We start from the raw sequence: 72089 nt of genomic DNA, 5'->3' as shown, positions 1-72089 counted from the left end.
TTTGAAGAATCCAAACCCTTTGAAGGATGTTGAAGGCTAGGTTGTGCTTGTTGTTGCTGAGTTGTCATAGATAGGATCTTGGGTAGATTGAGTTTTGTAATCCACTCTTGATTGAATCCAAAGCATAGGCATTCTCAATCCTTTTAAAAGAAAAGTGTTTTTCAAACTAAGTGAAAAACAACCAATTGTTTTGTCGAAACAACCGATTGTTTTGTCGAAACAACCGATTGTTTTATACTTAGGTGTTTTTAGAAAAGGTTGAAAACTTTTTTTCAAATGGTTGAGCTGTCAAAACCAAAACAATCGATTGATTCGTGGAAACAACCGATTTTTTGTTTTGGTACCATAACAGAAAAACTGTTTTGTGCTTTGACTGAGCATTAAATGATTTTCTAACTGTTTACGCTCAAGATTTTAATGCTTTGACCAATCTTTAATTGCAATGAATAGTTTGTTAAGATTTGATAACAAACAACATCTTTTAATATAAAACACTAAAACAGTTTTGTTTTTAAAAGAACACAAGTTTTTGAGATTTTGAAAGAGTTGAGATTGCTTAAAGATTGAGTTTGATCAAAGAGTGTGAGATAGGATTTTCTCTTGTATTGATTTCAGATTTGATTCTGTAACAAGTGTAATCCTTGTATCTGTTGAAAGAAACTTTGTGTGTTTGCTGAGAAGTGTTGTGTGTTCTTGAGGTGACCAAGATCAGCATTCTTAGTGTTGGTGTGTTGACCAAGAGAAGTGTGTGTCTTGAGGGGATCAAGGTCACTTCTTTGGTTGTGGTGTAAGTGATCTAGGTGTGATTGCTTAGTGGAATTCCTCAGTGGTTTCTGAGAAGACTGGATGCAGCTTTGGGTTTGGAGTGAACCAGTATAAACATCTGTGTACATTTTCTCTATCCCTAACTCTTTAGAATTCAATTTTGATATTTGTTTACTGGTATAAACAACCGATTGTTTTCCCAGTGCTATGTTTTTGGCTTTGTGTTTTGAAAAACTGATTTCTTAATCAAGGTATTTTTGAAGTATTTTCATTCAAGGCTCAATAGATTGCGAAAACTCTCTTTAAACAATTCAACCCCCCCCCCTCTAGTTTAAAGCCATATATCCTAACAGTTTCAAGGAATGTAAAGAATGCATTGCAATATTTCAGTAGTTGATAGTGTTATCAAATCTTAACCTCCTTACTGATGCAACAATCACCATCAAATTTTATATAAAGAAATGAAGATGAAGAACACATCAATACACAATGCAACAATTCACAAAAAGAGTATACAAAAAAATACAAGTCTAGTTTGAGTGTTCTTTAGTGGGTGTGTGAGAACACCGTTGTAATCACTTCACACACTAAACTTTTCCTAGTGAGCTTATAGCGATCTGTCTTTAAGATTTGGTTCTTCTATTTTTCCGGGAGGTCTTAGTCTTAGGAGGAGATTCAAACGGTATAACCAGGAGTAATTTGTGTACACGTTATTGTTCTTGCCGGTTGACCTGCTCGCTAGTTGACTTTGATGACAAGCTCTAGCTCCGTTTGTTTCTTCACGAATCCTTCCTATCTCTTGCTTCTCTGGAACGTTGCTCCGTTGAAACAGAGGGGGCCCTACCTGTTGATTGCACTCCAACGATCAAGTCAGTACAAAGTTTATAAGAAACAAGAAGTAACAAGTTTCAGTCTTAGAAACAATGTACCTTAACCTGGGATCTTAAGTCCCTTTTATAGTTTAGCTCTTGTAACAGCTTTCCTTCACGAGAATATAATCTCAACTGAAAGCATACTCAACAGGAAAATATTTTGTTCAAGGGAACACTCTCTTGGTGCTGCAACCGAACAGAATCTTTCCTCTATGGTGTGCATAAAATAATAACAGAATAACCACCAAGGTACCAACTCATGTACCAGCATCAGGGGTCCAATTTGTTTACGTAACCACCCTTAGCGTGGCGCTACCCTATCTTTTGAACACATGCAACCTAACCTCTAGGTGGCCTAGCACACATGGGCTTAGGTTTAAAAGGAAACGCTTACTTAAGCTAGACCCCCTGCGCACTAAGTACACCCCAAGGTCCAAAACTACCCATTGCTAGCCGCCTAGGCGTTATGCACAAGAGGTTATACGAAAAAGAAACTAATACATACATCTGAGGCCTAATCTCATGGTCCATCAACTTGGTCCAAAAGCCGAGCTTACCTGCCTACGGCAAATGCTGAGGTCCGACCACCGAGCGTTGAGCTCTGAGTGCTCTAGTCTAGTACAATTATAAACATTAATAGTTTGTGTACTTGAGTAACCAATAGTTATTTGTGTACTCGTTATAACCAGAGTAGTAAGTATACTCTTTGTAATCCATAGTGAAACTTCTTAAGTTTTTCTTAAAAAAAATTGTATGCAACGCATAAGTTTTGGTGAATCAATATAAATTTGTGTTATATTCTTTTTTTTTTTACTACTCGAGATAATCTTGTTTCATTGTGCAAGAATTCTTTTAAGAGCTCTATCCAAACTTTCTTTATAGACTTAGTTGTACTAACATTTAAAAGTATTCATTTTATATTACAAGGGACTTTAAACAATGGGAACTACTTAAGTTTCTAATAACATCAAATATTTTAACATTCAATATTAGTTAAGAACCTAATTTACGTGAAATCTAAATTTTTTACACTGATTCTTAATGGAATAATGAAGAAATCAAAATATCAAAACATGTTAATATGTTATGTATTCTTCTTATTGAGTGAGACGGTTGGTTCTGGCTTTTCAGTAACAGCTCCAAACATTTTTTTCTCAAATGAATAACTCTTTTATGGTGTATGTGAGTTTGAGTTATGTGATGGTTGTTATAAGATTTTTAATTTTTTAAAAGTGTAATTTTACTTGTTTTTTTTAAATTAAATAATAAATATGAAGTATTGTAGGTAATTTAAATAATAATATTGTTAATATAATATTTTTTATAATAATAATAATAAGAAGAATAATAGTTTTATAATTTTAATATTATAAATAATAATATATTTTTTATATATTGTAATTTTATTTGATTATTATTTATTGTTATTAATAATATTATTAAATATTTTAAAATCTAAATTTTTAATATTATTTTATTATATTATTAAACATAATATATAATTTTATTAAAAGTAATTTTATTTAAAATATATATAATCGATTCTCTATATTTTTAAATATAATATATATTTGATTATATATATAATAATTTTATATATTTTTAAACATAATATATAATCGACTCATATATATATAATTGATTTTATGTATTTTTAAATATAATATATAATTATATAATTATATATATATAATCATTCTATATATTTTTAGAAGTTAACATATAATTAATTATATACATATAATCGATTATATATATTTTAAATATAATATATAATTAATTATACATAGTCAATATATTTATATACAATAATAAATTAAATAATATATTCTAATCTTAATATTTATATTATAAATAAAATAATTATATTTAAAAAATATTATAAGATTTGAATTTATAATATAAATAAAATAGTGAAAGCATGTCATGCAGAAATACTTATGAGGCAAAAATAAATTGAAACATTATCCTAAGTGTTTTTCCTCTCATATGCTCTTCTTTCCATCTCAACGAGAAAAATATATTCAGACTTTCTCGTCTTCACCTCCTTTTCAGCATAAATAAGTGGACTCAAACTCACACTGCATCCGTATTTACGTCTTCACTCACACTCCATCAGTGGATATTAGTCAAAAAGCACTGCCCCATAATTTTTTACACTGATTCAATATTAAAAGTCTTTATATTCATCATCTCTTTTAACGTTAATTATAAAACCCATGTTAAATACTTAAAAAAAAAATCGTTGTGATCTTGCGAGATTTAAGTAGTAATGAAGTACGTTATATAATAAGAAAAATATCGTAAGTTTTTGCTGTTATATTTATTTCATATTATACTTTTATATAAATAGATAAAACATGGATTATATGAATGAAGAATTAATGTAGCGAATATAGCTGAGACAAAGTTGGAAGAGAATAAATTCTTTCAATAATATATAAGTAAGTGTAAACCTCATCTCATGAACCAGATTTATGTGGTTGAGTTAAGCTTAAAGTTCACTTCGTAATATGGTATCAGAGTCATTTAAAGTTTATCCTACGTGTCACCCGCTATCGAACCATCCATAATTTATAGTCACACATGTAGGGATATCGTGTGCGGAAGCGTGATAATTTCAACCAAAGATTATGAGAAATTAAAGTAACAAGTAAAGTGAGAATGATACCAGAATTTTTAGGTGGAAAACCCCTTTAAATAGAGGTAAAAAACCACCGGCGAGAGAGCCAAAACTTTCACTATAATGATATTGGGAGTACAATGAATTCCTCTCAGACTAATAGATAAATAGCCCTAAAACAAATCCTCTCTATATGGGTTAAACACTTACACCCAAGAACAGAAATAGAGAGTATATGAAAAGAGAGAGGAAGCAAGTGTGTGTTGCTTGTCTGTAGTGTGTTACATTGCTTGAAGGAAGCCACTATATATAGTGGTTCTAGGAGACAACAATAATAAATACAATTAATGGTAATTAACCTCCCATTGATTACAATTGATTGCGGCAATTAACCTCCCATTGATTGCAATTGATTGCGGCAATTAACCTCCTATTGATTGCAATTGATTGTGGCAATTAACCTCCCATTTATGCCAAGATAACGGTAAAGGTGAGTCATAAACCCACAAATCTCCACCTTGACTTGCCTTTGACTGGAACACTCTCTCGCCATGAAGCCTTGATTAAGTATGGATAATACCAGCTAAGTTCAGGCAATGATCGAACTTAGCCGATGGAAGTGGCTTGGTCAACATGTCTGCAGGATTTTCGGTCGTATGAATTTTTTCAACAATTATATCTCCTGTATCAACAATGTCTCGGATAAAATGGTGTTTGATTTCAATGTGCTTGGTCCTTGAGTGATACTTACTGTTCCTGGTCAAGTGGACAGCACTTTGACTATCACAAAATATAACAAGAACATCTTGTTGAAGACCAAGTTCACTTACCAAGCCTCGAAGCCATATAGCCTCTTTCATACCTTCTGTAGCAGCAATATATTCTGCTTCAGTGGTGGACAAAACCGCAATTGCTTGAAGTGAAGAATACCAACTGATAGCAGACCCACATAGGGTAAAGATGTAAGCTGAAAGTGACCTTCTCCGATCTAAATCACCACCATAGTCAGCATCAACATAGCCAACTGCTCCTCCGGGATCGGCTCTATGTTGATCAAATACCAAACCAAGATCTGGATAACCTTTCAGATAACGAAGTATCCATTTAACGGCTTCCCAGTGTGCCTTGCCTGGATTATGCATGAACCTGCTAACAATGCTAACAGCATAAGCTAAATCAGGTCTAGTACATACCATTGCATACATGAGACTTCCAATTGCATTTGAATACGGGACATGTGACATGCGTCTTTTGTCCTCGTCTGATTTTGGACACTGATCTGATGACAACTTGAAGTGGGCGGCAATTGGAGTATTAACAGCTTTGCAATCTCGCATTCCAAATTTGTCAAGCATCTTAAGAACATACTTCTTTTGTGATAGAAAAAGTTTTCCAGCTTGACGATCTCTGTTGATCTCCATTCCCAAAATTTTCTTGGCAGGACCTAAGTCCTTCATATCAAATTCACTGCTAAGCTGAGCCTTTAACTTGTTAACTAAAAATTTATCTCTTGCAGCAATCAACATGTCGTCAACATATAGCAACAAGTATACAAAAGACCCATCAGATGTCTTTTGAAAATAAACACAGTTATCATAGCTACTTCTGGAGTATCCATGTCCAATCATGAAAGAATCAAACCTCTTATACCATTGTCTTGGTGATTGCTTCAAGCCGTATAGAGATTTCTTCAAACGACATACATGGTCCTCCTTTCCAGGAACAACGAAGCCCTCAGGCTGCTGGATGTAAATCTCTTCCTCAAGATTACCATGAAGAAAAGCAGTTTTCACATCTAACTGTTCCAGCTCCAAATCATACAAGGCAACTAAAGCAAGTAATATACGTATTGAAGTATGACGAACAACAGGAGAAAAAACTTCATTAAAGTCAATACCTTTCTCTTGATCAAAACCTCTTACAACAAATCTTGCTTTATTCCTTATACTCTCAACACCAGGGATCCCTTCTTTTCTCTTAAAGATCCACTTGCAACTAATGACTCGTTTTCCTTCTGGTAACTTCACCAATTCCTATGTTTCGTTTTTGAGAAGACTCTCAACTTCTTCTTGCATAGCAGCAATCCACTTTGTTGAGTCGTCACCAGAGATAGCTTCAGAGTAATTCTTGGGTTCACCTTCTTCACCCATCTCTTGTGCAATAGTTAAAGCATAAGCAATGTTGGCTGATTCTGCAATTAATCTTTGAGTCGGTTTTCTTGGTCTCTGTTGTGGAAGTTCTTGAGCCATAGACCATGGCTGTGGTAATCCTCGTCGTTTAGGTGGACATTGCTCATGTGGACTCAAATGTTCATTTGTACCATCAGTAACAGTGACTTGATCACCTTGAGTACTGGAGGAATTGGGAACGTCTTCCTCATGAGCGGGTGTTTTAATCTCAAACTCCACCTTCTCTCGAGCATCTTCCTGGTCACCTGTATCAATTGAGGAAATAACAGTATCTTTTGCAGAAGAGAGCATAGCATTTTCATTAAAGGTCACATTCCGACTGTGAATTACTTTATGAGATTCTGGGTCATATAAACGATAGCCTTTAACCCCTGAGCCATAACCCAAGAAAATGCACTTCTTAGCACGAGGTTCTAATTTTCCCTCGTTTACATGAGAATAAGCAGGGCAACCAAATATTTTAAGATTAGAATAATCAACAAGGTTACCTGACCAAACTTCTTCTGGAATGTTGCAATCAATTGATCTGTTAGGAGAGCGGTTTATCAGATAACATGCCGTTGAAGCCGCTTCAGCCCAAAAAGATTTGCTCAAACCAGAATGAGAGAACATGCAACGAACTCTCTCCAGGATAGTTCTATTCATTCTTTCTGCAACCCCGTTCTGTTGTGGAGTACTTGGGATGGTGAAGTGTCTGGAAATGCCTTCCTTCTTGCAGAAATTATTGAATTCATTCGAACAGAACTCAAGGCCATTGTCTGTCCTTAACCTCTTTATCTTCTTGCCAGTCTGATTCTCAATCAATAATTTCCACTCTTTAAAAGTGGAAAATGCTTCATTCTTATGTTTAAGAAAATACACCCACAGTTTTCGTGAGAAGTCATCAATAATTGTCATCATATAACGACATTTACCTTTGGAGGGAACTTTTGACGGACCCCAAAGATCCGAGTGAATATAATCCAAAGTACCTTTGGTTCTGTGTATGGCTTTAGAAAAACTAACCTTTTTCTGCTTACCAAAAATGCAATGTTCACAGAAATCAACCTTTCCAGTACAGTGGTTACCAAGGTGACCCTTCTTCTTGAGGATTAGAATTCCCTTCTCACTCATGTGGCCTAATCTCATATGCCACAACTTGGTGTTATCTTTGTTGGGTGAGGCAACAGCTGCAGAACCTGTAACAGTTGAACCCTGCAGCACATACAAACTATCACATCGAATTGCCTTTAGTAACACAAGAGCTCCTTTAGACACTTTTAAAACTCCACCTTCAGCTGAGTATCTACACCCATGAGATTCAAGGGTGCCTAAGGAAATGAGATTCCGTTTCAACTCAGGGACATATCTGACACCTGTTAAAGTTCTAACAATTCCATCATGTGTCTTGATTTTGATTGTTCCTTCACCAACAACTTTGCATTGAGCATCGTTTCCCATCAAAACAAGACCATTATAAACAGGTTCATATGTGGTAAACCAATCTCTATTGTAAGACATGTGAAAAGTACAACCAGAATCAAGAATCCATTCATTTTTAGACCTTTGTTCAGTGTTGGAAGCTACAAAACAATCCCCATCAGATTCAGTTTCAACAATACTAGCTTCGGCAAATTTTTCTGGTTGTTTACCATTTCCCTTATCTTCTCTATCTTGCTTATTTTTCAATTTATAACAGTCAGAGATCTCGTGTCCCTTTTTCTTGCAATAACGACAATATTTGGAGTTCTTGCCTCTAGATTTTGACCTAGATTTATACTTATTGTTCTTACATTTCTCTTGGTTTCTCCCTCTAACTACTAATCCTTCACCAGAACTTTCAGAATGAATTTGAGTATCAAATTTTTCTTTGGCTAGTAAATTAGTCTTGACATCATCAAAGCTTAAGGTAAGATAATTACCGTATAACATAATTTCTTTGAATTGTCGATGCGAGGGTGGTAGAGAAACAATAAGTAGAACAGCTTTATCCTCATCATCAATTTTAACATCCAAATTTTCCAAATCAATTATGATGGAATTAAATTCATCAAGGTGAGATTGGATGGGAGTACCTTCAGACATTCGGAGTGTAAAGAGTCGCTCCTTTAACCGGAGTTTGTTTGCAAGACTTTTGGTCATGTATAAAGACTCCAATTTACTCCATATGCCTGCTGTACTTTTCTCGTTGATGACCTCACGCAACACCTCACGGGACAAGCATAACTGGATTGCAGACAATGCCTTTTCATCCATCTCATCCCACTGCTCCTCCGTCATGGTGGTTGGTCTCATCATTTTACCTGCCAGAACTTTCTTTAAACCATTCTGGGTGAGAACAGCTAGCATCTGGACTCGCCAGATAGCAAAGCTGATTTTACCATCAAATTTCTCAATATCCAATTTTGACATTATTGAACAATAGATCCTGGTGGAATTATCGAAAAGCTCTGATGCCAATTTGTAGGGATATCGTGTGCGGAAGCGTGATAATTTCAACCAAAGATTATGAGAAATTAAAGTAACAAGTAAAGTGAGAATGATACCAGAATTTTTAGGTGGAAAACCCCTTTAAATAGAGGTAAAAAACCACCGGCGAGAGAGCCAAAACTTTCACTATAATGATATTGGGAGTACAATGAATTCCTCTCAGACTAATAGATAAATAGCCCTAAAACAAATCCTCTCTATATGGGTTAAACACTTACACCCAAGAACAGAAATAGAGAGTATATGAAAAGAGAGAGGAAGCAAGTGTGTGTTGCTTGTCTGTAGTGTGTTACATTGCTTGAAGGAAGCCACTATATATAGTGGTTCTAGGAGACAACAATAATAAATACAATTAATGGTAATTAACCTCCCATTGATTACAATTGATTGCGGCAATTAACCTCCCATTGATTGCAATTGATTGCGGCAATTAACCTCCTATTGATTGCAATTGATTGTGGCAATTAACCTCCCATTTATGCCAAGATAACGGTAAAGGTGAGTCATAAACCCACAACACACACGAGTTGACAGTCTCAACGTGAGGAAGGTGTGTTAGAGATCTCACATAGACTAGAGATTAGAGTCTTTCGTAGTATATAAGTAGGTGCAAACATCATCTCTTAACCTAGTTTTATAAATTGAGTTAGATTTAAATTTCACTTCATAATAAGCGAGTCTAAACTCGGAGAAGAATAATCATCGATTGAAGAAGAGATTTTTCACTTAGATAAAGGAAGAGAATAAGGACTAAGCTTGTTTACAGCTCGTGGCAATAAAGAAAAAGACCTGTATCTTCCATGCTGAACTGATTAAAAAAATAAGTTTGCTAAAGGTAGTGTTCAAGAAGAGACTTAAAACAAAAAGTAGGTGAACGTCACAATGAAGAGACGGACGGTTGGAACGTTATTATTGATGGACTGATGTCGATACTTTACTGTTATTTCATTTCTAATACTTTATAATAACTTCCCTATCTTAATCTAAATCCCATCACAAAACCAAAAATAGAAACTGCCATACCTCATCTATCTCATTCTCTCACTAGTTTTTTAGTTTTCAGATTTTAATTTCTTCTTTATTTATTTTTTCTTAAACTTTATTATTAAAGAAAAAAATAAGAAAAAAGAGTATAATTTCTTTTCTATTTCAACATTATTATTATTCATATTTTATTATTCAATTACAATTTCTTTAGCGTGAGTTATTCGTCCTCAACAAAAGAATGACAATTTGCAGTGGTATTAAATATTTTAAAACAAGTATTTACTCTTAGTAATTATTATTAAAACTCATCTGATTATGATAATGATGGTGTAAGAGATTACGACACAATATCAGCAACAATAAAATTTTGAAACAAAAAAGGAGACAAGTATTGTACTTATGATGATTTGAAAATAATGTAACGAATAAATTAATGATAATTTATCAGTATTATTGATTATTACTAATGACAACATTTAATTAATAGGTACAACAATAATTGTGGTTATATGTTATTTCAAAAACTTAAATGAAAACGATACTATCAATATTTTGATATGTGATAAATTTATAACAAGTATCAAGTATTATTTCTACAAACTATATATCAAGTATCAACCTATTTTAAATAATAATTAAATATTTACAAAAACTAATTCAAATTTAGTTCAAGATAAGTTTATTTAGATTAATTCAAGAAAAAAATTATAACAATTTTTACAAATTAATAAATTATAATCGCAAAATAGATATATCAACATCATAATAAATATAATCTAAAGAGCAAATTAGTGAAAGTCACAACATATTTCATGAAGGAAAATATGTAAGATTAAATTTACAATGAGAAATGCAAAATTTAAAGACATAAATTGTAACTTGGAAGGAGTAATCCTAAATTTTAATATGTTCACTTCTCCTAAGAGTAGTTCCAACACTATTTAATTCCAAACCATTTAACTCTAATAATTTAAACATTTAAAGTAAAATATTACTTTTTAGTTCATGGTAAACAAATGGAAAAATAAAATAAAAGATAATAGTAGTTTTCTATACCTGATCCATTGTTTGGTGAAGGGTGACAAAGCTAGGTGGGTCGTGCGGGTCGGCCCACGGCCCGTGGTAAAAAATGTGGGACGAGCTGACCTTTTCAACCCGCTGACCCGCATTAGCCCGTCCCGCATAACCCGTAATCCACGTTGGCTAGCAGTGGGACGGGGTGGACTAGCCCGCTAACCAGCAAAAATAAAAATAAAAAATTGACTTGGTAGCAATTGCCCAAGAATCGCAACTTTGAGTGAAAGAAAATTAGGTTTTCACTCAAAACACATCGCAGCTATGTTGTTCCATACAACACACACAACACACAACCCGTTGTAGTGTCGTCGCTGGATACACCTGCGACTCCGCTCGCTCCACCTGCGATTCCATGCGGCTTCGCTTGCAACTGTTGTATTGTTGCCACACACCGTTGTTGCCGCTTCACTACCGCACCACTGCTGCCTCCACTCCTCCTCCACGTTTCAAAAAACAATGCGGGCCATGAAAAACCAGCTCGCATTTTGTATGCAGGGTGGGTCGGTCCGCTTTGCCACCCCTAATTTGGTGTATCATGTAATTCACTTCACAAATCAATAACACATTAATTATCACCTTTGTTAGATCAAAGTTCAATAAATCTTTTAATTTGATTTTGATTAGGAGCTTAAACAACATATATAGCAAAAAACATAATTTTATAAGTATCATGTCTCATGAGACACAAATGCCTTGTTTGACTTAACAAAAGCAAATGTTGGACCCGAATATGCACAAGAGTTCTATATGTACACTTCATTCAATAAGCTTTTACTTGGAAAGATCATAAGTATATTCATCTAACAGATAATAAGCCTTAAGCATTCATGGTACACATCGAAGACTTATACATATTTATTCTCTATGTGCATGTAAGGTCTATCTCTTTGTTTCTCTATATAAAAGTTACACCACATACTTCACACTAATGCTCTTGAAGTGTTAAGTATCGCCATAAACTATTAATTTGAAGAAGTATTAAAAATAAGGTGTCACAATACACAACTATAAAATAGAAAAATATTTCATTATGTGTGTCAAATAATAATTCTTGTTTTCTAATAAAAAAAACATAAATTTGATGAAAGTTAACATAAAGTAGTCGCTATTATAATAATTTGTACCTGTGTATTGGACTATTTCTTACTCATTTTGTGTTCGTTCTATTTTATATATATGTTTTTTTAGGTAATCATATTTGCTTATTACGAAAATATCTCACTAATCATTATGGTGAAAAAATAGTCTTAATATCAAGTAATATAATAAAACATAATCTCTTAATATTAACAGCATATATTATATATTTGATTAAATATATTATACATAACATTATAATTTTATTTTTCATTAGTGTAAATTTAATAATGTCCTTTGTGTTCTAAATCAAGTTTTAAATATCATGCAATTCAAATTTAATTCCTTAGTTGTTATGTTGGAGGTTTGGTTTTCATGTATATAAGTATAAAATTATACTATCGATTAGTCAAAAGTACATTCTTTTGCATGTGCTATGTCTAAATTATAATTACTATTTTTATTATCTTTTTAGTATTGAATGCTATTTAAGAAAAAATAGTTTAATAGTGTTTTTGTCCAGCTTAAACTTTGTTTGTTCAAGTCTATCCGACAAAGCTTCGAAAAAGATTTTCAAAAATTTTAAATAAACAATTCAACCCTCTCTTCTTGTGTATTTAACATTTTTTGCATAACCTTTGAGCCAATTTTGGGCACAAAGCTTCAACTAATGTGGTATTCAAAGAACTGCGAAAGGAATCAAGTACACAACTTCCCAACTTCCCATACTAAAGGTAGATTCAAATTACACAATAGACACAAAAATGACAAATATATATCTATCCATGAAAGATGACACATAATATTTTGTTGCTCTCATCCTCCACCATGCCAAAACACCAAATCTATGACTACCATCTTCAATATCATCCTCTAATATCTAACTCATCCATTTGCTTATTACCTCGCTTACTTTTTATTTTTTATTCTAAGTTGGCAATCTTAATCATCACCACCATCACCATTATTTTCATTATTTCCTAAATTAAAGACAAATGTTTGAAATCCCAACACTACTTTCAATAGAAATATAATGTTCCATTGTATATTTAATAAACATTTTTTTTCTAATGAGATTAACAAATGCAACCACAAACAATAGATAGTTAATCTCATCACTCTCCAAATACTTATTAAAATTCAATTGCATATTATCTATCATCTTTTGTATCAATGTATCCTCAATTTGTCTCCATTTATTCAAGGAATACTAATCAGTATATTGAAACACTTATTAGTAGTAAAACAAAGGTGTTACTTCATAAAAACCTTCAAAAATACACATAGATCCACTTCCAATTATCTAATTTAAGACATCAACCCTTATTAATAAAGGGATGAAACACTTACACAACCTCAACATATTCAAATCAATAAAAAGCTTGCTCATACTTTTCAACAAACTTTAACATCAAATAAGCTTAATTCCTTCTAGTTGACACATGAAGGTCAAACATAACCTTATAATTTACTCTAACTTTATGTGCAAACTTATTAAAAGTAGTTAAACTACTTGGAGAATACCTTATAAATTTGTCAGCAACCTTTATTTGTTAATTGAGAAGTCAATTTTCGTTAAGTCATCAATCACAATCAAATTCAAAATGTGAGAACATGTGCACGAACTCTCCATTTAATAAAGTTTGACCATTCCAAATACTTAAACATTTATTCAAATATTTAACGGCTACATTGTTAGCAATTGCATTATCAATACTTACACAACCAAAATTTTCAATACCCAAATTTTTAGCAATTCTCTAGTATTATCCATGTGGTTTCACCTTTGTGGTCAACAATCAAAGAAACCTTCAAAAACAAATTCTTATGTAATTTAAATGCATCATCAATAATGAGTTTTCACACACATAATTTACATTTTGAATTGATGTTAATGCATTGTAAGTGTACCCATATGTTTATTGCTAGATAAAAACATTTTAACTTCATGATTTTCATAATTAAATACAAGCATGCCATATCTAACATTGGTTGCACCAGAGGAAAATTTAAATTAGGGTTGAGCTTGTTGTATAAACTTTCTAATCCCTTCATTTTCAACAAATTTACAAGGAATTTCATCAATGATTATCATCTTAGCAAGTGTAATAAGAGTTTTCTCTTGATTGAATTTAACAAGTTTTCAAATTCATGGAATTAGGGTCACCTTTACAATCTTTTCCAATATATACATATTGTTATTTGTTTCTTATCAACCTCCTTATTAGGGTTCATAAAACAAAAAATTTAATGCTTAAGTTAGTTGGTGGTTCGATATTTTTTATTATTATCCTTATATGACTTGTCATAGTAGTTGTAAATTGTCTTGCAAATCTACCTTATGCAATGACCCCAATCATTTGAATGAGTCTTAGTAGGTTTTCTCTTGAGTCTTTGGTATGGTTCAAATTACTCTGGATGTGTATAAATCTTTAGCATTGATTGTGATTGAGCTTCAAATACTGTAGATTGAGTAGGACCTTTAGAGAGTCTAATCAATGACATAAGACTTGAGTCATTCATACCTTTCTAGTGTTAGTGGTAGACTCAATTCAAATTTTATTTTCTATTCATATGGACATTGGTGAAAAATCAAAAATTACCAAAATATTTTAGTAATAATATTTAATTTATTTTAAAAAATATTTATTTATATAAGAGTAGTACTTATGATAGTAATAACAAAACAAAAGTATAAAAAATCATATTAAATGTCAACAATGTTGATTATAGGAATGGAAAAGGAACCTATGCACTACAAGAAAATCATGAAATAGAAACCAATTTTTAGAGACCAAAATAATTAGTTGCAATAATAGCTAAATTAGAGACCATTTTAGAAACTAAAAAAAAAAATTGGTTTCTAAATTAGTTTCTATTATTGTTAAATAGTTTCTAAATTGGTATTTACATACACCAACGACCAAGTAGAGTTGTTCAAACTTCAACAGACGACCATAGTCACTGAGTATCAAGGTCGATTTGAAAAGCTTTGCAACTGCGTAGTGGGTCTCATGCCAAATACCATACTAAATTGTTTCATTTCAGGGTTACATCCAGACATCTGTAGAGAGCTAGCCATTTTGAACCCTTATTCCATATCCCAAGCCATTGGTTTGTCAAAACTCATTGAAGACAAAATTAAGGATTCTAAACAGCAACCCACTCGGTTTCAAACACCACACACCGTCCAATCTCCCCACATATCACTACCAACAACCTCTCATAAAACCACTACCCATCATCACCAAAATTCAAAAATACCCATCAAACAATTAAAAACCATTCAAATGCAAAAATGACGTGTCCTAGGATTATGTTACAATTGTGATGAGAAATTCATTCCTCGCCACAAATGTAACGTCTCTCAGTTTTTTCTCTTACTAGATGATTTAGATCCACTTGATGATGCAAGAGAAGACACGGTTCCCACAATAGAAGCCTCAAACACCATCCATTTTCACTTCTTTTCCCAAGCCTTGACAGGAAATAATTCTTCTAAAAACCCTCAAATTCACAGGGATCATTCATAACCTACCAATCACAATATTGATTGATTTAGGCAACTCTCACAATATTCTTCAATCCCACATTGCTCACCACCTAAACCTCCCCATTACACCCAGCCCACCCCTCTCGGTGATGGTAGGAAATGGAGCTTTCATACAATGCTAGGGAAATTGTTCATTAGTTAACATTTCCCTCTAAACTTTTACTTTCACTATACCCTTCTATCTTTTGCCTATTGAAGGAGTTGATGTGGTTTTGGGCATTGACTGGCACAACACATTGGGACCCATTAAGGTTGAATTTTCTATCCCAAGTACTGCATTCACTCACCGAGACCAACAAATTATTTTACAAAGCCACCTCCACCCCAACACCACCCCCCGCTACCTATTAGGAATTTTGCCAATATCTTTCTACAAATTCCATTGCCTCCCTTCACTTTCTTTCCATTAAAAACCACCATCTTCACCCACATTCAATGCAAAATGAAATACAAAATCCATCATCCCAAATATCCTCCCTTCCCATTACCATTCAAGCCCTTCTTAGAGATTACCAAATCATATTCGAAAGACCACACGGTCTACCCCACATAGACCACATGACCACCATATTCCCCTTATCCCCAATACCCAACCAATCAAAGTTAGACCATATCGCTACCATCACCATCACAAAGAATTTATCACCCAATTCATAGTTGGTATGCTTTAAGAAGGCATTATTAAGCCTAGCACAAGCCCATTCTCCTCATCCATTCTTCTCATAAAAAAAGATGGCTCTTGGTGTTTCTGTGTTGATTATAAAGCTCTAAATGCAGCCACAATTCGTGATCGCTTCCCAATTCCTACCATTGATGAATTGTTCGATGAACTAGGCTCAACTACAGTTTTCTCTAAAATAGATCTCTACTCAAGATATCACCAAATCCTACTCCTCTCATAAGACACTCAAAAGAAAGCATTTCGTACTATGGATGGCCACTATGAATTTCTGGTCATGCCCTTTGACTTGACAAATGCACCCTCGACCTTCCAGGCAACTATGAATGATCTTTTAAGACCCTATCTATGTCAGTTTGTTCTAGTTTCTTTTATGATATTCTCATTTACAATTCTTATTTAGAAGATCACATTGTTCAATTAAAGATCATCTTACAAGTTTTACATGAACACATTTTTTTTGCTAAGTTAATGCAGTTTTTCCATAAATCAAGTGAGTTACTTGGGCCGCATAATTTCTGAAAAAGGGGTATCCCCAGACCCATAAAAAGTTAGAGAAAATCAAGAATGGCCACAGCCACGTTCGCTCACGGATTTAAGGGGGTTCCTTGGCCTCACCGAGTTTTACCAGATCAAAAGAGTTTGAATTCCCTTCTATCCCAAACTATCCAAACCCCAAAACAACAAAAATGGACAACAAAATTGCAGGGATACGATTTGGAGATAATATACAGACCAGGGAAACAAAATGATACAAACCAAGTAGCTATGAAGATGACTAAGGAAGCAAAAGACAAAGCACATGGCGAGTAGTCATCTCAGCAAACAATTCAAGACCCCGCCAAGGACCTCATGGACCCGACCAGAGGAGATGGACATAAACCAGAGCACCAACTGTTCTTCCTTTTGGTCTTCTTAAAAGAGAGAATATGTTGTAAATAATTTTGGGCTCACTTTAGGGGTCAAAATAACAAATATAGGCTAGAATAAGGTGCCTTTAACATATTAGGGGGTGTAGGTATCATTTTAGATTGTTCCTAGCCCTTTAGGAAGGCAATTTGACCTAGTTTCTAGAAGGACAAGCCTAGGGTGCAGGTTTAACTTAGTCAAACCCTAGGGCTGCCCATTTTCCCTTTTCCCATCCTACCCATCTTGCTTGTTTTGCAAGGCTCCTTCACCTATAAATAGGAGGCCTACCCATTGTATTTTACAAGTTGAATTTGAATGAAGTAAAGAAACTTTGCACAAATTGTGTGAGATCTTAGTGAGGCTTATGTCGTCTTAGGTTTGAGGTCTTATCTTGAGTGATTTGGGAAGTTCTCAAGTGGCGACCAACACACTCATCTTGGAGCACATCACCCTCTAAGTGGCGTGACATTTCTCACCCACCATCATAAGTTTTATCATTCCATTTTCCTTCTATTTCTCCATTCCATTTATGTTTTTGTCTCTTTGTCTCTCTTCTTTGTTGCTCTTGGGTTTCACTCATAATCATGAGTATGATGCATCATTTGGGAGGCCATGACCACCATTGATGTTACCTTGTGCCCTTTGTTTTGAATTCTGCAATTGCATCTTTGCCTCTGTGAAGTGCACCTTCACACTTACTTAACCACTTGGTTAAGTTCGTGTCCAGTGGGAATCTTCCATAGGTCCGCACCTTTAATTGTTAAAATCTCAATCTTAAGTAAAAGTGTCACCATAAATGAAAACATATAAAAATCAACTCACATCACAAAATGTGGTGGCTGACGCCTTCTCCCACCAAGAGACAATCAAGACTCCCATCATGTTGGTAGTGCCTTCACCCATTCCTTTGCTTTTTCATGAATTGTAGAAACTTTTTTGCTCGAGTGAAGGACTAATTGATAGGTGCATGCACTAATTTTAGCAACAACTAAGCCTATTCTCCACTTGTCAAGGTCTACTGTTCTTCCGACAACAAATTTTTTTACCTGATGCCAATCACTTTCGACAATGCATCATCTAAGAGTTTCATGAAGCCCCAACCACCGGCCACTTCAGTCTCAAGCCTACTCTTCGACGCATAGGAGCCTCTTTTTATTGGCTCGGATGGACTCGTAATGTTATAGAGTTCCTCCAATAATTCTCAACGTACCAACTAAACAAATATCTGCCAACAAAAATACAAGGATTATTAAAACCGTTACCAATACCCAATCAAGTATGGGTTGACCTTTCCATGGATTTTATAACTCATTTAGCTATGTCATTTGGCCACTCTATAATCAGGGTCATTTGTGATCGCTTAACAAAATACACACACTTTGTTGCCCTTCCCTCACAGTTCACGGCTCCACGGTTGACTACTTACTTCTCAATCAAAATTTGTAGACTCCATGGCATGCCAAAAACAATAGTTCCCGATAGAGACCCCCTCTTCGTCAGCACCTTCTGGAGAGAGTTGTTCAAGGCACATGGAACCACATTAAAATTCAGCTCAGCATATCCTCCACAAACGGATGGCCAAATAGAGGTACTCAATCCAGGCTTAGAGGCTTACCTACGATACTTCGCCGAAAATCACCCTAAAAAATGGTACCAATATCTGCACTTGGCAAAAATTTTGCACAATAGCTCATACCACTCAGTGATAAGCACATCACTGTTCCACGTGCTCTACGGCAGGCCGCCACCCACCACCTTGGACATGTTACACACACCACGCACGGGCACCACCATCGTGGAATTACTACATCATCTCACACTAGTTATCCATGCTCTTAAGGAAAACCTTCATCGCAGACGTCAAAGAATGTGTGACCAAGCCAATCGTCATTGCTCCAATCGAGTTTTTGCTCCGAATGACTAGGTATGGGTACGTATTCAACCCTACCGCCAGCACTCACTAGAGCGTCACGCAAGTCATAAGCTTGAACCGTGTTACTCAGGGTCGTACCGGATAACTCGCCGCATCAGTGTCGTAACATATGAACTCCAGTTGTCACCCTCATCGCGTGTCCATCCCGTCTTTCATGTTTCATTACTTCGGCCATTCAAGAGACCAAAAAGTATTTTGGAAAGTGTTGCGAGGAAAGCATTTTGAAAAGTATTTCAGAAAGGATTTCAGAAGGTGTTTCAGAAAGTGTTTCTAAAGATGAAACTCAAACAACTTCTAACACATTAACCATTCAATAATTCGCAATTAAACTCCTCAACTACCCCCCGACAACACCGCATGCCACAACCAATACCATGGTGCCACGCAACCCTCACTCAACGTTTTCTCATAACCCTTGTTTGGAGCCATACAACCCTCACTCAACTTTTTCCCATAAACCTTGCCTCGAGCCACACCCTCCAAAACCCCTCACGTAAAAACCCATCTAACCCTAAACAATGGCCCAATGCACTCACCTATCCACACCCTTCTGCAACCTATACCGCGGTGCCACGTAGCTCTAACACCTCTTTTCTCTATAACCTCTACCTCGAGCCCCACACCACCGCCTCCTCCAGCACCCTTCACCTAGCAACACACCTAACCCTAATTCATAAAACCCTCATCAAGAGCCCAAAGAGTGTGAAGAGTCCAATGAATGTGAATGACCCCTTACATGCGGAAACACACCCCACTTGTAGCCCATACAACCTACACCACTACTGAACGCACCCAACTAAGGCTCATTGAATGTCCAACAATTCAAACACCACCAGGGGCACACTTTGGGGGCAAAGTGTCTCAAAAGGCAGAGAGTAGTGTTACAACAAAACCCAATGCACATGAAAGGGCCACCAAACAACCTAAGTGGATGAAGGATTTCATAATAGGTTTAGAAGATCTATTGTTATTTTAATTCATAAATTAAGTTGTTTTTAAATTAAGTATTGTGTAGGTCCATGTGATCCATTTATCTTCTTTTAAAAGGACTCACTCATATATGAAATGACATAAACTCTGAGTATACCCTAATTTTTAGAGTAGTGGTAAGAAAGGTCTGGTAACTTCTCTTTATATTTAAAATATCAAAATAGACGAATTTCACTCATTTCCACTAAACATAATAACAAAAAAAATTGTTCCATTACTTTTTAGTTTTATTAACCCTTTTTATAAAACTGAGTAAATTAATTAAAGATATTTATAAAATATTAATGTGTTATGCAGTTGCAAATGCAAATATCTTATAAAAAAACCACTAATAATTTTATAAAAGGTCATTCATTAGGACCAATAGTATGAAAGTCCATCACTCATCACTCTTCACTCTTCTGTTTAAATGTCGTAGTGCCACTGTGGAGTTTTCCCTTCCTCTGTACACAATGAACCCCAACTGCAGCAAAATGAGAACCATTTCTTTTGTCCAGCAGAAAGCAGAACTGGCAAATAATGAAACACAAGTTTTTGATTTTGAGGGCACTCTGTTACGATCAACTTCCTTGTTCCCTTACTTCATGTTAGTTGCTTTTGAAGCTGGTGGGATACTCAGATCTGTTATCCTTTTTCTTTCATACCCCTTGGTATGGCTGGTGGGTGAAGATCAGCTTGGCTTAAAGATCATGGTTTTTTTGTGCTTTTTTGGCATTAGAAAGGACACATTCAGAACAGGGTCAGCTGTTCTGCCTAAGTTCTTCTTAGAAGATATTAGAGGGGAAATCTTTGAAGCTCTAATGTGTTATGAGAGAACAGTGGCCACTAGTCAATTGCCTAGAATCATGGTTGAAAATTTCCTGAAGGACTATTTAGGAGTTGAAGCTGTCATGGCACGAGAGTTGAAGTCCTTCAGTGGTTTCTTTTTGGGAGTGTATGAGAAGAACAATCCAAATAAAATCTCTTCATATAAAATTAATGGAGGCACTAAAGGGAGAAACATCAACAACAAGTGTACTGGAATGGTAGATAGCAACCACATTGAGTTTATTGACCAGGGGCAACTTCACCAACAATTCAAGGTTTGATATTTTTTAAATATATAAAATAATCAAATCATTCATGTCATGTCATGTCTTTTTGTGCTAAACAAAACAGTTTTAAGCTAACAAAGACATGCGCATTCTGGAGTCTTGTTTAATCTAATTAACTGATTGTTAACTGCATGTTTTTTTTCTCAAGTTACTATTAATATAAAAAATTGTTGTGAAAGGATTATATAGGAAAAAGAGTTGTAAAAATATCATTTGTGATTTCTTCTTCAGGAGGTTTGCCTGGCTGATGAGAACAGAAATTGTCATGTTCTTTCGAGAGAGAAGTATCCGAAGCCATTGATCTTCCATGATGGAAGATTGGCTTTCAGGCCAACTCTTGTATCTTCTCTGGTCTTGTTCATTTGGTTACCCTTTGGACTATTTCTTTGCCTACTAAGATTTACAATAGGCATAGCATTGCCCTTGAATGTGTCAGCTCCAATATTGGCCCTCTCAGGAACAAGAACCACGATTTCAAGACCCCAAAGCACTGTGTCTTTGGTCCACAGTGAAGAAAAGAAAAAGGGTATGCTCTATGTGTGCAATCACAGAACCTTGCTTGATCCACTTTATGTTTCAATTGTCTTAGGTAAACCACTTTCCACAGTCACATACAGTCTAAGTAGATTAAGTGAAACCGTATCTCCTATCAAAACTATAAGGCTAACAAGGGACAGAGAGAAAGACAGAGAAAAAATGAACAAACTGCTGAGCCTAGGAAACCTTGTGGTGTGTCCTGAGGGAACAACTTGCAGGGAACCTTATCTGTTAAGGTTTAGTCCTTTGTTTGCTGAGCTTGCAGCTAACATTGTTCCTGTGGCTATTGATGTGAAGGTTAGCATGTTTTATGGAACAACAGCAAGCGGGTATAAATGTTTAGACCCCTTTTTCCACTTCATGAATCCAAATCCTACGTATACCATAAAATTTCTGGAGATGCTACAACAATCCCAAACATGTCTTGGTGGTGGAAAATCGAAAATTGAAGTGGCCAATTTCGTGCAAAAGGAGATATGCAAAGCTTTGGGGTTTGTATGCACCAGCATGACCAGGAAAGACAAGTATTTGGTCTTGGCAGGTAACGAGGGCGTGAGCTCATGCAATAATTGCCACCAGTAGCTACAAGCTTTTGTGTGTAACCCTTTGAACAACCGTCGAGAATAAAGATTCCTCTTCGGGAAGTCTCATGCTGAGGAGTTTTACACGATAAGTTGTTATGCCTTTTAGTGACAAATTTGTTACATTATGCTATGCAGCTTTCATTTGTACAATACTTTTGTTCAACAAATAGGTAAGTGTGAAGAATGAATAAACAAATTATGTACAGCAATAATATAAAATGTTATCGTTAATTGAAAATTTTGATTATTAGTTTGAAAGTGTATTACTAATTTTGAATATAGTGAAATTTATTATAATATAGAGTGAAACTTGGGTCCATATTTATTGTATTAAATGTTTCATATCCTTCCTATACAATACAAGTTAATTTGGGGGTTTAAAATACAATAATATTAAAATGCAATGAAATTGGTCATGCATGATTAAAAAAATTCAAGAATTGAAAATGGAATTCCTCTTCTTATAGTTATCCGAATATTCGCATTCAAGTTTTGAACAATTAAATTTTTCAATTAATTAATTCAATAAAAAAAACGGCATTGAAACAAAATACAAAGGAAATCAAAATATTATTCAATCTAATTTGTATTTAACTAACAAATCAAGTTTCAATTATTCCTAATTTGATTTCTAAAATCAAAATACCATTTAGCATCATAAAGTGCATGCCTAAACATTAAAGAGAATAAGAACAAACTTTCAATGTAGAACAATAGTGCAAAACTCAATTTAATTTATATGATATTAATTTTGTAGTTGAACTTCAAGAATTAGTTCTCCATGGATGAAGAACTAAAAACACAAAAGAGAAATGAACATGAAAAAAAAAAATTGAAATTTACAAGAAAAAGAAAGGAAGAGACAATTTCTAGAATTAAAAACTAAACAAATCAACTCAATATATTTTGTGAAAGCGCATTTAGCCTATATAAGTTTTGATCACTTGTACACTTAGACCTAATTGTAGGTTCTAACTAGGTTCGTAAGCTCAATTACAAAAGCTCAAGCTAAAACTAAGAAAGTCAAATTTGTATGGGTTTTTATACAAAAAAATTACAACAAATTCATCTCAACTTCCAAAAATCATTCTACAAATTAAGAGACACACATGTGGAAACGTGGAACAACTTCTATATGATTAGAAGACACATGAAGAGTTTATAACTTTCACATTCATTTTCAATAGAGATCTAAGATTCATTTTGCAGTAAGTCAGTCTAAACCGTTTAGAAAACAACAACCAAAAACATCACAATATAGGATTATACTGGTTTAACTAAACTCATAGTCTACATCCAGTTCTCTATTAAGACAAAGCTTAAGAGGTTTCACTAATCAAATAAATTATCACAACAGGTACACCAACCACTCTTGGTTATCTAAGTACACAAACCACTCCTGATTACATTGTCTTAATCTCTCCTTAAAACTAAGACCTCAAAGAAAAAAAGAATCATTGTAAGCTTAATGGATTGGCTTTCTTAGTTATTGTTATTTATAAATGCTTGTTTAATTCAATTAATATGATTTGATTGAAAGATTAATGCTTGATATGTTAGAAATCACCATTCATGCCTTTAGAACTTGAATGATGTTGGGAAACACGGTCATTTTTTGAATTTCAAATCAACCAAGTATGTAAATGTCTGATAATGGAGTTGAATATTTGGCTTGAACTATTCTAATGGAGGATCATCAAGCCACCACAACTTGGGGCTAAGAAGATTGAAGAAGATAGAGCTTTGATTAGAGCATCCATTTCTAAGAGTCTTTTTCATTTTCCTAGTCTTGTAAATTTGTATAGAGTATGTTTAGTTTGGTAATTTTTGTGTAGAATTTAATTGGGCTGTATTTGGGCCATAATTGGGTTTGTACTTGGGCCATGTATTGGGCTTATTTTTATGAGCCATGTATTGGACCAATTAGAGTAGGGTGTAAATAGGAAAAGAGAATCTAGCTAAAGTTACAATTGGGCCTCCTTGGACCCAATGGAACTCTAGACCATCTTGGGTGCATAAATAAATTACTAGAGGGAAAATAGAAAGCATGAAGCGGCAAGGAAGGCATGAAGTTCCACATGTCATCCCCTCAATGAAGTGGATTTCCACCAACTAAGAAGGTCCACTTGTCAACCTCTAATTTAAGAGGATTTGCTCCAATGAGAGAAAGCCTATTGTCATCATGAGAATGGAGTGGATTATCTTCAAGTAGAGAAGGACACTTGTCACCATGGGAGTGGAAAGTTTTTAGGGTTAAAAATTTCACCTTGGTTTCCCTTAGCACCATAAATATAAGTGTCATTGCTCTTGTAAATCTAGCTTAAAATTGATAAAGAAAAGTTGCCCATGTTTGTGCATAATTTGTCTTTTTGCACACTCTTTGTTAGCACTAGTTTTGTGTATAGCTTATAATTACTTAGGATTTTTCCTCACCTCTTCTAATTTCTATATTCACCCACCAAATTCATCTTCTCCATTCAGTTTTCTTCATCCATTTAACCCACTCAAAGCATCCATCAAACCACAATATATAAAAAATTACAAAGAGCTACATGGATTCAACATAGGATTACATCATTTGGTATCAAGAGCTTTGATCACAATCAAGTTAAGTTGTCTTATTTTTGTCTTTGAATTTCCATATTGTGTTTTTTTATTTTCAAACGGTTCAATTTCATTGTTTCTTCTTGAACCACCAAGAAAGAGTGATAAGAATTATTTTTATTTGGTTTGTCTGCTCTCTTTTTTCTTGAGTCTTTATTATTATGTTTTTCTTTGGTTCATTACAATATATTGTTGTTATGTTTTTATTTTATAATCCATTCCATGTTGTCTAAGTCATGTTCATTTCAAATATGTCATAAACTTCTAGTAGTATTTTGTTTTATTTTAGTTTCTTGATTTTGTGAGTCTACCACAAAGTATTGTGTAACCTGATTTGTTTTGGCTCTTTGTGATGTGATTCCAATAGCCATATAGAGAAAGGTTCTTGACCTTCTTAGGAATCACCTTGAGTTGGACATTATAGAGGCACTTTTCTTAGAGTTGGATCATTGTTCTAAGACAAGAACTCACCAAAAACTAGTACCAAATCCCAAACTCATTTGGATGAACCAATTTTAGTCAAATTGAACCGAACAAAAGAGTAAGAAAAGCAAAGGAACAAGATGAATGGACTGAAATATAAAACTGCTAAACCAAAACTCATAAAAAACAGCAAGAACACCAAACCAAAACTCAAGAACACAAGCTAACAAAAACAATAGAAAGAGAAGAAAGGAAGGAGAAGAGAGTGCTCATGAAGATGGAAGAATGTTGGATGATCTCGCCACTAGAAGTGTGGAATGCTCCTAGATGAGAGTGATGCCGCCACTTGAGGACTCCAATGATCCATCAAGATAAGACTAGAGAAGAAGGCTCAAAGCTCTCCAAAGTTCACTCAAAATTTGAGTAGAGTTTTCTTAGATTAATTCCAATCTAAATTTTACAAAGGAAGCACCTCTATTTATAGCCTAAGGTGCTGAAAAATAGGTGGGAAATTTCAAATAAACTCATTTGAAATTCCCACCAAAAACAAGTCACATGGGAGGTGTGACCTTTTTCTACTATGACACCTCCCAAAAACTACACCTACACCTATCTACTAATACACCCCCCCTCCTAAAGCTCCTAACTAAAGCCTAAAAGATGCTAAAACAAAAGAGGTTTCTAATGTTTCCCTCTAAGCACCTTCAACTAAAGAAATTACAAAAAGAGAAAATAAATGTCCTCTAGCTCCCAAAGCTTTGAACATGCTTCTTGTAATCCTTTGAGGTGGACTTTGACCTCCATGGGCGTCCTCCATTTGTGCCTCCACCTCTTCTTGATCTTGTTGATTGGCCTCCATGTCCTCTTGAGCTTGATCTCCATCACTTTGTATCTTTCATATTTATGAATTTGAGTCTCTTAGCTTTTTATTAGACCATTAACAAGTGTTTTTTTATAAAAGCTTTCATGTTAGGCATCACTATGCAACTTGACATCTCAACTAGGCTGACACTTCAAGTAACAACAATCATCCGTCATCACATGAAAAAAGTATCATTAAAAAAATAAAAAAGAAAGAAAATAAAAAAAAAATGGAGGGACTAGACCAAAACCCATATGTTAAAAAAACTGATGCATAGGTATACTACACCTATTCATAAAAAATTCTAAGAACATACTAGATGGAAGCCTATTATACCAATGAAATGATTCTCTATAAGTAAATCCTAAATTAGACAACTTATCAACTCATGCATTTCCTAAATTAAAAATATGAATAACCCTAAACCTGATTTTCCCACAGTAATTAAGAAAAGTATTCTATCGATTATGAAGCATCCACAGAACATTAGTCCTAGCAATAAATGCAGCACAAACCAAGGCATGATCACGTTCAAGTCATACATTAGTAAGCCCCATCTTTTGAGCTTCCTCCATAACATGTATAACTCCATAAAACTTAACAACCATAGCAGTCAGAACTTCAAGAAACACAGAGAAAACACCAATAAACTCCCTCATACTCCCACGGAAAATATCTCCACAAGTAGCAAGACCAAGATCCCCTACAACCCCATTAGTGTTAGTTTTAACCCAACCTAGTGAAGGGAACTCCCATTTAACAGAAAGAGGACGAAGAACTTTACCCGTACGAGTATTACCAAAAAATTTAATCACGTTGAAATCCAACATATCATTCTTTATTGAAGCTTTAGGCGAATTTTCCACTAGACAAGTTAAATCTTTAATTACCGAAATAGCCCTAGAAACATCAATCTTATCCTGATATCTAGCATAATTCCTCATATGTCATATCATCCAAATAGAAAAAGTTATAATAGCAATGAGAAATGAGAAAAATCTACCAAACTCAACTCCAAATATGCAAAGCATTAGAACATTCAAAAAATAAATGTTGAATAGATTCCTTGCACAAATCTAATCACCCAACTATGAATCATGTTTTTCCACTTATTGAAAGCTTGTTTTTCTTCATGTAAAGTTTTCTAGTGTGCTCTTCATCTTCAAAGTCTTTATATAGTTTTCAGAAATGTGATCATTGAACCTTTGCTTTCTTCTTTCTCAATATATTTGTTAGACACTCAATATAGAAACTTTTTCTCTGATTGATTTTTACAAGTCTTTGACTTGGGAGGAATTTAAAATTATTTCCTCATATATGAACGTTGTGGCTTTAATCTTCTTATCTTCAATATCTTGATCAATTTTGTCATGTTGATCTTCTTCTTCAACGTGCTGCTCAATATGGTAAGTCTTACTCTGATTCATATTTTCAAGTCTTTAAAATGTGAGGGATTTTAAATTTTTTCTTTATATACTTCAAATATGATCATTGAGATTTTAATTCTCTTTACTTGAATATCTGCTCAAATCTCCCACCTTTATCTTCTTCTTAAATGCGCTAGACATTTGAAATGGAAAGTTTTGCTCTGCTGTAATCTGGGTGTTCTTGAGTCATTATAAATATTTCAAAATGTTTCTTTAACTATATTTGATTTGAAGATTGGAGTTTTAATCAAATTTGGACTTGGATATTCTTTGTACAATTTTTTTTCATATTTTTCAACGTGATAGACACTCAATATGAAAATATTGGCTTTGATGAAATTTGTGTGTCTTTAATATGTATTTTCTCTTCAAATACTTTCTTCATTTGTATGATTGTTTTCGTTAAGGCTTGAACTTCTCTGGGACTTGTATCTTTCTATATCTACACGGTTCATCTTTTCCTTCCTATTAGACGCTCAAATAGGAATCTTCATATATGCGTTTTAAAGCATTTGTATCTTCTTATTTGCTTTTCGAAGTATTTTTCCCCATTGTACATCTCCTTTTAAATCATCATTAAACTACTTCATTCATCATCAGCATGAATCTCGTTCATTTGCTTTGTCAGGTTCCCATTAGATACTCAAAAAGGAAAATTTGTCTTTCATCTTTATTTGTGTCTTTAAGTCACTTTGATAATATATGGGAACAAAATCAATATTAGTGAATATTATAATTAATATAATAAATCATGGGTATCCCTTAAACAAAATCTTTATAGTATCTTCTAATTATCGAAACTTTCTTTTATCATATTTTTCATCTTTAATGTAATTTCAAATTCTTTTCAAGTTAATATTAAATTATAAAGTTGTAGCATAACTACATTTAACCTGGTTATTATTTCACTAAACATATTTCAAAAAACTCTTTGAAATAGAAAATATTCATGCTCTATTTTTTGAAATCTTTACAATAAATATTGTTAATACAAAAAATTTCAAATATAGTCTTCAATTTAATTCTAGTTGCGCGGATGATGGAAGCACCCTTTAAGCATCAAAAAGAGACTTAAAAGAACTTAAAACATTTTCCCAAGCTTCAAGAGAGAAACATGAGAGGTACTCATTTCTATGGTTCCTTGGTGGAGAACCTAAGAGAAGAATAATCTCATTTTTAAGTGACTTTTAAGAACAAGAAGGCTACCTTTTATGTAAGTTCAAATTTTATTCATTAACAAAGTGAGCACAAGGAAGGGGAGTAGGCCTCTATTTATAAGAGGAGAGACTCAAAACACTTCATACACTAGGCAAAGTGGGACTAATTATGCAAAGGGTCGCTGCACTTGTATTTTCGTCACTCCATGGAAAGCAAGGCCCTCATTGCTCAATTATTTGATTTGTCAAGTGTTTATAACCTCCAATACTCATCCACTTGTTGCTTGGCCATGTGGCTTGAGTATTGGACCATGGGGACTCTCTCCTTGACTCTCCAATTATAGTTTTGACTTCCGTAATGAGAGGGTTGCATGTTGACTCCCAAATTAGGGATTTGACTCATAAGTCAAACCTTCAATTAGTCCCAAATCAAGCCCACTTGTATATATATTTTTTTACACAACAAAAATCCTAATTCATGTACATTTTTCTACTTTTTTTATTTACTCCTATACATTTTTAAAAGACTAAAAAGAAGGAAAATATTTTAATATTCTTGTCTTAAATGTTGGTTCTTCCTCCATGAGGTTTTATCTTCTCCATGGTTCTTAGTCAATGATGTGGTGACTTGATGGTTTTCCATCGGAGCCTCCCTCTTGAGAAGGATTTTTCCTCATATCGGAATGGTGCTCAGGTACTTCCATCATTATTTATTCATTTATTTTTATTTTCCTCCCGGATCAAAGATCCTGATGTGAGTTGATTTTTATATGGTTCCATTTTATGGTGACACTTTTACTTAGAGTTGGGATTTTAGCAATTTATGGTGAAAACCTAAGGAAGATTCTCATTGGACACAAACTTAACCAAATGGTTAAGTACGTGTGAAGGTTCACTTCACAAATGCAAAGATGAAAATCAATATAAGGTGATAGATGGAATGCAATGTGGAATGGAAATGGTAATAAGGTAAGCATCAATGGTGGTCATGGCCGAACCAAATGATGAACTATGAGCATATAACAAAAGCAAAACTAAGAGTAAGAGTTCAAGACAAAGACATATATGAAATGGAAATGAATTGAAAAGAATGAAAGATGAGCAGCTTGTGGAATGGTTGTAAGAGGGATTCACGCCACTTGGGGTGTGCTAGCCACCAAGATAAGTGAAGGGCCGACACTTGAGAGTCTCACACCACTCAAGATAAGACCAAACCGAGAGGATGCAAACCTTACACACTTCTCACACAATTTGTGCAGAGTAACTTTTCTCTTCAAAATTAACATGTAAAATACAAAGAGGTATGCCTCCTATTTATAGGTGAAGGAGCCTTGGAAAAACAAGCATGAGGGATTGAATGGGAAACGGGGAAAATGATGTGGCTATGAGCATTGACCAAGGTCAAAGTCGCACCTATAAGCCTATGTTCTAGAAAGTAGGTCAAAAACCTACCCTAAAAGGCCATGTGATAAGCACACTCCCCCCTATTATGCTAAAGGCACCATATTCTACTGAAATTAGAAATAATGACACCAACTGATGCTCAGCACCCAAGGCCTGTGCTTTACTCCTCGTGATCCTCTAGGGCAAGCTAGGTGCTGAAGAATCCTGACCTAGCCCTGGGTCTTGGGTCATGCTCCTAGTCATTCTCTTAGGAGGTTGAGTTTGGTCAGTAGGAGCACTCTCTTCTAGGTTCTCATCAGATCCATCTTCAAAAATAACAAAAAAGGTTTCAATAATTTTCTTTATTAAAAGAAAACTAAGAAAATTATTTTTAAAACAGAATGTAACAAAACAATTCCTATTATTATTTTTGCAAAAGTTTTGAGGAAAACTATGGGTCATTGTTTTAGAAACATCTTTTTCTTCATTTTGTTTTTGCTTTTGTTGTTGCTTTGTGACATGTAATAACAAAATAAAGTGATGCTTTTGAAATTTTTGGAAAGGAGAGTTAGCGTCATGGTTTAATTGAAAAGAAGAGTTCAAATTATTGTAATCTCCCTTTACGGATTCTTCAACCATGTCTGTAAGGAGGATTCTTCAACCATGTTTGTAAGGAGTATTATGAGAAACTCTACTTCTTTTCTTGATTTTTCTAACATTTCTTCTTTCTTCTCTTTTTCTCTCATCTCTTCTTCCTTTCTTTTTCTCTCTTTTATTCCTCTTCACTTTGTATTATTTCTTTCTCTTCTTTTCTTCGAATAAGAGCTTGTACTTTTTCTCTATACTTTTTTCTCTTCTTATAAATTATTTTTCTCCATCTATAAATTTGCTTCCTTTTTCTACCAACTCTTTCATTTCTTTATATTTTTCATATTTTATTTGTTTCTGCCTTTCTCTTTGGAAATAATGGTCATTATGATAATCTCTTCTTTTACTAGACCCCCTCTACATGTTTTCTCTTAGATTTTTCTTATCGATGCATGTATCGAGCAAACATGGTTTTTGCTCTTTCATTGATCTTTTTTTTTTTTGTATTTCGGTATTCATCCCTCGAATATTCACTCCCTTGTCCCTAAGACTACTATGCACACTTGAATGGTGTCTATGATCACTCATTTTTGAATTTTTTTTAAAAGAGAAAATATTTTTGCAAAGGGTTTTTCTCAAAAGATGAGTGATAAATATTTTCATAAAAGGTATTCAAAGTTTGAAGTTTCCTACAAGGTTAAAGTGTTAAAACTTCTCTAAGTTCACTCTCAAGAAAGAGATATGAGTTACTATGATAAACTTAAAAATCAAGTTTTTCCTAGCCAAAGATTCCTTAGATAGTTTTCATAAAATTTTCCTTGAAAGAAACTTCAAAACATTTTTTCCCTATTTGTGTGTGAAAAGTCTCCTATTGACCAAAGAAAGGTCACTACTAAGAAAGCAAATAAAATAGATGAATACCTAAGTGAAAGTGCAAGTGATACTTAGAGTCCCTTGACGCACTTTCACAACTAACACATGATAGTTATTACAAAGTTTCAATGGGATTGCACTAAACACATTTTCCCAAACATCAAAGTAAAAGAAAAATTACAAAATAACAAAAAAAGTACAAAATGAACTCCAAAATTTTGGGACAAGCACAAGGTGACACCGGGAAAATTTGGTTATGCCTCCTCGCAAGTGTTTAGCTTCTCTCAAATGTGTTCCTTATCCTCAAAATTATTGTATGCAAGTAACCTTCTACTATCCCACCCACCAACACCTAAGATGTTACTTTAGAAGTGGTAAGTTTCAAGCAAGAAGCCTAAAGAAAAGTTTCAAGTTCCAAATGACTTCAAGAAGATTAGGAAGCAAATAAAACTAGAAAAACTCAAATTAGAAAGGTAAACATCAAGTGATGGAGGAAAAATGACAATATTCAAAAGAAGATAGAAGAAAAAGGCAAGAAAAAGAAAGGCACAATTCGAAAGCTAGCACACAAAGAGAACCTATGGAATAACTCTAGATTATGAATACTTAAACAAAAATCAAAACTCAAGTTGAATGATGAACACATAATAACATGCAGCTGTAGTTTTCATAGGAAGAACATAAAGGTAATGAACCACTCAAAGATGCTTGAAACAAAAGAATGAACTAGTAGAAACTAGGAAATGTACCAATGAGTGAGTCTGAGTTGTTCTAGATTTTTTTTATTTATTTTCTTTACAACTTTTAGCCTTCACTATATTTTTTTTTTTCAGATTCAGATTTCTTTTCATATTTTTCTATATTAAAAGGACATAATTTTCTTTTCATATAGTCCAAAATTTGAACACAACTACTAGCAAGACCCATTTTCACTCTCATTCAACTACAAATACATGCATCATGTTAATGAAAGGAATTTAACTTTAGAAACTCAAGATGTATGGAATGGAATGGCTTGTTTTTACTACAGGTTTAATGGATTTTTTTTCAGATTTTTTCTTATGAACTAAAAGCAAAAGAACTTAAACAACAAGGAAAAGCAAGCTAGCAAATTCGGTTAACAAGTTTTTTTTCTGAAACAATTTTATGTAAAGCAAAAACTTTGGACAACTTCTAAGAATGTATGACATGTAAAGGAAAAAACATACCCTAGACAAAATATGGAGGATTAAAAAATTAAATCTAAGTAAACAAGGTTAAAAATATAAGACTAGAACATGCAATAGAAAATCCTAATAATTGATTCAAGAATGAAACAAGAAATTAGACCAATTAAGCTTGAAAAAATATTGATTAACTTGGAAATAAAAATATTATAAATTCAAGCAAAGATGGACAGTATGAAAACTAAGAAAAGAAAAGAAAAACTTATCTCTTGAAGACCTCCTGCAAGACCCGAATCCTGATGCCAAATGGCAACACCCTTCAAACGTCAACAGAAGACTCAAAAGAACTTCAAACTTTTCCCCAAGCTTCAAGAGAAAAACTTGAGAAACTTTTTTTAAGGCAAGTGTACCAAGTTAGAAGTAATAATTTGTCCCTAAGGACCGATATCGAATCCACAAGAAACAGTTATTTAAAATCATAATCATAACATTCACTAAGTATAAGAATATGTACAATAATTTGATTTGAAAGATATTGACATAAGTTTGTATGAAAATTATATGAAAACAAAATAAATGAGTAAAATAAATCAATTAAGAAAAATGGAAATGGGGTTAATCCTTTTCCCTCGTCTATAGTTTAAAACATATAATATTCCAGTTTGATTGACATTGATGCACATATAAAAATCATTCATATCGATCACATATTTATAAAAACTCTTTATCATTACGAATAGATGCTATAGAGAAATTAACATTTCAAATATATCCCTAGTATTCAAATATGTTAAGCATTATCATTTAGATCAGATGTTTAGATGTATTTTCCATTCAAATCTAAGAATCAAAATCATGAATAGTTTCAAGCTTTGAGAATAAAATGATAATACCAAACATCAATCAAGAATTGAATATTATAGAAAATATCACCTCAATACATAAGAGTTTGAACATATTTCTCTCAATCCCAAAGAAAAGAATTAGCCACTCATGGTGGCTATTACAAGCATGGACAACAATAAAATAAGATCTAGAGCATTTCTCTTTGACGATTACCTTCTTTAGGATTTCCTTTCTTTGGTTCCTCCCAATGATCCTAATGATTATGCCTCGTGCCTTCTATTTAACCTAAATGGACTTGGGCTAAGTGACATATTTATTCATAATATATCCTTTTGCTTCATCTCTCCTTAAATTCTTGAAAATAACACAAAATCGGGAATAAATCATTCTTATTCATCTAATAATCCAAAAATATGTAAAAAGGTTCAAATTCCTAAATTAGAGGTTAAATTATAACTAGTTTATCAATTAAAGTCCATAAGTGCCTATCTTTTTTTATGAAATATTACTAAATTATGACACTTATCAATGATCAAACTAAGGAATCCTAGAGGCTTTGTAGTACCTCTAGTAGTGATTTGTGAAAGTACAAACTTATGTATCTCATTGGAGATTAATTCAGCCACATCCATTGTAACTCCCTGAATGATGTAGTGGAAAAATTAAGCCTTATACAATGTAATATATAACACATGAGTCATTGGTGTAATGTTGGCGAAAGATAAAGTTGCCCAAATTTGTGCTAATGTTCTCAAGCTTGATCTTAAGATCTTTCTGGGATAGCCAATTCTAATCCTTTCAAAAGATTGCCTAGGAACACGTAGACATTCTATTGTTACTACTTAAGGAGTATCCTTTCTTATTATGTTAAGTTCCTTGCTTGAATCCTAAGCTAATTCCATGTTGATGTGAAGTTATTCCCTTATGGTTGCAATATCATAAAAGACTCACCTTCCTCTTGCCCAAGAATTCTTAGAAGTTTCACTGAACTTGGTAGGGTATTGGAATAGAATTATCTAACTTTTCCTTCATTGAAGTAGGGGCATGGAGTGATTAAATTTTTCCATTGTCTTCGTTGTAACTTTACCTTAAATTCTTCGTATTATCCATACAATAGTTCCACTCTTCTTTTAGCCAATATGGTTATGGACTCCAGTTGAAGATACCTTGCTTGTTTACCCTTGGTTAAAAACCTTGATCTATCTCATTTCTTTGTTTTGTTACCTTTTGATACAAACCGACAGATAACTAAGGACACAACAAGCACTTCTCAAAAGAGTCAGTCTTCTCAAGATACAAAGTGAGGCCCCACCAAGCCTCGAGAAAGAATCAGCAAAAGAAGAAGAAGCTATAAACCCAAATATCAGAAGTTCTTCCTTTTGGTCTTCTTAAAAAATAGAATATGTTTGTAAATAATTTGGGCTCACTTTAGAGGTCCAAATAGCAAAGATAGGCTAGAATAAGGTATCTTTATTATAATAGGGGGTGTAGGTATCATTTTAGCTTGTTCCTAGCCCTTTAGGAAGGCAATTTGACCTAGTTTCTAAAAGGACAAGCTTAGGGTGCGGGTTTGACTTAGTCAAACCCTAAGGCTGCTCATTTTTCCCTTTTCCCATCCTACCTCTCTTGCTTGTGTTTCCAAGGCTCCTTCACCCAGTGTTGTCAAGATCGCGAGTTAACTCACCGATCTTGCATTTTTACGATCTTTTTAGACAGAGTTGGATCAGAGGTGGGATCGGACCCTCTCTGGATCGGAGCGATCCAGTGATCCAAGGGTTGGATCGAACGATCCATGAGCTTCCGCGATCCATGACGCGGTCCAGAAAAAACCCTAATGCGCCGCTCGTGCTCGCCGCCGCCTTCGCGCACCACCGCAAACGCATGTTGTGACGTCGGCGAAGCATGAAGAAGGAGTTGTGGCGACGGCACCGCGCATAAGGAAGGAGGAGTTGCGACGGCGCCGCGCATAAGGAAGGAAAAGATGCGGCAGCATATGCCTAACCCTAAATTTTAAGAGTCATAACTTTGGGCCTAAGGCCCATTCCAATTTTAACCTAATAAAACCTAATTCAAAATTTAAATATGGAATGTGCTCTGTTATGTGCAGCTGGAATCCTAAATAAAATTCACAGCTGGAACCCTAAATAAAATTAACAGCTTACTCAAAATTAGGTTTTTTAGGTCCATTTAAAAAATTACAATTATTTTCATCTCCAACACATTTTTTTATCCTAAATAAAAATCATAGCTTACTCAAAATTATGTATTTGGATCGTTTCATGAATTATCTTATGTATAGAAACTCGAATAGTAACTCTTTCGAGTCGAGTTACGATCTTCGAGTTACGAGTTTTTTTCCCCTCTCCGATCCAGATCCGAGTTACGAGTTTGACAACATTGCCTTCACCTATAAATAGGAGGTCTACCCATTGTATTTTACATGTTGAATTTGAATGAAGTAAAGAAACTCTGCTCAAATTGTGTGAGCTCTTAGTGAGGCTTATGTCCTCTTATGTTTGAGGTCTTATCTTGAGTGATTTGAGAAGCTCTCAAGTGGCGGCCAACACACTCATCTTGGAGCACATCACACTCCAAGTGGCGTGACATTTCTCACCCACCATCATAAGTTTTCTCTATCCATTTTCCTTCCATTTTCTCCATTCCATTTTATGTGTTTGTCTTTTAGTTTCTCTTCTTTGTTGCTCTTGGGTTTCATTCATAATCATGAGTATGGTGCATCATTTGGGAGGCCTTGACCATCATTGATGTTTACCTTGTGCCCTTTTCAATTCTGCAAATTGCATATCATCCTCATTATATCTTGTTTTTCATCTTTGCTTCTGTGAAGTGAACCTTCACACTTACTTAATCACTTGGTTAAGTTCGTGTCCAGTGGGAATCTTCCTTAGGTCCTCACATCTAATTGCTAAAATCTCAACCTTAAGTAAAAGTCTCACCATAAATGAAAACATCTAAAAATCAACTCACATCACCTTCTTTATGTATTTCTTCTCTTTCCCTCAAAAATGAAGATTGTATCCATGAATTTCCTAAATTAAAAACTATATCTTTCCTCTTTCTTGAGTTTGGGATAGTGTGAGTGAATTTTTTTAAGACACTAGACAATCCAATTAGTATTAGATGATTCCTTGACTCACTAGACGATCTTATGATAAAAGACTCTGGTATGTTTTGATGATAATAGAAAACTATAAAGTTGTGTTGTGATTGCTAATAACACTCTTAAAAGTGCATAAGTAACTCATTAGACAATAAGTTCCAACACAAGAGATGTTGTCCAAGAAAGAGAAAGATAATGTTACCCAAGTATTTCACATTGTCAAATACTATATATTCATGACAAATAATTAGAGCTCTTTAGTGAACAGTTGCTACAATCTAAGTCTAAAGCATCTAGAGAAGATGACGAAAACTCACTAGATGTTGAAAGAACAAGATTAAGCTAGAGAACGTGTTAGGAGAAGTATTAAGTGAAAGCATCAAACCAGGTCTCAGAGAAACTCGCTAAACGATGTTCAAACATTAAAGTGTTGTACGAATGTCTCACAAAGCATGGTAGACGATGACTAAAGAAGAACTCAATGAACTAAGCTTATTACATAATGTTAGAGAAAGCTAACATAGTTAACAGACAATGAAAGCTTTACAGCACGTCAGACAAAGATCAAGCCATCCAAAACAGGCGATGATAAACTATCAAAGGAATACAAAGATGCATACAAAGTCAATATCCATAGTTTTCATACTCAACATATGATTGAGGAAACCATGAAGCTTATGAACAAAATTAGTGAAATCAATCATTGAAGCGTTATCCATTCATTACTTAGAGAAAGCACACACAACGAATTTATTTTGAAAGTAATCATGTGGAAAAGACATGTTTAGAGCTCATATCAAAACATTCCAATCTCAGGGTCTAATATCTGAATTGAAAGATATACAGAGAAATGAGTATAAAGATTCAGATTTAAATAGATCAAGCACAATATTGTAATTCAATAATTAGATACCAATTTAGAAACTATTTATCAATAATAGAAATTTATTTAGATACTAATAATTTTTTTAGTCTCTAAAATAATATCTAATTTAGTCAATATAATAACTAATTATTTTTTATCTCTAAAATCAATTTCTATTTAATGATTTTATTGTATGGAAGTAATTTGCCTTGAGTTTTTAGGGCTGGTATATTTCTTCTCTTCTCACAACTTTTGTACAGGTTAATGATGAATATAATTTTGGATATACATTGAGATCTTTGCAAAGACTTGCTAAATCAAAAGCTATCTGTCGCATTATAATTATAGAAAGGCAAGGCTCTAACCAAAAAGTTTGAAGATGAAAACACTTCTCCCTTAATACTAAATATTACATAAAGAACTTATGTGTTGGACTCTTTGAAAGAACCTAAACTAGAGTTTAATTGTCTTATTTCTCTATTAGATTTTTTAAAATTGGTCAAAGTATTGAACCCTCTTTTAAGTTATTGTTTAGAGAAGTAACTGAAAAATTACTTTGAAAAACTTACTAAAGAAAGAATAAGTGTAACCTAGATTGTTATAGTGAAACTTAATTACTATTTTAATAGTAGAAAATTCAAAACAAGTTTTAATATGCTATTATATAAGTTTTAAACTGTTATACTCTAGAGGATGTTTAATGATACTTGAATTCATTCTCTATTTCTCTGTCTTTAACGATCTTTTTGCCTTAAAGTTTCTCATGTAAGTTTTTTACATTATTTTAAACATAAAATATATACACACCCTTAAGAAATTTAATCCTCTTTATTGTTTCATTGTTAAGATGATATCATTATGGAGTTTGTCTCTTTTTTCTTTTCTTGTTTTAATTATTGTATTTCAAGATGAGTGAAATGAAAGAGCGTAATGAAAGCTTTTTAAGAAAATGTTTTAAACAGTGCCCTTTCAATTTCCTTTCTTATGTTTTATCTTTACATAACCTTGAGGGAAAAAATGTCATTTTATCATTTAATTTAGACAATATTTCTCTTTTTTGTACTTCTCGTCTTGGAAGGAAAAAAAAAACATGTAATGCACTTTTTTTAATTTACTGGTAACCAAAAGAGTTAATTATCGAACCCTCACTTATTCTTTCATATCAAAAACAAATCATAATCATTATTGAAGATAAGAAAAGAAAATAAATCTGTATTTTTCCTTTACAATCAAATATAAGTTTTTAACTCGCCCTCTTATATTGATCTTTTCAAGCCATATATAAACTTAAATGCATCAAAATCCTATTGTCCGCCTCAATTTGTTAATCACTGGCCCTGTTAACTTCCAATGCAATTGCAACTTTATAGAACTTTGCCAAATTTACATAGTTGGTTGCTCTTAAGACCAATATGACCTGTAAACATGTGACGATCCAACATTTCCTTTGTATCATAACTTCTAACTTCAAAAACATGCAAGATCTGAATGAAGGTATATTTGGAAACTACTTGAAACTCCGTTGTACGGATATTTTCCATTTTCCAATTAGCGTATTAAAGAGTTGGATTCACATTGAGTAGAACTAGACTTGAAAAACAAACATGCACAGTCTTTTTGTGTCAAAGCAAACTAAGGTTCACCACCAGGGACTCGACCTTTTTATTTAGACAACAATATTTATGTCAAAATAAACATGCACATAGTCTATATAGAAGAAGAGTACAGGAGATCATAAACTCTCCTAACCAATGTCAATAAAAACAGGACACATTGGTAATATTGCTGCACAATTTCCACAACAATTGTTGCAGCAGCATAATTTCCACATTGTTTATCATGCATACCTTAAGTGCATACAATAGTAGGTCTATTTGAACATAGCAAGAATTATAACCCAAAAGTTCAGAAATATAGAACCCTATATACATAGTGCAAAACTTTAAATGCATAATGCGGATCGTGGTGTACATCTGATGGGTCAGTATAAGTTGCCTTCCTCAATAAATAGCACCTAGAAGTTACTATAGACAGGAAGAGAGAGCACGAAAAAATAAGAATCCATTATGTCTACGGACCTATTAGCCTACAACGTGTACCTTTTAACAAAGAGGTGTGAAGTAGAAACATAGTTAACATATGGTATAGATTACGTTAATGCTACTTTGTATAAAAGGGATCAGTTAGTATGAATACAGGAGTAATATTGACAAAAATTTGATAGAACACACTAGCAGTTCAAACCCCAATCATAAGGCTGGTATATCACCTTCAACTCAGAAGTGGCAAGTAGGTCCAACAATAATTCTGATTCGGCAGGATCTAAGTAGCTCGACACATGCTTCAGGACCTCTACCTCATTCTTACCAAAATCTACACTAAACCTGAGTGTCAATAAGAAGAAATATTAGAATAATCAAAGTAAGATCAATTGCACTTCTACTTACTAATTATCAACCATTTCATGTCATAATCACAATAGGGAATGAGTGTAGATATATTCAAAGTTTTACGTAAGTATATAAATGTATATAGTTCAAGGGATAATGCTTGCCAGTCCAAAATGTAAAATCTTAAATACTTTGAACGCAGCCAAATATAGAATTTGAGAAGTTACCTGTGAGAATGCGCTTGGTAACATGAAATATTTAATGATTTCTTAGTCTAAATTAACCTAAAGCACATCAATCATATTCCGAGTCTCTTAAAGAACCTACCACTTAAGGATCTTACTGGCATATGCAATCTTTGCAGTAAAATCTATTGAAAGGCCTCCATTTCTTAAGAAACTACGGGCTGCATCCGCTAATTCTTTGTCAATGTCCCCGGGAGAATAGCACCGAAGTGAGGGTCCAGATCGAGTACCACATACCAAAGCAAAATGAACAAGGGACTCCGGGAAAGGGAGGGTCACCTAACAAAAAAGGAAAGTTAGCATCAAAACAGTAGCTATGCTAGTGGCGACTTCATGGTGAAAGCATGTAAACCAAACACCAAAACATAAGGTATTGCATACTAAAAACCTACAAATAAATGATCTAGGAAAAGCTTTCATGCTTACACCCAATTAACAGAAAGTAAAAAAAGTGTTGTAGTAGATGGTAATAAGCATTTAAAGCAGCATAATTTAAAAAGAGAATTAAGATAGGTCGAAGAAAATGATATAAAAACAGAGGGGTTCTAGGTTAGGTTAGGAATCTCTTAAATCTAAAATTATAATATGATGACTAAAAGATGTTGAATAGAAGTTGCTAGAAGCTTCTTAAGCTCACCCTATTTTTAATAGAAAAGAAAAAACTAAACAAGCAAGGCTAATTGAGACTCTTACAGATTAGCGCAAAATAATAGATTATTTACAAAGAGTTTCTTTTTTGTTGTTTAGTTAAGCCTCCCGGACTATCAAGCAACAAGGAATAAATAGAAAAAATGGCCCGATATTTTTTTTATCAACGACCTATTTTCAGTAGAAGAGAAGGTTCCTTCAGAACACTTATTTATTTCTATTTAAATATACTGGGTCTCTTTGTTTCATTTCAAAAAATTGATCTAATTTCTATTTGGAAATGAATGAAAAGTGTGGGGATAAATATAAATGAAAAAAAGATATTGGAACATAATTTTGGAAGAGATGATGGAAGCTGGAGTTCTCTTTTATGAATTATTAGAAACCCTTTTCTCACATTCCGATTTTAATAAATCTTGAGTTTCTAATCCAAAACTAACAATCTGAAATGTTAAGAACCTTCAATTTTTATTATTATTCAAAAAAATTACAATAAATTTTTTTTATATGCCCAAACTTTGCAAAATTTTCTATTTTTGACTACATCGAGACAATCAATGAAGAAAGAAGAAAAAAAATCTAGGATATAGACAACTAGTTGATAAGCTAAATTACCTCATTATAAATTGTCCAAACATTGTCTTTGTAATAATCATAATAAGTCAATTCCAAAACTCTCCTTGTCAAGACCATTGGGAAGCAGTCGTACGGATCCTAAAGTATATTAAGAATAATTCTGGCAAAGGCCTTATTAAGTTAAGGGAAATACTCAAATTGTTGGATATTCTAACTAGTTGGGCAGGGTCACCAAACAATAGACGTCTAACTTCTAACTTTAGGGTAGAGTTCTTATTAGAGGTCATTTATTATCGTGGAAAAATAAGAAACACAATGTTGTGGCAAGACCAAGTATAGAAGCATAATATAGGACAATGACATTAATCATTTGTGACTCATATGGCTAAAGAAACTCCTAAGGGTTTAAATTTGAGTAAATTTCTCTAATGCGCCTTACATATGACAACCAAACAACATTGCATTGCCTCTAATCCTATCTTTCGTGAGAGAACCAAAAATATTTAGCCACTAGATTTGTCAACTTCAGAGAACAATTAACAAACATATTAACCGAGTCTTTAAGAGGATCAAAGATCAATCATATTTACAGCATGCTAAGAACATATGACTTATATGTTCAAATCATTTATAATAAAAGATATTTTTTATAATCTTTTAGAATCAAGAATATCTATATTACAAATGTTTTTACTTCTTCCCATATCATATATTTACTATCAGAGGATATCAGATCTTCTCTGTTTATTGTATTGAGTTTTTTTTCTCCGTATAAATAAAACACTTGTATTGTCTTAGAAACATACGGTTTCAGTTCTCTGTCTCTTTGTTTCATATAGTTTAAGATTGTATCAAAGTTTATTCTAGTGAAATTCTTTGGCATATCGTGCTTCTACTATTAGACTACTATTAAGACCACTCATAAATGTATATTTTCATGTACGAGATATCCAACCCTCAGTATTAGGGTGTGTTAAAGATCTTATATCAACTAGAGATATGATCAAATTATGATATATTATCTAAAAAAACTGGTTTTGTAGGGTTAAGTTAGGTAAAAAATATGGGTGTTCAACATAACCTATGTACCTTAAAATCAGTCGATTTCACTTGAGCAATTCCATCCTTTCTCTCTCACCCTCTAACTTCAACAGAAATTCCTATTGATACTAGAGATATGAGCATATTATTGAACCTAGCGCAATATTTCAAGGTGCAAGTCTTAAGCCTATGTCTCATTCAAAAACATGTTAGTCATGTAACCACTTATTACAATGAAAAAACATTCTTGAAGGCACAATAAAATAGAGTTCCTAGATTCCAAATAAGTATAGGAGCTGTACAGAGAAAAAGAAAAAGTTCAGATCTAAAGAATAAAGAGAATAAACTTTGAAGAGTCTTTCATGTAAAGGTATAAATGTCAGTATAAAGCAAATATAACGCCACGGGAATGGAAGCAAAGCTAAATCATAAATGAACACCATCACTTAAAGGTTGAACGAATATAGAATAAAACAAGGATATCTTACCCTTAAACGTTTATCTTTTGCACTGAATGGCTTCGTAAAGGTATATGGTTGTCGTTGGTTCGCCCTCAAAATGCCACTTTGAATGGCTGAAAGTGAGTAGGTGAATCCACCAATAACATATTTGAAGTCTCCAAATAATTTCCTTCTTTCTACAGTTCCAGAAGGGTGACCCCATACTAAGATTGCATGGATGGTCATCATATTATATAGATTAATAAAAAAAGCAAGCTTCTCTTCTCTAGATAAATGCCATACTTCCCCTCTTTGGAGCTCTTCTATTATTCTTAGATATCTAAACAAGAAAACAGTTGTATAAATAACAGAGTCAAATTTTAGGAATAACATCGTTAAATGGCTCTTCTAAGTAAGTAAGCCAAAAGACATTAGAAAAACCTTGCAAACTCCTCACTTCCGTGCATACTTCTGTAGTCAACATGACGTCCATCTTCAGAGGCATAGGCTTCAAACATTGCATAGGACAAAAGCCTGAGCCTCGATGCAACTTCTGTCATAGGCTTAGGTTTCACAGTAATTATCCCCCTCGGAATGTTGTAACAAAAAGATGCCACAGTTGGATCGTCATCCAAAAATCGATACAGGTGATTACCATCCTCAAATAGATTCTCACTAAGCAAAACAAAACAATTGAACATGTAAGAATTTTCATTTCTTTCGTTTAAAATAAAACGGAAAGTAGAAACACCAAATGGAGTAGTACTTGGACTCACTCAAAAACATGCTGAAAGAAGAGTTTGCTGGCAAGTTTTCGTGCAAACTCAACAGCCTATACCATCAGACAAGAATAAGGAAGATAGAAAACACATTCTGAAGATAGAAATTCTGAAATGGTATTAAATGAGTTGGATAAACAGCGGATATGTTCGACCATGTGATCGTTAATAAAGGAATACTAAAATTCAGAAACAAACAGGTGCTCCAGAAAAAGCTTTTGTACAGGATACATGTCACAAATATTAAAAAGTGAATTCGTTAATTGTATTCACCTAAAAATCATAATGCATTTGCATGCATATCTAACTTTCCATATTATAGACACACGTCAATCAAACAGCAACTTCTATGAAGACATTAGGTCAATTCCAATGGTCAGTTTGTGCTTATTTTAAAAAATTGTTTTCTTTAGAAATATATATATAAAGCTATTTTTTATGCATTTTAAGAAGCAAATCCGATCAACTTTTAAATAAATTATTGTTTTTATTTACTTATTTTAGAAACACTTATTTTAAATTTAAACAAACTGACCCAATATTATTTTATTTTAGAAGTCTCAATACACTCAATAGGTAGCTCAATTCTAAGTAAATATTAATGTAGACAAACATGCTTTATAAATGCATACGCAGATTAACTGCATCAATTAATTTTCACAACAAATCAGCAGCACCACAGCTAAGACTCAAAGTACAAATTACCTTGGCCTTTTACCTTAAAAATTATCCCCTTTCCTATCACAACATGGAATGAAGGAAAAACACAAAAGTATGACTCCAAAAGAAATGAGCTAACTTCAAGAAAGTAAATTCATTTTAAGGTTTATTTTCTTCTATTTTGAATACATGTGAATCACCAGTAAATTCAAAGTAAGGATAAGCTAAAAAAACACAAAAATCACTGAAGCAGAATCATTTATTAAAAATCATTGCTGCAACCTGAAGGACAAAGCATCTAGAAGGAACAAGCTATAAGAAACTAGAACAAACATGTGCGATAAGGTAGTTCCTTCGAAGAAAGAAAAGAACATGAAACACTAATGAATTAAAATCATCAAATTATACATCTTAAACCTTCAGGTAGAAAGATAACCCAGAGACGAGGAAGTGTTCCATTTGTCTTTTGTTTGTAATATTAACTATTAACAAGCCATAATGGGAGGTGAATGTGTTAACCAATAGGAAAGATAGAAACATTTAGTTGAAACCGTGCGTTTATAAGACAACTCAGATACTTTGTTAATATTGAGAAAAAATAATCAATACAATAAATAGAGGAGATTAATATCTTCTAATATAATCTAGATATTCTTGATTATATTACATTTACTCCTTATTTATATAATTATAACACTCCCCCTGAAGTGGGAGTATAGAAATTGTATATGTCTAACTTGCTACAAATATAATCAATTTTTGTTCTCTTAAACACTTAGTAAATATGTGAGGCAACTATTCACTAGAGCATACATAGCCCGTTGTAATGTCCCCAAACTCAAGTTTTTCTCTATTGAATGACAATCCATCTTAATATATTTTGTCCTCCCATGAAAGACAGGATTAAAGGTAATGTGTACTGCTGCCTGGTTGTCGCATATTAGGTGCATTTGGAAACTTAATTCATATTTAAGTACTTTGAGGAGTTGTTTTAGCCCTATGAGCTCACAAGTGACTAATGTCATTGTCTTGTATTTTGATTTTGTAGATCTTGTCACAACATTTTGTTTCTTACTTTTTCATGATACTAAACAACCTCCAACAAGAACAATATATTGTTTTAGTTGTACAATATCCTCCTTATCATTGCCTACAATGTCGTCCATATATACAATGAGATAGCTTCATCCTTAAGAAGAACAACAATAAAATAGAGAATAACCAACAAAATTTTGTATCATCTTAAATTGTTGGATGACAATCCAAAAATGCCCAAACCATGCATAGGGTGATTAGTTGAGGCCATATAGGGGCCCTACTTAGCAGCGACATACCATATCTGGCAACTCCTCCTAAGCAATAAAACTAGGAGGTTGTTTCATTTAGACTTTACCAAGATCATTTTGCAAAAATGCATTTTTGAAACAGAGTCCAGTGGTGAATAGCTACAATGGAAAAGGAGAGTCGAATAGATGTCGTTTTGGCAAGGGTCATACATTTTTTTTGTATATTTTTGCCCACCAAACAGGATTTATAGAGAACAATCTTCCCATCGGGTCTTGTTTTAAGAGTTTATAGCCACTGAAAAACAACAATTGATTTGTCAGTTGGAAAACGAACCAACTCCCAAAGTATCAAAACGTTTAAGGGCACACATCTCACCAATTATTGCTTGTCACTACTCTTAGGGAGATAAACCTTCGCCTAAAGACTTAGAAATGGGAACAAAAGATAACGAAGGCAAACAAGTGTAATGTATGGTGGAAAGTTGGTGCTAACTGAGGTTTGTATAGTGAGGAGAAGGGTTACAGATAGAACGTGTACCTTTCCAAATAACAATAGGCCAGTCATTTTCACAGGAAACCAAATTCATTACTACGGCAGATAGTGTCAATGAAGGATCAAACATGACCTCCATTATATCATTATGTGTCAAAGATGGGTCCCGAATCGAAATTTTAATAAGTTGTGAATAACATTGATATACCTGAAGAGGTATTATGAAGAGGTGTTAGAGAAACATTTTATGGCATAGTCATCTAGTGGTAATGAAGGAAGATTGATTGTGGTGGAAAAATGGCTACATATGTCGTCATTAGAAGGAATAACAGCAGACACAGTACCTATGAAGATTAGAAGAGAAACATTGATACCTTTTAAAGATCAATGATATCCCATGAAGACACTTGGATGATAGAGGAGAAAGTTCAACCACGTGTGAGGTTATCTACAAAACATGTGGTATCAGAAATACATGGAGGAAGACTATATAGAGGAGAAAGAGTAAAAAGGATAGAGTGGGGTACCCGAACATTAAGAACAAATGATGACATCTTAATGAGATAACATTTAAGGAAAATATCCCACCAAAAATAATAGGAAGATGACTATGAACAAGTGTTTAAGTAGTCTCAATATGATGTTTGTTTTTTAATTCGGCTGCTATATTTTATTGAAGAGTATAAGGACATGAAGTTTGATGAAGGATTCCACAAAATGTTGGAATTGGTGAGACAAATATTTGCAGGCATTGTCACTTCGAAAAACACGTATGGATATATTAAAGTGTGTTTTTTGCTGATAAAAAAAATATTAAAGTGTGTTTTTATTTCATTAAAAAAAGATTAAAATATAGAAAACACTTGTGATCAATTATTCATCAATAAAATCCAAGTTCATGTAGAACAGTCATCAATAATAACAACAAAATATTTACAATCGGATAGGGTAGTAGTACAAGAAGGATCCCAAATATCAAAGTGAATTAAAGAAAAAAGAGAGAAAGCTAACTTGGTAAGATTGTTTGAAAAAGACTAAGAAATATGTTTTCTAACCAGTACGACTCAGTTCAAAGTAAGCAAATATTTTAAACTTGGTACCATTTTTGGCTATTTGGTCAAACTCAGGATATACTAATTGTGCATGAATCATCTTTGGAGAGACCACTGATGCACATACCTATGGCGATGGAGAGAGATAGCAAAGGTCATGTGACTCACATTCAATGTCAATTCTCCAACACTATTTGATTCAGCAAGGTAGCATTATTTTTAGTGAAAGTGAGGATAATATCATGGGACTGTGTCAATCAAGTGGCACACAGTAAATAGAAATAGAAGTTAAGAACATAAAGAACGGAGTCAATGGTAAGGGATAAGAGGGCTTTGGTAGTACGAATGTCGCAAGTTTGTGTTTGTGAACCATTCACAACAGTTATAAAAAGCAAATTGACAGCAATTGTAAAACAGAAGAAAAAGAATGATCACTAGATAAATGATCAGTTGCACAAGAGTTAATGACTCAAGGACCAAGGGAAGGAGATTGAGAGAGACAAGTAGATGAATTATCAGTGTGTGTCATCGAAGCCGCATTAGGAGTGGATTGACGTGTCGCACACCATTTGATAAAGTCTTCATATGTTGCTCGAGATAAATCAACTGGTAGTGTGGAAGAAACATGTGACTATGTCTCTGTTTATTTTCTAAAGAATATGAAGGAGCGCAGAAGACGAGGAAGTCATAGTAGGGTTTACTAATGATTCCAAAATCTGATCACGGGTAGCAGCATACTCTAGTGGTAAGCCATACACACTCAAAGTCATAAGAAAGGTCTTTTGGTTCTCAAGTCCTTATTCACATTTGTAGATGGTGAAAATAACTCATTAAAATCATGTAAGACAACATGAAGCCGCCCAAAATAAACATAGATAGGGCCCTCAAATTTTTCTTGGAGCAAGAAGTGTTAAATGATCTTGGCACACACAATATAGAAACTTTGTGCCATTGGTATAAAGGGTATGAGCCTCACTTCAAACTGATTGATGCGGATGGAAAGTAGGTTTGAGTGAGATTGAATATTGGAGTTAATAACACTAAATAGTTAAGCATCAATCTTTATCCATTATTCACATTTTATAGGAACAAACTCAACTGTTGTGTTGAGATGAGATTTGTAGCACAACCTAATTAACCATAACTTGGTTTGGAAACCCAAGTGGAATAGTTAGACCCGTTCATCTTCTCATTGCTAATGGTTAGAGAGCATGGGGGAATGTAGTGGAGGTTGATGTGGTGTTGAAATACATTTTTTTTCTTGAAATTTGAAAAGATAAAAATAATAATAATAAAATAGCCTAAGGAAAGCAGAAGAAGACGCCTGTCTGGGCGCATGGATGGTGGTTTGCGTCGGTGTTTGTTCGATTGGATAGATGGGTGCAGCACGATCCCATCCCTGTGTGTGCCATAGATAATGGTGGTCACCAGAGACTTTGCCAAAGCAGTGAACATGAACCTGGGAGAAAGGTTCGCCAAAAAAAATCTTCCAGAGACAGTTGGTCTACTGTGCCAACACAATTTTGAGAAAGACTCTAGATACCATATTAGACACTACAGGAAAGAGAGAGATTGAACCCAAACTGTGTCTTAAATTGAGAAGATTTATACTCTATAATAATAAAAGTTTGCTACAAAAATAAATAAAAAACACTCTTACTAACACATATATAATCTATATATTCTTCACTATATAAGATTTTTTTCCTTATTTATATAATTATAACTGAATGAAAAAGAAAAAAGCCCAAACAAAAAGCCACTTCATTTTAGACTCTTCACGAAAATAACTCTTCAGTTAGATTGTTATACGAAAGATTATTTACAAATTAGTTCTACCACTTCTTAGAAAAAAAAATCATACAAGGAACGAAACGGAAAATGATATGACAAGCGCGGCAACGAAAATGCAGAACTTTTTTCATGTAAAGACCAAAATGAAGTCTATAACCCCACATAGGGACTAAATGACAAATGATGTCAAATAAATAGACCCAATCTAATACCGTTACAACTTTAGCAAACAGCAGGAATCATTTTTCATATTGAAATTAAAATGTACAGTTTTTTCATATAGGAATAAAGTGTAAACACCAATTCTTTAATTTAATCTAAATAATATCTTCAAACAAAAGCTACCAGATACAAGTTACACGTACAAATTAAGCTAAACAATAGTCTTCGCATTTTCTGTGATTAAAAAGAAATCAAAAGCAATTAGGTTTTCATTTCTCAAACATTGATTTCATTCAACTTAATAATAAAGCTTCAAGAGACACCACACAAAAAGGACAAACTTTCTAGAGCACTAATTGCATCACTATTTTTGTTTGGGGCAACCAAATTTTGTAGATGCATCAAACAATTACACTTGGGAGAATATACAATATTGTTAAAACACACTAGAATGCGATCAAACTTGAGATCAAGCTTACCTCCTTCCTTTCCAAATATTGATCTTCTGATAAGAAGTCCACGGCTTCAGAAGCAATGAAGCAGTTAGTAAACCTCCGCATTTTGTAAAATCGGTCCTTCACAACAATGCATTCTTTCATTTTGCGGACAATTAGAGCCATTTCATCTAGCGCCCCTCTACTGGACACATCATCCTCTCCAGAAAGTGGCGGAACTGGGCATTCAAATGATGGTATTTCATTAATAAGGTAGTCAATCTTCTCATTAAGTTTGCCAGACTCATTTAAGGACTTTAGTGTACTCAAGCCTCCAATAAGTATTCCATTGAAAAAAACCTTGGGAATAGAAGTAGATCCTGAATTTTTCTCCAGCTCCATCTTTCTACTGGGATAGACATCAATGTTGATTTCAACATATCTAAGCCTTTTCATATACAAAAATTTCCTAACCTCTCTACATTCTTGGCACCCTAGTCTCGTGTACACTATAATCCTTCCTTTCATGACTATGGGTAGTGGTGGACCTTCATTTATGGGTTCCTCCCTTGGGACAGTTCTATTTTCATCATCAACATCAGATGACGTTTTATTAATATAATTTAAGGGGTTCCAAGTTGTTTTCTCAACTGTCTTCTCAATAACATTTTTCGTATCACTGTCTCTTGATAAATCTGAACGGTCCTTACCCATGTCATCAGATTTACCCACAGTACATTCGTCTCTTTTTCCAGAAAGGTGGCGAAGCACCATGGAGACTGCTATTATACCTTTCTCCATAACGAAGTGTCTAAGAGATATTGTCTTCTGAACCACACCTGGAACCTCCGGATTGGTGTTGAAAGTAACCATAGATGTGCTGCAGCCAGCTTCAGTTCCAGGAACCTCAGCTCCACCAACTTCAGGCTCCAAATTATTGCCCTGTGAAGAGTTCTCTGTTTTTTGATTCGTTTGCGCCGATTCCATGCTTCTGCTGTCATCCTTCTCTATGAACAAACCCTGCTGCACAAAATTATTATCTAGACTTACTTCTTGACTTTTACGCTCAAAATCTCCACTGTCTCCCTTAACACCAGAACACTCTTGTGCAATAATGCTAAGTTCAATTTCAGATTCCATGGAATCACTATCATGCTCCTTTTGAAACAAGTCATCTGGAACGGTACAGGTCTCCAAGTTTTTCTCTGGAGATCCACACAGTAAATCGCAGTTATCCCCCAATCTCTGAGCCAACTGAGATTCTCCTGCTACATTGTCTTTTCTATCCTCATGAGTATTCAACTCTACATCTATCACCTCATCCACCCTGTCTGGCATACTATCCTGCTCATCATCAAACTCGGGGGAATCATGACCCATATTCTGAATTTTCCCCTCCTTTGATCCCTTCTCACATTCTTCACTCTGAACGGTAAAACCATCTCCTTCCAGCTTTTCAACATCTTGAGAACATATATTGTACGGTACATCTCCTTGATCATTCCCGAACTCAGAGGTATCATAGTCTACATTTTGAGTTTCTGGCCCCACTGAGTGTTTTTCCCTATCTTCTTCACTCGAATCCCCTTCTATCTTTCCAACGGCCCGAGGACTTGGCTCATCTGTCTCCTCTAACTCTTTCCTTTCCATGGTGATGCAACCAAGAATCACATTTTCCACATGCTACATAATCTAGGTGCCGCAACAAACTCAACACCACATAGATTAACAACACTGCTTCTGACTTGTCTCCTAATAAAACAAACGACGAGTGTGTAACACTCAAACATTAATCAAAATCAAACCTGAAAGTTACATGAAATTAAGAGGAAGTAGCATCAGTAAGTTAACCATGAAACAAAATCGCTGCAGGAGTAACAAAAATTCCAATTTATTACCACAGCAACCCAAGGCCTTCCAAATTTAGTTTACCTTTCCTAATTAAGTCCCTGGTGCATTTCGCCTGTGAAAACTACAAGGGGCAAGGAATTTCAACTCATTCCAAATGTAATTTGCAAACTCTGCAAAAATAACAGCCTGATTAATTTGATAAGGTTCGTTACAAATTAGAACTCGGAACACATGTTTGGTTTTAGCCAAACCAAACAAAGGGTTTTATGGAAAAAGATTATAATAGACAACGCAGAAAAACAAAATGAGAAAATTGGCGAATGAAAAGAGAAAATGAAAGGAGGGGGAAGTTACCGATCCGATGAGAATTGAATTGGCACAGAAAAAAAAGACAAGAAGAGGGGTTAGGTTTGTGTTGCGTTGCGCTGCGTTGCGTTGGAGGTTTGAGTAGAAAGTCGAAGGTTGAAAGGCAAGGATGATTCAGACAGCAGGAGGAGCGAGAGAAGCGGGAAGTGCATGGGCAAAACTTAAATTCCTACCAAAATACAATTTTCATTTATATATGTAACACCATATATTTTTTTATCAGCGACACCTTATTGTTGCGAAAAAACAATATACATTCAATTATAAATTATTTTAAATCAATTATTAGTCTCTCCAAACGTAGTAATTTCTGATTTTTTTTAATCATAATACTGATGCATTAATTATAAAAAAGTTATGATAAACAGGAAATGAACTTTAAGCATAATAATAATAATTCGTGGTTAAATAATATCAGTGTGCTGTAGTGTAGATAAAAAAAAACGTGATACTGATAACAATTATTAACGTGATTATGACATCTTTAAGTGATTATATAAGATGTTAAATTAGTAACTAATCATTATAATGTTGGTTTATATTAATTCTTATGCATATGTGGGAAATAAATATTAGAAGTATGAGAGTAAGATGTATGTCTTGTTTATTTAAATTAAAATTAGTAACTCCTGAAATACATGAGTATTTTATTGTGAAATAATATTTTATTATAAAATATATGATTGATGGCTTTGAAGTGTTAGTTTAAGTTGGATGTAAAATTTTATAATGATACATGTGTGTTTTAATAAAAGTTTGTATATTTTAGAGTAAAATGTTTAAAAGGTTCATATCTACGAACCACACATAGGATACGGAAACGACGGAGATATGGTTAAATTGAAAAATATAAAATACGAGACAAAATATATATATATATATAATTAAAATATATTAATATACTTCTTAATTTGAAAAAATTAAAAAATATAAAAAAATTAATATATATATATATATATATATATATATTTATAAAAAAATCTAACAAAAAGATAAACATATTTAAATTATAATGATTGAATTTTACATTTGTTCATTAATTGTAATTATATTTACATAATTATAAAAATATTTATCATAATAATTATCAAAATATTTATCTTGATTATATTTACATAATCATACAGATATTTATTTTTAAATGTTTATATTTATATAATCATAAAAATATTTATCATTAAATATAATCATAAAAATAATTATTTAATTACATTTATATTATCATATAAATATTTATGAATAAGTAGTAATTAATAACTAGTTATATTTATTTAAAGTTATTTAAAGTATTATAATTAAATATAAAATATTGTGATTTAAATTTTTTTTTTTTTTTTGAAGTTAAAATTTAATCTTATAATATTAATATTTAATAAAATATTACTGTTTAAAAATTAATTTAAATTATAAAATGTAATTTAATGGCAAGCCCCAAAGCAAGCACGGTGTGATTGTCTTGTCACTCTTGAAATAAATAAAGGAAAAGCAGTAGGCACAACACATGTCATGTCAATTTCCCTTTTTAAAAAAAAATTCAAAACGTTTCATCTTCTTCTTCCTTTCATCAGAACTTCATTCACAGTCTTCTTCCTCACTCATTCATCTTCTCCATTCTCCTCCGCATCCTGCGCATTTAAAAGTATCCACCGCATGTCCACAATCTGGGTTGTGTCCGGCCTAGTTCATTGCATTCGACACAGTGTCGACCTCTTGTCGATCAGGTATCCGTGTCCAATACGCATTCGACGTGCGGAAGCGGCCTTCACCGGCCGTGTCGGAGCTTCATAGGTTCATATTCTTAGAAGGATAGAGGTGATTTCACAACATTTGTTGATATTTGCAGATACTCTACCTATTTTACATGTCTTTTGAATAAGAATTTTTTCTATAATTTGAAACTTATCACACTTGCGTCTGTTCATCCAAACAAAGTTTTACATATGTTGAGACATGATGCTTATAAAATCATGTTTTACACTATGTTGTTAAGCACATAATTAAAACCAACCAAATATTGGGTGATTTCACAACATGTTTTCTTGTTGATTTTTGCACATATTCTACATATTTTACATGCCTTTTGAATAAGAATTTTTTTCTATAATTTGACACTTATCACACTTGCGTTTGTTCATCCAAACAAAGTTTTACATTTGTTGAGACATGATGCTTATGAAATCATGTTTTACACTATGTTGTTAAGCACATGATCAAAACCAACCAAATATTGGGTTTGCTGAACTTTAATATAACAAATTATAAGACTCTTTGATAATCACATCTTCTTGGGGTTCTCTTTTATTAGATTTTGATGATTTTCTCTTTTGTTTACATTTGACACTAGATTTTCCAAACTTACCACAATGATGACAAACAATCTTATGATTCTTCTTAATATGTATTTTTACTTTTTTAAGTCATAGCAAAGACCAAACTTATCTAATGCATGTTTATCATTTGGACAGAGGAGGTTTAGATATTTTGAGCTTCCAACAATTTTTTCAAAAATCATGCTTACAACATGTAATTTTTTCCCACCATATATTTTTTTATTTTTATAGCATCATATGCACGAGTGTATTCTAAGCATGACATTTTTTTTAGTTGTTATGTGATCTTGCTTGAACTTTTCATTTTATAACCAAAACTTTGAATTTTTGTTTTAGTTTTAGATATTGCTTAGTGATCTTGTTGCAACTATTAAGAAGATCTTCATAAGAAAGATTATTCTCGTCATCTTCATCAAATGATAAGTATGATGAGTTTTATGAGGTTACAACAAAAGAGTTAAGGTTAGAAATTATCTCATCCTCTATGCCTGTCATCATACAGAGATTTGCATGTTTTGTGTCTGACTCTGAGTCTAAGTCTTTTCCATGTAGTCATCAGACTCTTCTTTTTGAATCTTGACTTTTAGTTAAGCTTGGGACACTCCTTTTTTGTGTGATCTAGTCGTCTACACTCATAGCAAATGATCTTTGAACTTTCTTCTTCCTTCTTTTCTTAATGAAGTTTTCTTTTCTTTTGTTAGGAAACCTTTTATTCCCTTGTTCTCTCCATTTCAACATCTTCTTAAACTTCTTTGACATAAGAGATATTTACTCATTAATTAAGGTTTCCAATTGAACCTTAAAAGTATCATTTTCTTACTCTAGAGCTTTCAGAGCTCTAATTTCCTTACATATAAGTTCGGTTTGATTTGGGGTAGGCCTTGCATCTAATCCTCAAGATCTTGGAGATGCATCTCATGCAATCTCAAGATTTTTAGGAGTTTATCCTATGTGAGCTTTTTCAGATCGCATGCCTCTTAGACATTATAATGGTCTTAGGTTCTCAAACCTTTGACATATTATAGAGAAACTTTGTTCTTAAGCTTCTAACCTGTTTAAAAGAATCTCGATCTTTGAAATAGGTCATCCATCGTTTCACCATCTTCCATCTTTCATGATGAAAGACTCGTACTAACACATGAGGGTGGAAACTTTCCTCTGTTAGACATCCATATTACCTTCATAGTTGATTTTCATGGAGTCCTAAACCTCCTTGACAATTTTTAACCTATAAACCTTTTATATATTCACCCTAAGATAAAACACATATTAGATTATACCTTGCTTTGTTGTTTAGCTGAACTTGATCAAAATCGTCTTGTGTCCAGTCATCCTCTAAAGTTTTGATGGCGATATCATCTTTTGTGATGGTCGTCCATGGTTGAGGATGTGTGGACTTTATGTGTATCTTCATGAAATCCTTTCAGTAGGGTTAGTCTTCCCCTAGGAATGTTGGTGACCTTGGCCTTATGAGGGAAGTTCCCTAAACGAAGACATGCCTTTCCAAACTAGCCATGTGATAGAGGTTGAACTCTAACAATTATGAAAATAGGTGAAATACAAAACAAAGGAAATATGCATTGGATTTTTAACAGATGCAGGTCATTTAACATGCAAACCTGCACTCAGTCCTATTGATAATCATGAAAAATTCTCTTCTACTGGAAGTGTTCCTTTCACATATATTCAAGCCTATAGAAGATTGATTGGAAGACTTATGTATCTCACTAATACCCGACCTGACATAACATTTTTTGGGCAACAACTTTCTCAGTTTCTTGTTAAGCCTACAATTGCTCACTATATTGCAGCGATTAGAATTCTCATATATATTAAAGGAGCTTCAAGTCTTGGTTTATTTTTCTCTTCCAACACTTCTGCTTATCTCAAAGCCTTTTGGTTTTAGTGTGTATCTTGAGAATTCTCTCATATCCTGGAAATCAAAGAAGCTAGGAACAATATCAAAGAGTTGTTGTGAAGCTGAATACAGGGCAATGACCACTGTTACATGTGAAATTCAATGGCTAACTTATCTTCTTCAAGATTTCAAAGTTCCTTTTGAGCAACCATCTCTTTTATACTGTGACAATGACTCAACAAGATACATTGCAGCAAATCCAGTGTTTCACGAGCGTACAAAACATATAGAAATAGATTGTCATGTTGTTAGAGAAAAATTAAAGAAGGGTCTCATCCATTTGCTTCCCATTTCCACCACAAAACAACTGGCTGACATTTATACCAAAGCTTGAAGTCCCCAATCTTTTAAGAGTATTTGTTCCAAACTGGGTCTCATCAATATTTGCTCCCCAGCTTGTGGGGGATATTAAAGGATATGGATACCAGAGTTATAGAAGGATCCTAATATTAATTATGCATTTTCTAATTATTAGTTGTTTCTCTTTATAGAGGTGAATAACCTTTATTTTGTTTTGTCTGTTATGATTCTAGTATTTATTGCTTGATTATTTCTCTCTTTAGCTAGACTTAGAATGAGTGTACTGCTTGTATATATTCAGACTATTTGTTTTGATCTCAATGGAATAATATTAGAGATATTCATTATCATATCCTTTGCCTTCCTTTTTACTCTTTTGTTCATTTTTGTTCTATTTTATAATAATAAGATTTTCTCGTGTTTTGGAGTTGTCTATTTTGTTGTATCCTCAGGAATCATTTGACATGTAGTGCATCAATAGATCGTTTGTTAAGATCGTCTAGAGTTAAGTCTAATGAGATCGTTTGGTGTGACTTTTTATTGTTGAATCGTCTTGATGTACATATAATGAGTTCGTCTATCAGATTTGACACACACATCGTCTAACATGTTAACTCTTCATGAACGTCTTGGTGAACCATATAATGTGTCTATATACCAAGGATCGTCATACACATTCAACATTGTTTGATCATCTAATGGTTTAAACAACCTAGAACATTTAGTGAGTCTTTATATAAATCTCTACACTTAGTAGCTTCATTGGAACACTTAACACATCTTATAGTGTTTGTTAACATCAAAACTCATAGACTCTCATATCACGAGATTGTCTAATGGGTGATAGACCATGTAGCGGTTACTGGACCGCCTAACACACTATCGATATCAAAAACTTTTCGAAACTCACTTTAGCAAAACTCTCTTTCTTTGGTTAATTGCAAATTAATAAAATGCAATTCAAAGAGATAATGGTAGAGAGAGATTTACACTATGTGTTTTTATACTAGTTCATCTAAAAATCTAGACTACGTTTAGTTCTTGATCAACACGATCAAGTTACATTGATAGACTAACACTATAGGATATAATGCGAATATTATTTAGACCCTAATCACTTATGACTTAACACAATATTATTTTTACCATAGTCACTCTTGGCTAAATACATAATATTATTTTGACCAGATTCACTTCTGCTAACACATAAAGTATTTTTTGGACTACAATAATCCTGACTAAACACTAAGTGTTAACATGTAGTCATTTCTTTTAAAATATTTTTTTAACATGCAACTACTATGGTTAAAGTGTGAGTATTCTTTGAACTAAAAAAACACTTAGACTAAATCTTTCAATTTCAAATGTTTATATAACAATTTCTAACACATATTTTATAAATTAAAAATAAAATATAAAAACTATCTTGATCCGTTTCACAAAAATATTTTAAATATTTCATATTTAAATGATAATATTATAATTTAAAATAATAAATAAATTATATATATTTAAATATATTTATTTTTCTTAAATGTAATATATTAAATTTTAATATTAGTTATACAATAATTTATAAGTTCAAATTAAATGAATTAAGAATCATAATATAAAATAAATACAATTGTTATATTAAAAATACATTATAGAAAAAATTGGAGATTAATTAATATTTTAAAATACTTAACACGATAAAATGAAATGAATAATAGTTAGCCGCACTATCATATTTTTAAAATTATAAACTTAATTTATAATATTATAATATTAAAGAAGTAAAAAAAAAATGTTAATATATTACATTTAATATCGTATTAAATATATTCTATCATAATTAAAATTAAAATTACATCAATTATTAATTGCATAATCTAAATATAGATAAATCCTACCAAAAACAAAAGTATTATAATCTACACTAATAATCTGTACAGATATAAACCCTAAAAAAAAATACAAAATATAATTATTTATGAAGTATTATTATCATATTAATAAAAAACAAATAGTTGTAATTTATGCATGGTTTAAAAATAATCTTCATTCTTAAATATATTATAATAAATTTTCAATTAAATAATCTTTCATAACCGTGCCATGTATGTTCATGATAATTTTATTCTTCTTCTCAAGTGAATGTTTTATGCAGAATCTTTTCCAATCTTTTTCACCCACTCTACATGTTCATTTGTATTAAGGCAAAAGCAAATTCTACCAACAATAAAAAGTTAAATATTTGTATCTGTAAAAAAAACATTTACATTTAGGTAGACAATTTTTTTTATATAATATTAATAACATTTTATTAATTAGTATTATATTATATAACTTATTATACACAAAAATAAAAATCTTTTTTAGAAAATAATTTTATTGTTAAAAAATATGGAAACTTCTTAAAAATATTTCTTATAGAGGGATTAAACTTTTCAAAGAATAAACTTTTTAAAAAAGTTTTATTGATCTGTGTCATTCATGTTCTTATAATTTTAAGAAGCAGTTGGTTTTTAACTATGAAATTAAAAAATAAATTAAAATTTGTGGCTGGAAAATAATTATTTTGGAAGGTACTCTGATAATTTCATATCTCCTTAATTTTAAAAATAGTGTAAAAAATAATATATTAATATATGTATTTAATTTTAAAATAAAAATATCAATAATCTCTTCTCCTCGTTTTGATTATTTAACTAAAATAAAAACTGAATTAGATCTTATCTTGCCATATTTACAACTGAAAACGGAGACGTTACAAGCTGTTGCGTGGCCATTGCTTCCGCCATCATCTTCTTCATATCTTCGTGTTAGGGTTTTCGAAGTTTGACTTTTCCTTCGTTTCTTCTCACTCACTACATTTCTTCGTGGTCAATTAATTTCCCAAACCTATAATTAACCTTATCCAACGCAAAACTGCAGTTCCTTCATAATTTCTTTAGCCAATTTGCGAAATCCACGCCATTCGACACGGTAGGACACACTTGTTCTTCGTGAGAAGCTAGAGATGGCGAGGAAAACGAGTAACTGTGCCATATGCGAGAATTCGAATCAAGCTTCCATTTGTTCTATCTGTGTTAACTACAGGTTTTTTTAGTGCAGTTTTTTTTGTTATTGTGTTTCGTGTATTTGATTGGTTGATTTCTTTATTTATTTGTTTTTGATGATATTTTTTAGGTTGAATGAGTATAATACTTCCTTGAAGTCGCTGAAAGACCGTCGAGATTCTTTGTACTCAAAATTGAGCGAAGTTCTTGTCCAAAAGGTTTGAATTACGGCTTGTCTTGTAATACACTAAACTAAAACGGCATGATTCTAAGTTAGTAGATATTATTTGAAAATTATTATGATCCTCTTCAATTTTATTTTAAATGCATGGAGTGCAACGGAATTTTTAAGCTTAGGGGTATGGGTATATGCAAATGGAAGATGAAAAAAGTAAAATAAATACATCAAGCAATTATAGGTGACCTAAAGTTCAATGGTGGTAGTGAAAGGAAGAAATTCCCAAGTGTACCTGATGTATTATTACCTGTACTATTGCAGTCATATAGGATTTCACTTGAATTGATAGAAACCATTCCTGCTGGTGTAATAAGCCCATTCTGGTCTATAGTCGTAGGCCCAAGAATTAGAAGCAGGATTGATTGTTTAATGATATCTCTGTTTCGGGGTATTTCTGTTAGAGTCCGGTTAGCAAAGGAAGAGTATCTGGGGAATGGCTGATTCTTTCTGAGGGGAGTGGGTTTGGTTATATTTTCCCTTCGTAAGAATGTTGGGATTATTCTCAGGATCCGTTTCAGGATATTTGGAGCAGCGAGACTCCTCTCTTGCTCCTCTCTGGAAACTTGCCTTCTTGCCTCTCTATTCTGTTATTTTCATTCCCTGAGTGTAGTGCAGGTACCATTGATAGACATTGTATCATTGGTGCTTTCATTGAGAGAAGCTTGTCCATTCACATTTGAGTACGGTAATGATGTCACACAGCCTCCTTGAATTTGACCTCACCGTGATTAAGCTCACAATCCAGTCCCGTGGAGCCTCCATCATTGCTCAATCTACATTGATGAGTCACACTCATCAAAGCTTGACTCCTTTCTCCTCTATCGTTGACCTCTTGCTCTCTGTTTGGACCATTGTTGACAAGATGTGCGCAACATGACTCAGTTCTCATTTCCTCTCCTAGCTCTCGAACACAAAATCAACCTCCTTTGATGAAACTGTGATGGCCAAATGTGTGGACCTTCTCTCCTTCGTTGGAGAGGATCTTGTGGGATTTGCTTGTGAAGGCTCATATGTACTTCTCTGTCTAGGATATATGCCCAAGATACCAGATCGGTGCTCCATGTAAGTTCTACCTTCATTCCCACTCTTTTGAATGAGTATCATGTGTCATTGGTTGGAGGACATTATAGTTTTACTAAGACAAATGAGAGTCTTGCTGCCGACTTCTTTTGGAAGGGAATGAAACAAGGCATCATGACACATTTGCAAGTGTGACATTTGTTAGTGTGACAAATATCAAGTGATGTCTCTTAGTTACCGCAACCTATCCCCATCGCCATCCCCAATGCTGTTTGGGTAGATATTTCCCTTGATTTTCTCACGGGCCTGCCATGCTCGCATGAATTTTAGGTGATACTGGTGGTTGTAGGGAGATAGTCCAAATATGTGCATTTTCTTCCCCTAAAGCATCCTTTCACATTTAGGTCTCCTGCATAAGTATTCATTCAAGAGGTAGCTAAATTTTATGGTTTTCCCAAGTCTATCATTAGTGATAGGACCTCTTTTTCTTGGGTAGTTTTTGGAGTGAATTATTTCACCTCCTAGGAACCATGTTGCATAAGCACATCTTACCATCCGCAAATAGACTAAAGGAAGTGGAGAATCGCTGTTTGGAAGTATTTTTCATTGCTTTTCCTTCGAGCAATCAGCCAAATGGTACATGTGGCTCTCCTGGGTCAAATTCTAGTATAACACCTCTTCCCATACGGCTACAAGTTCAACTCTCTTTAAAATTGTCTATTGCCTTTCTCCACCCTTCGAAACCCAGTACCTTCTTGGTTGGACTCCAGTGGACTCGATTGCTGCTGTCTTAATTGCTGGGATGAGGCACTCTGACAATTGAAGTACCATCTCCATCAAGCTCAGCAAACCATGAAGAATGCTAACAAGCATCGCCAACTTAGTGTTGGTGATTGGGTGTAAGTCAATCTCTGGCCCCATTTCTAACTTTCAATGGCTCACCACATCAATGCCAAATTGCCCACTACAATGAACCATTTCAATTCTGTCTAAGGTTAGAGCCATTGCATACAAGTTGCAGATACTTGATCAGGCTCAGATTCATCCGATTTTTCATGTGTTTTAGCTGAAACAATCTGTCACCAAGGGATCTCCTTTATCTGCCATGCCCCCTGGTCTTGTATTTGCTGAGGCAGACCTTCCAGCACCAGAGACAGTGTTTGCTGTGTGAGAAGGCAAAGACTGAACCTGTTCTGCAGAATGGCTCATCCTTTGGAAGTCACAACCTGTCAAGGAAGCCACTTGGGAGTTTGCAACAAACATTTGTGCCGAGTTTCCCAGTTTCAGCCTTGAGGGCAAGGCTAATTCTGTTGGGCAGGGTAGTGATAGAAACCATTCCTCCATGTGGAATAAGCCTGTTCAGCTCTATAGTCGTAGGCCCAAGCATAAGAAGCAGGATTGATTGCTAGTGGTATTTCTGTTTAGGGGTATTTTCTTTAAGAGTTTGGTAAGTAAATGAGGGGTATTTGGGGGATGGCTGATTTTGTGAGAGGGGAGTGGGTTGGTTATATTTTCCCTCTGTAAGAATTTTGGGATTATCCTTGGATCTGTTAGTGGATATTTGGAGCAAAGAGATTCCTCTCTTGCTTGGGGGAGGGCTCTTCTCCTGGAAACTTATCTTCTTGTCCCTCAATTCTGTTATTTTTATTCTCTGACTGCAGGTACCTCTGATAGGCATCATGCACCCTAGATTAAAATTTAATACTTATTCCTGCTCCCAATCTATTATTAAGTTACTTGTAAGTGGTTTTAATAACATATTTATTTTCTATTGCCTGTGCCTTTTGCTCTGCATGCTTATGTTAGTACCTTTTTTCTTTCCCTGTGAATCTTAGTGCCAATTCTTTTTATTGCGTTGGCCATTGTTGACTTATATGTAGTGTGGAATTTCCCATTAGTGGCTAATGTGCTCTGCTACAACCTTATATTTCTGCAAGGCACCTTGTGACATTGGTATTCAGTTGTTCTAATTGTTTTGTTCATAATGTTGAGAAGGGAAAGGGAGATGACCAAGAAAATTATATAGTGCTTCAAAATGAAAAGCTTGCAAGGTTGAAGGAGAAACTTCATCGCAGTAAGGAGCAAGTTACTCAAGGTTAGCAACCTTCATATACATATAAATTTCTATAGATGCAAATTTCACTTTAAACCTAAAATAATGGTTAACATCACAGGAAGAGCTAAGATAGAGACTGTGTCTGCTGATCTGAAACATAAATATGGGTTACTTGAATCTGCCCTTTCTACGGTACTTCAGTTCCTGTTTTTGACTTTACTATGTCATTGCTATTGCTATAGTCATATGGGTATTATTGTTCTAGTTCAATTTGAATGTATATGTGGTGAATAATACTTTTTTTGCTTTACAGTTGGAAAAAAATCGAGTGGAACAACTTGAAAAGTTCTACCCCAATCTTATATGTACCCAGAGCCTAGGGCATGTGAGCACTGTTTTTTATGGTTACTTCCAATATTTGGTATTTTGTTTTAGTGCACAGTACTGGTTTTCCAAGTAAAGCAATGATATAAAAATTAGTATTTAAAACTGATCAGCTTTTCCTCAAGATTCAATCAGATGTCGAGGTTAAAGATTTATGTTCATTTGATGCTTTTCTTCTAAAATCATAGATGGAATATCTGTTGCTTTTCTTGGAAGCTCAAAATTAACCCATATAAATATATTTTGCAGGTGGCAATTACCTCGGAGCGTCTTCATAAGCAGTCTGTGGTGATAAAACAGATATGCAAGTTGTTCCCACAACGGCGGGTAATATAAACCTATGATGTTCACTGTTTTGTTGGTTTATTAAGTTCGATTTCCTCTTGAGATTGTCAGATATTGTGCTTACTAGGTGGGACTTATTACAGTAATCACGTGCATTGTGGATTTTCATAGATAGTTGCTTTGGCGACTCACTATTTTTTCTTCAAACCTTTTTTATACCTATATCATCTTGTCACTTTAGAACAATCAGCGTTATCACCACATGGAAAAATAGTGTATTTAAGCTGGTTTGGATGAATATGAGTGGCCATGATATTGTAATGGTTTCTTAACCGGGTGAGGCTGGAAGAGAGAGCATTATTCCTAATTTGACTTTTCTATACATTTTAAAAGTTTGGTTAATTGAAATGAATTGCAAATTGTATGACTTTTTGATATTTTTTTATATTTTTCTTTTGTAATTATATATATATATATTATTTATTTATTATTTTTTTTTCTCAAGAAAATAGTAGTACTAATGTTATGTCACAAGGAAAAACATTGTTAGAAAATGAAGATAAAAAAAGATTTGTTTGATGTTCTTAAAATTTAAGAAAAACTCCTTATAGGGGAAACTTGAGACCCAGGCATCCCGTTATAATTGGTAAGTTTTTGGTCTGAAATAATAACTTGTTTCACAACCATTTTCTTTATGTATAGTGTTATATGCTCTGTTATTATGCCCCTTTCTAACATTCCTATGGTGTTCATGTCCTTCTGGTGTCAGGTGGTCATAGAGGGAGAGATAAGGGATGGTTGTAGTGGTCAATATGATCAAATTTGCAATGCCCGATTACCCAGAGCACTTGATCCTCACTCTGTTCCATCAGAAGAGCTTTCCGCTTCTTTAGGGTAGGCATTTTTTTCTTTTGTCTAAAGCATATGTAGTGCATTTATAAAAGTGAATTATATCTGGGGTAGACAACACTTTTGTTCTCAAAATTGTAATATATATTCATGTCAATATTAAGCACATATTTCATATCCTATTTGAGTTCATCCAGTGGTAAAACTAAAACTTCCTTATTGCTTAAATTAGAAATTAGAATATTTTTCGTTAAATTGTAACCTGTTATTTTCATGTTTGCATTTTGCAATGCAGATACATGGTGCAACTTTTAAATCTTGTTGTTCACAACTTGGCTGCCCCAGCACTTCATAACTCAGGTTTTGCGGTAAGCAATGTCCAAGCAATAGATAAATGTTAAGTCAAGAATGTGTTCAAAATATTCAGGTCAAGCATGGTTATTATTGGCCATCATCATTTGATGGCCGTTGAATGTTAGAATAGCATTAAAATTCACGTGTTGAATGTTGATGTGTTTTTAACTTAAGGCATACTAACAGCAGACATTTTTATGTACTTCTAACATTAATGTTCTCTCTACTATTGGTTAAATTTATTGGAAAGATTCAAAATCATGAGTGGAACTCATTAAACAAACGAGACTTGTAACATTTTTGTGATTTCTTTTAAGTTTTGATTAATAACAGTATTCAAAAGAGTGTTGTTCAGATTTCTCTTGTAACTTTTAATTTGTATACACTGGTACTACCATCTGCATAAAAGTATTCCTTTTTGGGCATTATTGATCTTGTTCCAAATGCTGTCTATTTGATGCAAGTGTTTTGTGTTACTTTTGATGCTTATAAGATTTTAAGATTTCACCTAGATGAATGTTGACAGGAGTATGGATAAAGAGAATTGTTTTTGCATGTTTTCGTTGAATGTACATAAGAACAAACGATATTTTTGCTAATGTTTAGTTTTAGTGGGTTTTGATTGTCTAACATTTCCTTTTCCTTTTGTTTTCCAATTTGTATTTTCATTTGTATTTTTGTCTGTGGCTGATCCATCTGTATTGTCTTAATGATGCATTGTCTTTTTATTTTCCTATTTTATGGAAATTAATAATGTAAATTTGCAATTGTAATGCATATTTTGTTTCTTTTATGTTACCTCAGGGTTCTTGCTCTCGGATATGGCAACGAGATTCTTATTGGGATGCACGTCCATCCTCGAGGAGGTATTTTGGTCAAAAATATATTTGGATTAAGTATCAGGAACTAAACATTTTAAGCTGGTATACTTTCTTTTGTTCAGCAATGAATATCCCCTTTTCATACCTCGACAAAATTATTGCTCTACTGCTGGAGAAAACTCATGGTCTACTGATAAAAGCTCAAGCAATTTTGGAGTTGCTTCAATGGAATCTGAGAAGAGAAATCGCCTAGATTCATCCGGGAATAGTAACTTCAACTATTCTTTAGCTTCTTTGCATTCTGTCCAAACACATAAAGATTTGCAGAAAGGAATTTCACTTTTAAAGAAAAGTGTTGCATGCATCACAGCTTACTGTTACAACTCCCTATGTTTGGATGCCCCATCAGAGGCATCAACGTTTGAGTCATTTGCTAAGTTATTGGCTACACTCTCATCATCGAAGGAAGTTCGATCTGTTTTTTCCTTGAAAATGGCTCAATCTAGGTATTGTTATATTTATTTAATGTTTCCATAAAATGGACATAATCCATGATACTTAATATACTTTGTAGAAATATTAGTAAATATTTCCAAATTAACCTTATGTAGATGTAATTTTGATGTCTTCTGAAGCATTTATGTATGAATTAATTACCACAAAAACCTTATCCCATTTGCGGCATTTTGATGTCTTAAGAAGCATTTATACATGGATTGATTGAAGACAAAATGGTCAGAGATATTGTTTAGCTTGAGATTGCTCTTAACAACTGCCTCCAATGTTTTTCTTGGTCTTCCTCTCCTTCTCACATGATTAAAATACATGCAATCTATTCTCCTCATTAGTGCTTTCAGTGACCTTTAAACGTGTCCAAACCCCGTTAACTATTCTTCTTTTATTTTAATTTTCTATTGTTTTTCCTCTAACGGTGCTACTCCAATGTCTGCCATATACAATCATTGTGTATGAGGAGATAATTAATCTATTAAATTGTGTAATTATGCAACATGTCTTAATTATCTCGTTACAACTTGTGTTCTATAAAAGTATTTAAAGTTATTTAATTGCAGTTCTTCATCCCAGCGATCTGGGCTGTAGCTTCTAACTGATGGATTACTAAAAGAAATCATGAAGGCCAGTTTTTGAATATACTTGGTGTAGAGAATCAGGATAGAATATCTACATTTAATGTATATCCGTCTATAGCCAACAGAATCACTAATGTAGAGGTGTCAATATATCCTCTAATTATTTGTAATTAATGCAAAGCCTATATATAAATCTATCTCTACTGTGGTTCTTTTAAACACAGTTTTTGTGCCTATTATGCCCCTATTTTTCTCTTCTCTTCCTCTTTAACATTTAGTATCTGGTTTGTTTCTCTTAACTTCCCTTATACATCTAGCTTTTTTCCCTGTTGAAACTGGCTGTCAGAAGAACGAAGTAACTTAGGTCTTCAAAATTTCCAAGGCACTATTGTGTTCGGGAGCATGTGTCAGAGCTCCATCCAGATTCTTGAATTTATTTTTAAGGCTTCTCACTTTTGTAGGGTTTCTGTTTGCAGTAACGTTATGATTTTTACCCAAAGTTTGCTGCAACGTTAAATTTTTTAGAATGCAGATGCAGATAGCATTGAGGTTGAACTTTTTTCTCTTCTTTTCCCTTTGATTCAGGACATGCAAGCAAGTTCAGCAATTAAACAAATCTGTATGGAATATGAATTCTGTTATTTCATCAACTACTTTACTGGAAAGTGCACATTCTGTGCCCACAACGGTAGGTTCTCTCATCACTTCTAATTTGCAAGAAAACGTTGGCAGTGTTAATTGAATTTCTTATGCTTTAGTGCCTTAGATTCATCGCTTATCCATTAAAACAAGTGTCTAGCTTGGGGATTTCTAAAAATTGTTTGAAAAGGAGAATAAAATTTTCTGGGTGAAATTCTTCCTTCTATTTTTTTCAATAACAGGAATATTTCAACATTCAGTGAATACAAGTTTGTTCTAAAGTTAATTTTGAAATCCCTTTTAAGTTACATTCCTCTATTTATTTACCTCGCTTATCCGCTAACTATATAATTAATATTCTAACTGTGTTAACTAACTTCCTAACTCCAAAAAGTATGTCTTTGTTACACTCCTATTTGTTTTTGAGGAGCTGGACTGTATCTGCATGTACAATAGTTAAATCAGTGCCCCAAAGATAGTGCTTTCATATGCAATATTATTACTTATAACACCTAGGATATATGTATCTGGACACAATAATAACTTTCATTTTCGTATAATGGGCATTTTCATTTTTATTATCAATGTTCATCACTGATGGATTTTATACTTTTGCCTATTGCAGAGAATTGAAAATTATCTGCCAAGTTCTACTGCTAGTTTTCTTTACGCCACTGATTTAAATGATGGCAAAAATGAGTGCCTTATTGAAGGGTGGGATATTATTGAGCATCCCACTTTTCCACCCCCACCGTCGCAAAGCGAGGATGTTGAGCATTGGACTCGAGCCATGTTCATAGATGCTAAAAGAAAGTGATCTTCATCTGCAACAGACTTCTGGATTCTGTAGGCCTCTTTCAACAAAATTTTGTTTGCGTAGTTGTTGACAATAATTTACCTATTGATAGTAGCCCACCTTTTTACACAAGTGCATGTTTGGTCAACACTTCATGAGAAATAATCTCTTCGTTTTATTTTTCTTTCAATAGCACTCGTAGAAATATTTTGATTTAAAGCTTATTAACCCCAAAAGTAACTGATTCAAAGTGTGCTAAGCAGCACTGATATTTATTTCTTAGCCTATAGAGAAACACAAGAAAGTTTCACTGTTGAGTTCCAAGTGATAATTGGTTATAGAATATGGTTATTGAACTAACTGTTTACTGCTTCATGTCAAGCCTTGTTAACTATCCCATCGCCTTTTTTCTTTTACGATGTATTATGATTCTGAAGTCTTAACACTCATAATTAGCGAATATTAGCTTTGACATTGAGCCTGAACCATGCTGCATTTTTCCTTGATAGAGTAGTTCTTATTATTTGTAATACAATAAAAAGCCTATATTTTCTTTACTCCCTTGCTAATTGGAATTTATGTACTTGTCAGGTTGAAGGGAATGATTTAACTCTTGTCAGGTAGCATGGTGTGAAAGTCGACATAAGATTCTTGAGGATTAATTTGTAAACTAATTGGAATATTTTAGTTGCTCTCTTGTTTGTAAATATGCCTTATTATAGACTAATGATAATTATTATGTAAATATATAGGCAAGGTTTATTAAAGTCGCCAAAATCTCATCAATAATAACTGATTCACTATTATAGTTATTATCATGATTTCACTGGAGTTGAACTCCTGAATAGCCTTTAATTGTCTTTTGAAGAGATAAACAATCAGTCTGTTATCTTGAGAGTTTTTAAGGATCAAATTAGGTGTAAATGCATAATCAAAATCTGAAAACTATCATTAAAGTATTTTAGAATATTTTGTTTCAAACTTCGAGATAAATGCTTAGCTGTTTTGCTGATCTCTAAAATATTCTTAAGAATTTGAATAATTTAACGTTTTAACCAGTGATGCACGTAGAGTACCACTAACCCAGGGTATCTCAGCCATGTTTGACACTGCCTGAAGGTTAGTCTTGTGTAGAGAGGAAAAATACAGAGAAGATGGTGATGATCATGGTAGTAAGTATAGTGCAAATCACTATATGTATAGCACGAAATGATACAGTTCGATCATTCCAATTATATGAATTTATTGAATAATTGTTTTTACTCGTGACAATGAGGTGTGACGCTGGATAGCGACTGAGAGTGAGATTTTTTTTTTGTTGTCTTGATTTTTAAAAATGAGTAAAACAAAAAAGAGAGGCAAATATTACTTGGAAGTATTGTGAAATTTTTCCTACAAATAGACTATAAGTAAAATGTAAGTTTTGCTGAGTTGGAATAGCAAGGATGAAACATCGTGTTGTTGGGACAAAGATGTTATTCTTTATTGTAGTGTTTAGATGATGTGAAGAAAATAGTTTTAAAGCTACTAGAAAAAAAAAGGAGTTAAACTTGTATTATGCAGAAGGTACAAGGGAAGTAGCAAAAGAAAATAATGATCTCCACCAAATGGAACAAATGCATTTTATAAGAACAAAGAAGATGTAATTCAAGAAGTTTGCAACTACATTTACGGTAATGTATTGCCACTTAATTTTGTAAGGAGTCCTCTTTTCATCCAAATGCTAAAGGTTGTTAGAGGGTGTGAGAAAGATTTAAAGCCTCCTTCTTATCATGAGGTAAGAGTTTCCTATCTGAAAAAAACTACAGAAAAATATGAGAGATGGGAGAAATGGGGATGCACATTGATGTGTAATGGTTGGACGGATGGGAAAGGAAGATCACTCACTAATTCAAGTGGTACTATTTTTTTTTTAATCTATTGATACTAGTGATGTGATAAAAGATGACAAAAAATGTATGAGTTGTTGGATAGCATAGTGGATGAAATTGGATAGAAGCATGTTGTCTAAGTAGTTACAAATTGTGCTTCCTACCTTGTGGCAGCTAGGACAATGTTAATGGAAAAATGAACCAAATTATTTTGGTCTCCTTGTGCAACCATTATCTTAATCTAATTCTTGAGGATATTGGAGAGCTTCTAGTATTTTACAACACTATTGACAATGTAAAGAAAATCACTAGTTACATATATAGGCACACATGGGTTCTTAATTTGTCACACGTTTTGCTACTTCTTATTAAGCAACAAAAATATGGTCTTAAATCAATGTTTGCTTATGAGGAATGGGATATTAGTCCACATGCTACTAAAAATGAGGTCAAGCAAGTGATGAATCTAGCGTTATGCGATGCCAAATTTTGGAGATCAATCACATATTGTTTTAAATGTGTGAATCTGCTTGTAAAAGTGTTAGACTTATAGATTGTGATCCAAAATCAGACACGCCATAACAAATTGTTGAAAATTTCCAAAACCAATAAATAAGGTATAAAAAAAGTGTGGAAAAGACATTAGGTAGAATTTACAACTACACAGGCCTCTCTATGCTATAGCCTATTATTTCAATCCTAGGTAAGCTAAATTACATATAAATTTGTCCTACTAAGTAACACTATGTACTTTGTTCTTATTAACTTATTTTTTATTGTGTTAGATATTACTATGCCAAAAAATTCAATTCGGATAGTGAGGTGTTGGTTGGCTATATGAAACATTTCAAAGAATGATTTTGGAAGCAAGAACAAGAGTTGTAATTGATCAACAACTTGAAAAGTTAAAAAGGGAACTAAGGAGCTTTTTGGAATGGATAGGACAATAAACATTAGAAATATGAAACAACCTGGTAATTAAATTACTTATGACCATTCTTAATGTGAGTTGATTTTAGATGGTTCCATTTTAGAGGCGACACTTTACTTATAATTGAGATTTTAGCAATAATATGGTGAGACCTAGGGAAGATCCTCACTGGACACTAACTTAACCAAGTGGTTAAGGTTAAGTAAGTGTGAAGGTTCACTTCCAAAGGTAAAAGAAAAATCAATATAAGGTGACAATGAGGATGCATTGCGGAATTTGATAGAAGGAAACAATGAAATGAAACATGGCTGAATGATAAAATGGAAGAACAACACAAAACAAAAAGGAAGAACCGAATGGAAACAAGTATAAGAACACAAGATAAAATGGTGTAAATGGAAATGAAGAAAAATGATGGAAGAAGAAAGCTTATGGTGTTGGTTGAGAATGGACACACCACTTGGAGTATAGTTGCCTCCAAGATGAGTGTAGAGGGCAGGGCCTCCACTTGAGAACTTGCAAACTCACTTAAGATATGACCTATTGCTGGAGCAAACAATTCTGACACAATTTGTGCAGAGTTTTCCTTCTTCTATAAACTTCAACATGAAAATACATGGAGTAAGGTACCCTATTTATAGGAGATGGTGCCTTGGTAAACTAGAAGCAAGGGTAGGATGTGAAACACTAAAAAAGGGATAAGTCTAGGGTGCGGTTTTGACTTACCTAAACCATAAACAAGGATAAAAAAAAAGAGAAAGGAAAGGACAAGTTGCGCAGACTTCTTTTGCAAGACCAACATTTCTAAAAAAGTGGATTCATTTTATTTGGCAAATTGATTTCAACATTGTGGAATTTGATCATTTTGCTTTTGCAATTTCTAGCAAGAGTAAAACTACATTGTTAAAGGTTAAGTAAGTATCTTAGAGTCTTTTTGTGTACTTTTTCTTGTTTGTCTTTCTTTCAAAGTTTTGTCATAATCTATTTTCCCAACTTTGTTTAGCCTCTTTGTGTTGAGCCTTTCTTGTTTGTCTTCTAAAACTCTTTAGTTTTGTTGTGGTTCTTTTGAGATTAAGCGTTAAGGGCTTTGTCCTTTTTCATTTGAGAGCTTGAAACCCCAAGATAGACTTTTGTTGAGAGAAAATTCTTTTTGAGTGTTTAGATCTTTTCTCCTCTTTGCTACACAAAAAAGTGACACAAGTGATGAGAGGGTTATTAACTTTTTTTCTTTCACTAATTGTTTGACTCTTTGTGCAATTTTATGGCTATTCTTTCTTCAGAGGAGTCATCAAAAC

The 72089-nt window shown here is 33.5% G+C and overlaps 3 protein-coding genes across 6 annotated transcripts; 2 read left to right on the top strand and 1 right to left on the bottom strand.

Annotated features, from left to right (window-relative positions):
• Window positions 1–20474: 20474 nt before the first annotated feature.
• Window positions 20475–22588, top strand: LOC137826984 (probable glycerol-3-phosphate acyltransferase 3). Its single transcript, XM_068633152.1, has 2 exons — window positions 20475–21205; window positions 21449–22588. The coding sequence occupies exons 1-2, from the start codon at window positions 20492–20494 to the stop codon at window positions 22334–22336; spliced, it is 1602 nt and encodes a 533-aa protein (XP_068489253.1). The 5' UTR covers window positions 20475–20491; the 3' UTR covers window positions 22337–22588.
• Window positions 22589–39767: 17179 nt separating this feature from the next.
• Window positions 39768–52046, bottom strand: LOC137826718 (uncharacterized). 3 transcript variants are annotated; one of them, XM_068632806.1, is made up of 8 exons: window positions 51859–52046; window positions 51586–51674; window positions 49699–51458; window positions 43770–43825; window positions 43435–43668; window positions 43042–43333; window positions 40371–40567; window positions 39768–40037 (listed from the first exon to the last, which is right to left on the bottom strand). In XM_068632806.1, the coding sequence occupies exons 3-8, from the start codon at window positions 51301–51303 to the stop codon at window positions 39884–39886; spliced, it is 2538 nt and encodes an 845-aa protein (XP_068488907.1). In that variant the 5' UTR covers window positions 51304–51458; window positions 51586–51674; window positions 51859–52046; the 3' UTR covers window positions 39768–39883. The 3 variants fall into 3 exon arrangements, with proteins under 3 accessions (XP_068488907.1, XP_068488908.1, XP_068488909.1); XM_068632808.1 differs by having other exon boundaries at window positions 39799–40037; window positions 40387–40567; XM_068632807.1 differs by lacking the exon at window positions 51859–52046 and having other exon boundaries at window positions 51586–51842.
• Window positions 52047–59142: 7096 nt separating this feature from the next.
• Window positions 59143–68804, top strand: LOC137824460 (uncharacterized). 2 transcript variants are annotated; one of them, XM_068630111.1, is made up of 14 exons: window positions 59143–59221; window positions 59335–59499; window positions 59590–59677; window positions 62713–62812; window positions 62892–62965; window positions 63087–63158; window positions 63407–63484; window positions 64212–64336; window positions 64587–64659; window positions 65450–65511; window positions 65589–65972; window positions 67143–67245; window positions 67822–68042; window positions 68584–68804. In XM_068630111.1, exons 2-13 carry the CDS (start codon window positions 59420–59422, stop codon window positions 68011–68013), a joined length of 1431 nt encoding a protein of 476 aa, XP_068486212.1. In that variant the 5' UTR covers window positions 59143–59221; window positions 59335–59419; the 3' UTR covers window positions 68014–68042; window positions 68584–68804. The 2 variants fall into 2 exon arrangements, with proteins under 2 accessions (XP_068486212.1, XP_068486211.1); XM_068630110.1 differs by having other exon boundaries at window positions 59145–59236.
• Window positions 68805–72089: the final 3285 nt, after the last annotated feature.

This window comes from Phaseolus vulgaris, chromosome 8 (assembly GCF_000499845.2).
Source record: "Phaseolus vulgaris cultivar G19833 chromosome 8, P. vulgaris v2.0, whole genome shotgun sequence".
NCBI classification, from domain to species: Eukaryota; Viridiplantae; Streptophyta; class Magnoliopsida; order Fabales; family Fabaceae; genus Phaseolus; species Phaseolus vulgaris.
Note: the sequence above shows the minus strand (reverse complement) of the source record. Positions and strands in the feature narration are given on the sequence as shown.

Excerpts from the sequence above, each read along its gene's own strand:
- LOC137824460 (XM_068630111.1), top strand. The coding sequence starts at position 59,420 with ATGGCGAGGAAAACGAGTAACTGTGCCATATGCGAGAATTCGAATCAA. Across the intron at positions 59,678-62,712 it reads GCGAAGTTCTTGTCCAAAAG|GGAAAGGGAGATGACCAAGA; the intron begins GTTTGAATTACG and ends AATGTTGAGAAG. Across the intron at positions 63,485-64,211 it reads AGTTGTTCCCACAACGGCGG|GTGGTCATAGAGGGAGAGAT; the intron begins GTAATATAAACC and ends TTCTGGTGTCAG.
- LOC137826718 (XM_068632806.1), bottom strand. The coding sequence starts at position 51,303 with ATGGAAAGGAAAGAGTTAGAGGAGACAGATGAGCCAAGTCCTCGGGCC. Across the intron at positions 43,334-43,434 it reads GGAAGTGAGGAGTTTGCAAG|ATATCTAAGAATAATAGAAG; the intron begins GTTTTTCTAATG and ends TTTCTTGTTTAG. Across the intron at positions 40,568-43,041 it reads CAAAAGATAAACGTTTAAGG|GTGACCCTCCCTTTCCCGGA; the intron begins GTAAGATATCCT and ends CTTTTTTGTTAG.
- LOC137826984 (XM_068633152.1), top strand. The coding sequence starts at position 20,492 with ATGAAAGTCCATCACTCATCACTCTTCACTCTTCTGTTTAAATGTCGT. Across the intron at positions 21,206-21,448 it reads AACTTCACCAACAATTCAAG|GAGGTTTGCCTGGCTGATGA; the intron begins GTTTGATATTTT and ends TTTCTTCTTCAG.